This window comes from Ictidomys tridecemlineatus, chromosome 4 (genome assembly GCF_052094955.1).
Source record: "Ictidomys tridecemlineatus isolate mIctTri1 chromosome 4, mIctTri1.hap1, whole genome shotgun sequence".
Classification (NCBI taxonomy): Eukaryota; Metazoa; Chordata; class Mammalia; order Rodentia; family Sciuridae; genus Ictidomys; species Ictidomys tridecemlineatus.
The window spans coordinates 139,827,222-139,899,310 of NC_135480.1; the positions used below are offsets into that span (position 1 = coordinate 139,827,222).

A 72,089-nucleotide genomic window follows, 5' to 3' on the forward strand; every position below is an offset into this window, starting at 1 on the left:
GTTCTAATTTGTTATACATGACAGAAGAATGCATTTGACACATCATACATAAGTAGAGTACAACTTCTCATTCTTCTGGTTGTACATGATATAGAGTTACAGAGGTCATGCAATCCTATATGCACATATGGTAATAATGTCGAATTCATTCTACTACACTTCCTATCCCTAGGTTCTCTCCCTTCCCTTCACTTCCCTCTGTCTAAACCAAAGTACTTCTATTCTTCCCTAGCACCCTCCCCTTATTGAGAATTAGCTTCCATATATCAGAAAAAAACATTTAGCCTTTGGTTCTTTAGGATTGGCTTATTTCACTTAGCATGATACTCTCCAGTTCCATCCATTTACCAGCAAATGACATAGTTTCATTCTTTTTTAAGGCTGAGTAATATTCCATTATATATATATACCACAATTTCTTTATCCATTTACCTGTTGAAGGGCACCTAGGTTAGTTCCAACACAAAACTCAATTCAAAATGAGTCCTAAGGACTTGGGCACTAAAATAGAGACCCTGTGCCTAATAGAAGAAAAAGTAGGCCCAAATCTCCACCATGTTGGCTTAGGAATTGACTTCCTTAACAAGACTCCTAAAGCACAATAAGTAAAACCAAGAATCAATAAATGGGGTGGAATCAAACTCAAAAGCTTCTTCACAGCTGAGGAAACAATTAATAATGTGAGGAGAGATCCTATAGAATGGGAGAAAATCTTTACCACCTGCATCTCAGATACAACATTAATCCTCAGGATATATAAAGAACTCAAAAAACTTAACAACAAAAAATAAATAACCCAATCAAAAAATGGGCTAAGGGACTGAACACACCCTTCACAGAAGAAAAAATACAACTGATCAACAAATATATGAAAAAATGTTCAGCATCTCTAACAATTAGAGAAATGCAAATCAAAACTACACTCCAATTCCATCTCACTCCAAACAGAATGGCAATTATCAAGAATACAAGCAACAATAAATGTTCTCAAGGATGTAAAAAAAGGTACACTCATACATTGCTGGTGGGACTGCAAATTGGTGCAATCACTATGGAAAGCAGTATGGAGATGCCTCAGAAAACTTGGAATGGAACCACCACTTAATCTACCCCTTAATTTATATCCAGAGGACTTAAAATCAGCATACTACAGTGACTCGGCCACACCAATATTTAATATTTTTGTGTTTTTGACAATTGTCATCTGACTGGAGTCAGATAAAATATCAATGTAGTTTAGAAAGAAGAATGAAATTATGGCATTTGCCAGTAAATGGATGGAATTGGAGACCATCATGCCAAGTGAAATAAGCCAGACTCAGAAAGTCAAATGTTGAATGTTTTCTCTGATATGCAGAAATCTATACCAAAATAAGGAGAAGAAAAAAAAAGAAAGAAAATTAGGGGTGGGGGGCACGTTCATGAAAACAGAACAGAGAAAGAGAGATGGGAGGAGGGATGGGAAAAGGGAAGAATGGTGGAAGGAATCTAACCAAACTATATATAAGGACGTACCACAGTGAATCTCACGCCAATGTATATCCAAATGGCACTAATTTAAAAAAATAAAACCATAAATAAATAATAGATCAGTAGAGTAGAGAGAAGGGAAGGGGGAAAGGAAAGGAGAAACACTAGGTCTGAATTAGGGAAAATTATATTCCATGCTTTTATAACTATGTCAAGTGAACCCTAACGTTATATATAACTAAGAACTAATAAAAGAAAAATCCTTTGCATACACCTTTTAACATATTTGAAATTCATAGAGAAAATATAAATATAAGTATACATATAAGTAAGTATAAGATATTAAAGTTTGAAAGTAGGGAAAGCTTGAATATTTAATTTTTACAAAAGCAGTTTAAAAACAACTGAAGCAACTCGCCCCAAAAATCACACCTTTTGTTAAGAGACAGAACATGAATTTGAAATTTTATAGCATCTATAAAAAATGATGGAAAGCTTCCCAATTTATTTTAAGGATTTCCATAATGCTGGGAGCAAACCTGACCCAAATAGCAAATAGACACACTACACAAACCACCACCACCAACACCATGCAGATTCATTTCACTCTGTAAAGCTGGAGAAATCAGGGGGAAAAAACACCAGAAAATTAAATGCATACTAAAATTAAATATTAATTCACCATGACAATGTTCATTTCAGTAATGCAAAGATCATTTGATCTTAGAAAAGTTTTGTGATGTTATGTGTCATATCAATATATCAAAGGAAAAAAACTCATGATAATTTTGATTGTTTTATATATCTATCAAAGGCAGTTGATATAGATCAACATCCCATTTCTGATGAAAAAATTATAATTAAAGTACATTTTCTTAATTTGGTTATAATTTTTTTCTTTTACTTTTGTTTTTATTTATTTTTTTATTCAGAAACATAATCATCCTGGGTTCAATCTCCAGCATCTCAAAAGCAAACAAAACAAACAAAAAGCCACAGTGGAACACATGATTTCCATTGAAATTTGGAATATTTAATATTCTCAATTTCTCACTGAAGCAATAAGATTAAGAAATGAGTAGTGGGCTGGGGGTGTGGCTCAGTGATAGAGTGCTTGCCTAGCATGCAGGAGGCCCTGGGTTTATATATTCAGCATCTCAAAAATAATTACACATTTTTTGCAAACATTAAACTGGCATATTTTAATCCTCTACTCCCCCCGCAACTTTAACTTACATTTCTGTAGTCTCTCATTCTTGTGAGATGTCACGAGTTCTTATGGCTAGTATTTAACATAGGAAGAATTATTCCTATAAATAGTTATTCCTATGAATATTCCTATGAATTTATTCCTATTAAAGCAGAGTCCCTCCACTGGAATATTTTGCAGAAAATGTTAATAATCATCTTTATAGTGTGACCATGGATCTTAAATACTGCTAAAGGATAATATGATACTGGGGAAGTAAAAGTCTGCATATTTTTTTCCTGCTAGGGTTAGCAGTTGGGACACTAAAGGGAGAAGGGAGTTGTATGATCACATGGTAATTCCAGAATTTATGCCAACATGGTGATATGATTGAGAAATGAAAAAGTTCAAGGAACATATTAACTATCACCCTATTTGTGATTCTTAGGGGAAGCTGTGCAGAAGGCTCTGTAACAGCATGCATAAAGTTAAAAGGTCAGGTGGAAATAGATTGATAGAGCTTCCACAGTATTTGATCAAATCTGAGTCACTTTCAATTGGAAGTATAATAGAGTTCTAAAGACGTAGTCCAATCTCAGAGAAGTATAATATACAAAAAAATGCAAAAATTAAAATCAACCAAATAGCATAGCACTTCTAGAATATCACATCATGTCTTATTCATCTTAGCAGCCTCTAAATCAGCACTTGGATGTGGTAGGTACTCAATAAACATTGAAGAAAATGGAAGGGGGAGAGGAAGGGAGGAAAGGGAAAGAGTACAGTCCTCAAAACTATATATAATCTAACCTCCCTTTCAATCTTTTAAATCTTAAACTTCAATTCATGTTCTTAACTATCTCTGCTCTACAATCCCAAGTTCTTCCTCAAAGAGACTTCAGCTTCCCCTAGTGCCTCAAACATCTGAGATCCTACATCCATTCCCCTTGCTTCCAATTTGGCACTTTCTACTGTCCAAAGCATGGCTTAAAACTTTTTTTGCTCACACTTTTTTCTGGGGCCAATTATGACATGTGGAAAACAGAAGAAAACTTGGCCACAGGGAAGGCATACAAGAGTAGATAACTTGACCTGAGGCTCGAAACATGAAAGGACTGTGTCAGACAGCAAAGTAAGACAGGTAGAGGCAGAGCAGGTTCCCAAATGAATTCAGCATGCCATGTTGAAGACTCAGTGCTTAAAACACAACCTAAACCTTTGACTGCTCAAATACACAGCTTTTCATAATTTTACATTGTAATTTGTGTTTCATATGCATGAATGCACAATGTATTTTCTTCTTACAGCTGAGCTATTATTAATCAAGATTTCTGAAGACAGAGCCTAGGTGATTGAAAGGGGGCACACTTAACTCAATTGTCTTAGCTAATTATAGCATTGGTTGCCTTGACCCAATAGATTTGCAAATATCACCTCTCCTGAAAAACAGTCTGATTTTCCTCCTACCTTGCTGGCTTCTCCTTCTTGATCCCTTTGCTTGCTAGATCTCCTCTTTCAGAATAAGCCCTCTTTCTTTCTTAATATTTTATTTTTTATTTAATTTTGAAACTTAGAAATACTGTGTTCACTCAAAAGAATATGTGTATATGAGATTTTGGCAAGTTTTGGAACATGAGTACCTAAAAGCCCATAATCGAAATAATTCCTATTTAACACAATATTCTAAAAATTAAAATTAATAATATGAAAAGTCCATGAACAAAATATGACATTTTAAATAAAGACAGTATTAGGTAGTAGTAATGAGCAGTGGAATGTGAACCAATAACATACCAGGGTCACGACATTTCTTTAAGTAGCCTTTCATGAACCATCAAGTAATTTGTAGAAAATAACAGGTGTACTAACTCTGAGAATAAACATATGGAAACAAAAGGAGCCAATTAAGAAATATGTCAGGAAGGAAATGGGCTAACTTCTGACAAGGTCTACTGGGGTCATTGTTAAATTAAGATTTATGACCATAGGTTTCTCAATATTTTTCAAAAGGAAAATTCCATTAATAGCACAGATGAAGACTGCCGGCTCATTGAGGTCAGTACCAGTGTTAACATAAATTGACTGGTGGATGAAGCCCAATGGTATGGCCGCCATGACAGTTCTGGAGAGGATCGACTGGGATCAAAAGCTCCCCCACCTGACGTAAAGGAGGACTGGTGAAGACTGCAGAAGGTAGACCCCAGTTCTCCTGACAAACATCCAACAACAATAAACTTGAAAGCCGCATTGTTTCCTGTGTCATTCTCTGCTTGGAGACGGCCCACTCTGTCTCTTTTGAGAGTGTTCTTTGCTTGAGTTTCACTAATGATAATTCTCTTACTTGGCTTTTTGTGTATGACTCGAAATTTTCTTTCATCCAGTCTCAAAAACTGAGGTTTATGGGCTGGGGTTGTGGCTCAGAGGTAGAGCGCTCGTCTAGCACATGTGAGACCCTGAGTTTGATCCTCAGCACCACATAAAAATAAATAAAATAAAGGCATCTTGTACAATTACTACTAAAAAAAATATTTTTTTAAAAAATGAAGTTTAGAGCTCTAGCTCCCTACTCACCTGTGACAGCAGGACTTGACCTCGTACTTTAACATCCCTGACTGGCCTCATCCTAACCCCAGAGCTGGTTTCTATACAATTTTGTTTACAAGCAGATGACCAGCCTGAGAGCTGTTTTTTTTCCAATACAGCATTATTGGAAAAAATGATTTGTCTTAATTACTGAGTTTGTTGGTACACCCTTAAATTTTGCACCAAAAGTAAGTGCCTCATTTACCTCTGCCTAATCCCATCTCTGCTCATTGCCTGGTTTATGACATCACAAATATCTGCCACAGTCTGGCTGGGCACAAAAATAACCGGGAGGTCACAAGCTACTTGTAGGTTCAAAACAGGAACTACTTTATTGCCTGAATCCAACGGGAACTCTCCAGAACTTCACAGAAACTCCGAGAGAACCAACGGGAACTCTGGGAGAACTCAACGGGAACTCAAAAGTAGCGGGCACCCGAGGTAGCGGGGAGCCACCCCACTGCAGGACAGCAGAAGTCTATACACACAACTGAATACACTGCCTGCTCCAATCCAGCACCATCCAGCTACAGCAATCAGTCATCATCCCAATAGTTATACACAGCTTAACTTAATCATCATCATCCCAATGGCTCGCTGGTGTTACTTCTCAACCACTCCTTCTGGCAAAATGCCAGGCACCATCCTGACCTGGCTGTGGCTCTCAACAAATATCTGTGGGTTTTGCTTGTTGGTAAATTTTAAGAAAAAAAAATTTGTAAACTTCATAAAACTCCAATGCATTATTCAAACATGTATTTTTTTCCTTGTCCTCATATTTGATTCAGAGTCCTCCATGTTTACATGATCAGCTATAGTTCATTTGTCCTCATGATTCTACAGTGTTTTCTTATACAACTAAGTCATTATATATCCATGATCCTACCAACAGATGATGGTTGTTAGCTACTTGCTAGCCATGATGATCCCTGCTTCTGTGAACATTCTCATACCTGTCATCCATCTCTAGGCCCCTTGGGAAGAGAATTACTGAGCCACAGGTGTGTGCAAGTTGATACTTATGAAATAATGCCATCTTGTTACCCAAAATGCTTGTGTATCACCCTCCCAGAGTTTCTGTTGCTCCTCAGGCCCAACAAATACAACTTTAAAACTTTTGCTAACATACTGGGTTGGAAGAGATGTCTCAATGATGTTTTAATTGGTATTCCCATAGCTAATAAAAGCACATTTTCATATGCTTGTGTATTCATATTTTCACTTCCAAAATGCATGCTGAAGACAACATAAAGAAAGGAAGCCTGCAAGCTCCTATGAGGCCTAACGGACATGGGTGTTACAATAGTCATCATGTCCTCCTGGATTCCAAAGTCACATTATCTAGTTAATCTTAGCTTTCAGTCATTTCAACTGAGTTTCTTATAGATGTATATGCATCTATGTGCTGTGCAGTAATAAATAACTATGAGAATGCTTGTTCCTACTCATCACTGTATCTTTCCTGGAATGTATACTGTAAGTGACCAACAACCAATCGACACAATCTCTGCTTTTCTTGTTGGCCAATGCAATGGTAACAACCAGTGTGCCTAACCTACTTCTTGCTCTTTTTGTCTATAAAACTAGAGCCCTTGTCTGCAATTTTGCCACTTAACCCAGGCAATGAGAATATGTGTTTCCTAAGTGGTCATTCTCACTGTTGACTTCAGTAAACTCCATTTCTTACAAACTCCTGTGTAAGATTCTGCGTTTTAGATTGACAGTGCTCATGTATTTTGCCCAATTTTATATTAGAATATATAACATTATGTAATATATAATAATACATAGAAATAGAATATTAAATTTTTCAGAAAGTCTCTCTATAGTCTAGATAATCTTTTGTTGTATGAACTTCAAATATTTTCTCCAAGTCTACAGCTCATTTTCTCACTTTTTTTGATACCTGCATTTATAAAAGTTCTTAATTTTTTAAAATATTTTTATTCATTATTGATGAACCTTTATTTATTTATTTGTTTATATGCAGTGCTGAGAATCAAACTCAGTGCTTCACACATGCTAGGCAAGTGCTCTACCATTGGGCCACAACCCCTACCCATAAGTTCTTAATTTTAATTTGTTAAATTTATCATTCTTATCTTTTAGTACTTTTTGTTTCTTGTTTACAAAATCACTGTATTGTCATGAAGGTAATTTTTTATATTTTCTTCATATAATATTGAAGTTTTTACATTTATATGTATATTTGGATTGATGTTTGGATATCATTTGAGGCAGAAATTGTAATACTTTTTTTTCAATATAGATAACCTATTGGTGCCCATGCATTTATTAACCAGTCATCCTTTCACAAATGACACATTTTCCAGAAATCAGGTTTTAACAAAGGTTTTATCTTTATGCCATTGCACTGCGGTCATATTTAATATCATTTTCAAATAGTCTTGATTTCTAGTTGGTTACATCTTTTTATTCAGTTCTTTTTTAAGGAATATTCTAGCTATTTCTTCTTTTAAAATTAAATCATTAGGCAAAATCAGCTTAGCAATGATTAACACCTTTACAATATTGTGTTGATAACTATGAAAATGGCCCATCCTTCCATCGAGTATGTTTATTGCAGGTAATGAATTGAACGGTGGCCCCAAAAGATATATCCATGTACTTACCCCTGGAATACAATATAATCTTACTTAGAAAAGTAAGTTTGCCGATATAATCAATAATTTCAAAATGATATAATCCTGAACTGTTAGACCTAATACAAATGTTGTAGAGATAGCAGAGGAAGACATGCAGACAAGGAGCAGGCCATGTGAAGATGGAGTCAGAAATTGAAGTTCTGTAATTGCAAGCCAAATAAGACCTACAGTTGCCAGAGGCTAGAAGAGGCGAGGAAGGCATCTCCTCTAAATCCTTCTGAAGGAGTATGGACCTGTTGATATCTTGATTTTGTATTTTTGGCATCCACAACTATGAGAGAATACATTTCTGTTGTTTTAAGCCACCAAGTTTGTGATAACTTTTAGGGTAGCCCTAGGGAACAAACATACTTTCAATAAAGTTTTATAATTTCTTCATAATGATCTTGCATATCTTTTGTTGTATGTATTTCCAAATTCCTTAATGGTATTACTATTATAAATGGCAACTTCTAAAATTTATTTTGTTAATGGTTCATTAATGATATTCACGAAGGCAATTAGTATTTAAACATAGATCTTGTATCCAGAAACTTTGCTAAAGTCTTTATTTAATAAATGTGTCAATATTTTATTAAAACTTGCATGCAAGCAAGAAAAAAAACATTCTTTATAAGTCAATTAATTCCTAATAAGGACATTTTCTAGAAAAATAAGATGAACAGATATTTAGAATAGATACAGAGAGGTCATTAAAGGTCATTAGATCCTTGATTGGCAGTCAGCTAATAGTCAACTGTGTCAGTCACTAGTTACCAGAACAAGTTTTCAATTCACCAAAATTTATTTCAAATTTCATTTCATTGCATAGGGATTTATTAGAATAGCATCTGGAAGGAGGGTATGGATTGCAGCCTATAAATGAATTACTTCCCAAGATCATCATCTCTTTAATTTTGAGCTTATCACTTCATCAACAGATCTTCAACTCCTACTCAAATCCAATTAATCTTCAACATGCAATCCTGTTTTTCTTTATTACTGCATTATAGTTATGCATATTAGTGGGGTTAATTTTGACATATTCAAACATAGTTGTTTTCCTTTCAATGCAATGAAATGAAGTTGTCTCTTCTCCTTCACAGTCAAACAACCCCCAGTAGTTTCTCTTTCCCTCCCCCCTGATTTCCTTCCTCTACTCTATTGGTCTTCCTTCTAGTCAATTTATTTTTTAAACTGGTATATTATAGTAATATTTAAAATTGGAATGAATTGTGAGATAGTCATACTTGCATATCACATAATTTGGTCATCTTCATTTCTCAGTTATTCCCCTTTCTTTCTCCTCCTTCCACCCATTTAGTCCCCTACTTATACTCTACTGACCGCTCTCTGTTTTCCTGAGATCCACTTCTGTTACTCACTTTTTCTCTGTAGCTTCCACATATGAGATAAAACACTCTGCTTGACTTTCTGATTCTAGCTTATCTCACTTGCATCATGCTCTCCGGTTCCATTCATTTACCTACAAATATCATAATTTCATTTTCTTTTATGGCTGAGTAGATGTCCATTGTATAAATATATCACATTTTCTTTATCCATCCAGTCTACTGACAGATGCCAACGTTGGTCCTCTAACCTGTCTATTGTGAATTGTGCTGCAATAGACATTAGTATGCCTGTATTACTATAGTATGCTGACTTTACTTCTTTTGGATAAATACTGAGGAGTAAGATAGCAGGATCATATGGTGGTTCCATTCCTAGTCTTTTGAAGAATCTCCATACTGCTTTCCAAAAGTATTGTACTAATTACAACTCTGTTTTTAAAGTACTATTATCAATCTAATCTTGTTACTGTTACTTCCTAGAAAAGCTACATTGTTCTTGAATAGAAGTTAAAATCATTGCATGTTCATTAGTCCTTACAGACTTTTTTTTATTGGTTGTTCAAAACATTACAAAGCTCATGACATATCATCTTTCATACATTTGACTCAAGTGGATTATGAACTCCCATTTTTACCCCAAATACAAATTGCAGAATCACATCAGTTAAACATTCACATTTTTCCATAAAGGCATATTAGTGACGGTTGTATTCTGCTACCTTTCCTATCCCCTACTATCCCCCCTCTCCTCCCCTCCCATCTTCCCTCTCTACCTCATCTGCTGTTGTTCAATTCTCTCCCTTGTTTCCCCCCTGCTTTACCCTCACAACCTCTTATATGTAATTTTGTGTAACATTGAGGGTCTCCTACCATTTCCATATGATTTCCCTTCTCTCTCCCTTTCTCTCCCCCCACTCGTCTCTGTTTAATGTTAATCTTTTCCTCCTGCTCTTACTCCCTGTTCTGTTCTTAGTTGCTCTCTTTATATCAAGGAAGACAATTGGCATTTGTTTTTTAAGAATTGGCTAGCTTCGCTTAGCATAATCTGCTCTAATGCCATCCATTTCCCTCCAAATTCCATGATTTTGTCATTTTTTTAGTGCAGAGTAATAGTCCATTGTGTATAAATGCCACATTTTTTATCCATTCTTCTATTGAAGGGCATCTAGGTTGGTTCCACAGTCTAGCTATTGTGAATTGTGCTGCTATGATCATTGATGTGGCAGTATCCCTATAGTACGCTCTTTTAAGATCCTCAGGGAATAGTCCGAGAAGGGAGATAGCTGAGTCAAATGGTTATTCCATTCCCAGCTTTCCCAGGAATCTCCATACTGCTTTCCAAATTGGCCTCACCAATTTGCAGTCCCACCAATAATGTACAAGTGTACCCTTTTCCCCACATCCTCACCAGCACTTATTGTTGTTTGACTTCATAATGGCTGCCAATCTTACTGGAGTAAAATGGTATCTTAGGGTGACCTTGATTTGCATTTCTCTGACTGCTAGAGATGGTGAGCATTTTTTCATGTTCTTATTGATTGATTTTATGTCCTCCTCTGAGAAGTTTCTGTTCAGGTCCTTGGCCCATTTGTTGATTGGGTTATTTGTTATCTTATTGTTTAATTTTTTGAGTTCTTTGTATATTCTGGATATTAGGACTCTATCTGAAGTATGAGGGGTAAAGATTTGTTCCCAGGATGTAGGCTCTCTATTTACCTCTCTTATTGTTTCTCTTGCTGAGAAAAAACTTTTTAGTTTAAGTAAGTCCCATTTGTTGATTCTTGTTATTAACTCTTGTGCTAGGGCATCCTATTAAGGAATTTGGAGCCCGACCCCACAATCTGTAGATCGGAGCCAACTTTTTCTTCTATCAGACGCAGTGTCTCTGATTTGATATCTAGCTCCTTGATCCATTTTGAGTTAATTTTTGTGCATGGTGAGAGGAGGGGATTCAGTTTCATTTTGTTGCATATGGATTTCTAGTTTTCCCAGCACCATTTGTTGAAGATGCTATCCTTCCTCCATTGCATGCTTTTAGCCCCTTTATCAAATATAAGATAGTTGTAACTTTGTGGATTAGTCTCTGTGTCCTCTATTCTGTACCATTGGTCCACCTGCCTGTTTTGGTAGCAGTACCATGCTGTTTTTGTTACTATTGCTCTGTAGTACAGTTTGAAATCTGGTATCGCTATACCTCCTGATTCACACTTCCTGCTTAGAATTGCTTTTGCTATTCTGGGTCTTTTGTTTTTCCATATGAATTTCATGATTGCTTTATTTATTTCTACAAGAAATGCCGTTGGGATTTTGATTGGCATCGCATTAAACCTGTAGAGAACTTTGGGTAATATCGCCATTTTGATGATGTTAGTTCTGCCTATCCATGAACAGGGTACATTTTTCCATCTTCTAAGATCTTCTATCTCTCTCTTTAGGGTTCTGTAGTTTTCATTGTACAAATCTTTCACCTCTTTTGTTAGGTTGATTCCCAAGTATCTTATTTGCTTTGAGAATATTGTGAATGGAGTGATTTTCCTCATTTCCATTTCAGAAGTTTTGTTGCTGATATACAGGAATGCCTTTGATTTATGCGTGTTGATTTTATATCCTGCCACTTTGCTGAATTCATTTATTAGTTCTAGCAGGTTTTTTTAGACTCTTTTGGGTCTGTTAAATATATTATCATGTCATCCGCAAATAGTGATAATTTAAGTTCTTCTTTTCCTATTTTTATGCCTTTAATTTATTTTGTCTGTCTAATTGCTCTGGCTAGTATTTCAAGAACTAAATTGAATAGAAGTGGTGAGAGAGGGCATCCCTGTCTTGTTTCAGATTTTAGAGGGAATGCCTTCAGTTTTTCTCCATTTAGGATGATGCTAGCCTGAGGTTTAGCATATATAGCTTTTACAATGTTGAGGTAAGTTCCTGTTATCCCTAGTTTTTCTAGTGTTTTGAACATAAAGGGATGCTGTACTTTGTCAAATGCTTTTTCTGCAACTATCGAGATGATCATATGGTTCTTATCTTTAAGTCTATTGATGTGGTGAATAGCATTTATTGATTTCCGTATATTGAACCAGCCTTGCATCCCAGGAATGAATCCTACTTGATCGTGGTGCACAATTTTTTTAATACGCTTTTGTATTCAATTCGCCAGGATTTTATTGAGAAATTTTGCATCCAAGTTCATTACAGATATTGGTCTGTAGTTTTCTTTTTTTAAGTGTCTTTGTCTGGTTTCAGGATCAGGGTGATGTTGGCCTCATAGAATGAATTTGGAAGAGCTCCTTCTTTTTCTATTTCTTGAAATAGCTTGAAAAGTATTGGTATTAATTCTTCTTTGAAGGTTTTGTAAAACTCCGCTGTATACCCATCCGGTCCAGGGCTTTTCTTGGCTGGTGGTCTTTTGATGGCTTCTTCTATTTCTTCCATTGTTATTGGTCTGTTTAAATTGTGTGTGTCTTCCTGACTCAATCTGGGCAGATTGTATGACTTAAGAAATTTATCGATATCTTCACTATCTTCTATTTTATTGGAATATAGGATTTCAAAATACTTTCTAATTATCTTCTGTTCTCTCTCTTCTTCTCTTCATTTGCATGGCTAAGGGCCTGTTGATCTTATTTATTTTTTCAAAGAACCAACTTTTAGTTTTATCAATTTTTTCAATGGTTTTTTTTTGTTTCAATTTCGTTGATTTCTGCTCTGATTTTAATTATTTCTTGTCTTCTACTACATTTGCTGTTGTTTTGCTCTTCCTTTTCTAGGGTTTTGAGGTGTAGTGTGAGTTCATTTATTTGTTGGTTTTTTTCTTTTTTTGAGGAAAGAACTCCAGGAAATGAATTTCCCTCTTTAAACTGCTTTCATTTTGTCCCATAGATTCCGATATGTTGTGTCTGTATTGTCATTTATCTCTAAGAATTTTTTTTATCTCCTCCTTTATGTCTTCTGTAACCCATTGATCATTCAGTAACATATTGTTCATTTTCCATGTGATGTAGGATTTTTCCTTCCTTCTTTTATCATTGATTTCCAGTTTCATTCCATTATGATCGGATATGGTGCATGGTATTATCTCCACCCCTTTACATTTACTAAGAGTTGCCCTATGGCATAATATATGGTCTATCCTTGAGTAGGATCCATGTGCTGCTGAGAAGAATGTGTATCCACTTGATGATGGTTGATATATTCTATAAATGTTGGTTAAGTCTAGGTTATTGATTGTGCTATTGAGTTCTATAGTTTCTTTATTCAGCTTTTGTCTAGAGGATCTGTCTAATGGCGAGATCAGTGTGTTGAAGTCACCCATAATTATTGTGTTGTGGTCTATTTGACTCTTGAATTTGAGGAGAGTTTGTTTTATGAACGTTGCAGCACCATTGTTTGGTGTATACAAATTGATAATTGTTATGTCTTGTTGATGGATGGTTCCTTTTAACAGTATATAGTGTCCTTCTTTATCCTTCTTGATTAACTTAGGTTTGAAGTTGATTTTATTCGATATGAGTATGGCCACTCCTGCTTGCTTCCGAGGGTCATGTGAGTGGTATGATTTTTCCCAACCTTTCACCTTCAGCCTGTGTATGTCTTTTCCTATCATATGAGTCTCCTCATATGATATTGTTTTCATATGAGTCTCCTCATATGATATTGTATGAATTGCAGCATATTGTTGGATTTGTTTTTTTGATCCAGGTTACTAGCCTATGTCTCTTGATTGGTGAATTTAGGCCATTAACATTTAAGGTTACAATTGAAATATGGTTTGTACTTCCAGTCATGTTTATTTGTTTATTTATTTTAGTTTGGCTAGTTTTTACTCTTTGGTTATTTTCCTCCCCCTTTTCTGAGATATCTCCTGCTGTTAGTTTTGGGTGCTATTTTTCAATTCCTCTTCTTGTAGTATTTTGCTCAAAATGCTTTGCAGTGCTGGTTTTCTGGCTGCAAATTCTTTTAGCTTTTGTTTATCGTGAAATATTTTAATTTCATTGTCAAATCTGAAGCTTAATTTTGCTGGGTACAGTATTCTTGGTTGGAATCCATTATTTTTCAGCGTTTGAAATACATTGTTCCAGGATCTTCTCGCTTTCAAAGTCTGTAATGAAAAATCAGTCATTAACCTAATTGGTTTACCCCGGAATGTAATCTGCCTCCTTTCTCTCGTAGCTCTTAATATTCTCTCCTTGTTCTGTATGTTGGATATCTTCATAATTATATGTCTTGGAGTTGGTCTATTATGGTTTTGAATATTTGGGGTCCTGTAGGCTTCCAGGATTTGGCAATCCATTCCATCTTTCATCTCTGGGAAGTTTTCTAGAATTATTTCATTTAATAGGTTGTCCATTCCTTTGGTTTGAACCTCTGTGCCTTCTTCTATCCTGATGACTCTCAAATTTGTTTTTTTTAATGACATCCCGTATCTCTTGAATAGATTGCTCGTGAGATTTAAGCATCTTTTCTTTGTTGACTATATTCTTTTCAAGTTGATAAACTTTGTCTTCATTATGTGATGTTCTGACTTCTACTTGATCTAGTCTATTTGTAATATTCTCGTTTGAGTTTTTAATTTGGTTTATAGTTTCCTGCATTTCTGGGATTACTTTTGATTTTTTTTAAGATCTCTATCTCCTGGTAAAGCTCATTCTTTGCCATTTGAATTTGTTTGTTTAATTCATTTTCAAAATATACTTTCATTGCTTGGACTTGCTGTCTCATGTCTTCTCTAATATTCCGTTCCATCTGAGTTAGGTATGCCTTGAGTTCTTTCCCTATCCATGTTTCTGATGCTTCTAGGTCCTCCTGTAGATTTAAGTTGTCCTGCATTGTTTGTACTCCTTTTTTCCCTTGTTTATTTATGTTGTTCACGTTACTTTCCAGCTTTGTTTGATTGCTGTGTTTCTGTTCTCTCCTATAAATTTGTTTGGGTTTTAAATATCTCTGTTGTCTCTCCTTTGTGGTGGTAGACTCTGCCTGCTAAAGTGGATTCCGCTGGGAAGGAGTTCCTACGGCTGAACTCTGGTGATATCACCTCTCTGCTATGACGGGCCCCAGGCTCCTTGCCGGGATGTCTGAAGGGAGGGGTGGGACTAGTCTGTCTCTGGTTGGTTTCAGCTCCTGGTTAGCTACTTCATGAAGGCCTGGCTATAGACCTCTTCCTAAAGTCTCTGCGCCGTACCTGCTGGGCCGCACCTCAGGGTCTAGCCGCTCGGATGCCGGCGTGCGGGCAGTCTCCAGCTGCCCAGTCGCAGGGGCCGTGGGCGGTCGCCTGCGGGCGGGAGGTCTCTATCCGCCCAGTCGCGCAGGCAGCGGGCAGGCGGGCGATCTCTAGCCGCCCAGTAGTGAAGGCCTGGCTTCTCATCCCCTGGCTTCTTCTGCTAGCCCTGGTTTCTCCTGCTAGCCCGGCCTTCCCCTGTGTGATGCCTCTCGGCAGTTCAAATTGTCCTCTGGGCCTGCAGTTTGCTGGGTGTGGAGGGTGGCTATTGGGAACCCCGGCACTCTATTGTTTTTAGTCCTTACAGACTTGACTCTTGTCTTAAGTCTCACTTCTCATTGTTCTTGTCTTTTACTCTGAGCTATTACCACAATGGCTTTCTCTCAGCTTTTGAGAACTAAAAATGCTCCTTTGCCTTGTCAAGTACAATTGCCCCTCACTATCCATGGAGGATTGGTTCCAAGACCCCACAGATAACAAGATCAAAGGATGCTCAAGCCACTTATATAAAATGATATGCATATAACCTATACATATCCTCCTACATATTTAAGTCATCTCTAGATTACTTATATATCTAATACAACATAAATGCTATGTAAATTGTTATAATAATACTATGTTGTTTAGGAAATAATGACAAGGAAAAAATCTGAACATATTCAGTGCAGGTTAAAAAAAAATTTTTTTTTTTGTACCAGAGATTGAACTCAGAGGCACCACTGAGCCACATCCCCAGCTCTATTTTGTATTTTATTTAGAGACAGGGTCTCACTGAGTTGCTTAGCACCTCACTGATGCTGAAGCTGGCTTCGAACTCAAGATTCTCCTGCCTCAGCCTCCAGAGCCACTGGGTTGACAAGCATGAGCCACTGCTCCTGGTAGTAAAGATAAAATTTTTTAAAATATTTTCTATTGGGTCTGGGGATGTGGCTCAAGTGGTAGCGCGCTCGCCTGGCATGCGTGCGGCCCGGGTTCAATCCTCAGCACCACATACAAACAAAGATGTTGTGTCTGCCGATAACTAAAAAAAATGAATATTAAATTCTCTCTCTCTCTCTCTCTCTCTCTCTCTCTCTCTCTCTCTCTCTCTCTCTTGTCTCTCTCTCTCTCTCTCTCTTTAAAAAAAAATTTCTATCCAAGGTTGATGGGACTCCACAGATGCAGAACCCTCAGATATGGAGGACTGACTGTACTTCTATAAGCTATATATCCTACCTCAAACCTTCTACCCTAAGTCTTCTTCATCCTTCATAGTTCAACTTACAGTCACTTCCTCAGAGTCTTCCCTGAATCCCCAGAACAAACTAGACCCTCCCACCATTTATTGTTTCTTTTAATTTCCAATATTTTCCCTACCAATATTCATGAAACTTTTTACTTTATATATATATATATATATAAAACTTTTTTTCTTTATATATATATTTTTCTTTATATATATATTTTTTTCTTTATATATACATATAATATATATGTATATATATATATAAAAAACTAATATATATATTAGTTTTAGTTGGACACAATACCTTTGTTTTATTTATTTATTTATTTCTATGTGGTGCTAAGGATCAAACCCAGGGACTCCCACGTGCTAGGCAAGCGCTCTTCCGCTGAGCCCCATCCCCAGCCTGAGGCTTTTTTCCCTTATTAAAACTTTTCGAATTTTATTTTAAAATTTATGTCCACTAAAACTCACTTTTTGCTGCATGGTTCTATGAGATTCAACAAATATATAGTTATGTAACCCCTACTGCAAATAGGACACCGAAAAATTTGTTCACTTCCCCCAATTTTCCTGACTACATCTTTTCGTAGGCATTCTTTCCTCTCACCCTCAACCACCTTCAGTCACTATCATTCTGCCTTTTCCAGAATTTCACTGAAATGGTATGAAAGAATAAGATTTTCAGGTACAGCTCCTGTTATTTGACAGTAGTACAGCGATCGTTGTATGCTGTTTGTACATCGATTCCTTTCCTCATCATGTTGAATAGTATTCCTTTGTATGGACATCCCATGGCTAGTTTATCGATTGAGTGGAGGGATCATCTTTTCCACTGTAGAGCAACTATAAATAACAATTTAAACACTCATGTACAAGTTTTTTATTGTACAATTTTAATTTCCAAAAAAATAAATATCAGTCTGAAGTGGGCATGGTGACTGCATAACGCACTGAGAGGCTGGACCTGAGATCTCACAAAGAGCATCAGGCCCAAGTTTGGCAAAGAAGTAGTGGACTCTCATGACTTTGAAGGTTTTTGTGCATATCAAAGTTTACCAGTGTACCAGGGAAAGAAAGTGACCATATTATACATTCCACTTTGTGCATGCACAAAGATCTAACAACAAAGCTGACAGCTATGTACAACTACAATGCACACACACACACACACACACACACACACACTCGATGTATCATCCATTCATCTTTCCATAATTTTGTTGGTGCATTACAATCATCCACAATAGTAGGATTCAGCACCACACACTCACATGTGCACACAATATAACAACACAATCCAGGCAATATTGTGCCCCAGTATTTCCCCTTCTCCTCCCCTCCCGCCTCCCTGGTCCCTTTACTCTACTCTCTTGGTCTCATTTTGACTTTCCTGAGACCTCTCCCCCACCCCAGCTCCCACCACCATCTTTCTTTTCCTTTTTCCTCTCTTGCTTCTACATTTCAGAGAAAACATATGACCTTGACCTTCTGAGTTTTTCCACTTAACATAATGTTCTCATGTTTCATTCACTTTCCTGCAAATGACATAATTTCATTCTTCCTTAAGACCAAATAAAACTCGATTGTGTATATATATTACATTTTCTTTATTCATCTCTTGATGGACACCAGGATTGATTCCAAAATTTGGCTATTGTGAATTGTGTTGCTCTAACCCATGTGCAAGTTTTTTATTTCTCTTGGATAAATACATAAGAATGAGATATGTGACTTATATGGCTGGATTATGAATGTTTATCTTTATACAGAAATTACCAAACACTTTTCCAAGGAGTATGTGCCATTTTCATTCCCACCAATAAAGAATGAGAATTCCAGGAGATTTGTGTCTTCTCCATTACTTGGCATTGTTGGATTTGTTTTTTATTTCAGCCATCCTAACAGCTTTATGTTGGTATCTAATTATTATTTCAATTTGCATTTCTCTAATGACTAATGATGTTGACCATCTCTTCATGCAATTATTTGCCATCTAATATCATCTTTGAGAAATGTCTGTTCAGTGGTGGGACTGCAAATTGGTGCAGCCAATTTGGAAAGCAGTATGGAGATTTCTTGGAAAGCTGGGAATGGAACCACCACTTGACCCAGCTATTCCCCTTCTCGGTCTATTCCCTAAAGACCTAATAAGAGCATGCTACAGGGACACTGCTACATCGATGTTCATAGCAGCACAATTCACGATAGCAAGATTGTGGAATCAGCCTAGATGCCCTTCAATAGATTAATGGATAAAAAAAATGTGGCATTTATACACAATGGAGTATTATTCTGCATTAAAAAATGACAAAATCATAGAATTTGGAGGGAAATGGATAGCATTAGAGCAGATTATGCTAAGTGAAGCTAGTCAATCTTTAAAAAACAAATACCAAATGACCTCTTTGATATAAGGGGAGTAAACAAGGACAGGGTAGGGACGAAGAGCTTGAGAAGAAGATTTACATTAAACAGGGATGAGAGGTGGGAGGGAAAGGGAGTGAGAAGGGAAATCGCATGGAAACGGAAGGCGATCCTAGGGTTATACAAAATGATATATAAGAGGAAAGGAGGGGTAAGACAAGATAATGCAAATGGAAGAAATGATTTACAGTAGAAGGGGTAGAGAGAGAAAAGGGGAGGGGAGGGGAGGGGAGGGGAGATAGTAGAGAATAGAACTGACAGCAGAATACATCAGACACTAGAAAGGCAATATGTCAATCAATGGAAGGGTAACTGATGTGATACAGCAATCTGTATACGGGGTAAAGTTGGGAGTTCATAACCCGCTTGAATCAAACTGTGAAATATGATGTATTAAGAACTATGTAATGTTTTGAACGACCAACAATAAAAAAAAAATATTTCATAACATATAAAAAAATAAATAAATAAATACTCAAGACATGATAAACATGAAAAAAGAAAAAAAAAAGAAATGTCTGTTCAGATCTTTTGACCATTTCTTTAAAAATTGGGCTGTTGGTTTTCATATCAATGAGTTTTGAGCATTCTTTGTATTCTCTGTTCTTTCTTAGAAATATCATTTTCAAATATTTTCTTCTAGTCTATAGCCTGTCATTTCATTTTTATAACTGTCTTTTGGGAAGCAAGGTTTTTGTTTTGATCAAGTTCAATTTACAGAGGGTTTCCCCCCTTTTCTGATTCATGTTTTTAGTGTCTATGAACTCTTTATTTGGCTCATAATCTCAAAAATTTTCCTACATTATATTCTGAAAGATTATAGTTTTAGGTTTTATATTTATCTCCATGATATACTGTTAGTTAACTTTTTTTTGGGGGGGGGAGGGTACTGGGGATTGAACTCAGGGACACTCCATCACTGAGCCACATCCCCAGCCCTATTTTGTATTTTATTCAGAGACAGGGTCTCACTGTTGCCTAGTTGCCTAGTGCCTCACCATAGCTGAGGCTGGCTCTGAACTCGAGATCCTCCTACCTCAGCTTCCTGAGCCTCTGGGATTACAGGCATGCCCCATTGTGCCCAGCTTAGTTATTTTTTAAATGAAGTGTTAGGTGAGGGTTAAGGTGTGTAATATTTTATTTTGTTTTGTTTTGTTTTGGCATGGATAGGTAATCATTTCAGCAACTACCTTTTCAAGAAACTACCCTTTCAAGAAAGCTATCCTTTGCAAAAGATCGTTGATCACATATGACAGGCATAAAAATGCATCTGCTTTCATTATGGTGAGAGAATCTACTTCATAGGATATATTCTTTTACATTTTTAAGGTTTGCTTTATAAATCATTATAGGTTTGTCTTAGTGAGTGTCCCATGTGTGCTGGAAAAGAATTCCAGGGCTCCTGCCTCTCTGCTGGTTTTCCGCCTGCTTGTCCATTAGATCAGTAAGAGGCTGCATCTGTTAGTGTTACCATTTCAAGGGTTACTGTAGGGATTACAACAATACATGCCGCTTTCTCAATCTGTTTAGAGCTAATATTCTGCCACCTCAAATAAGCTGGATTCCTTTTAACCACATTTGCTCTTCATGTTCCCCTATTTGTTATAGTTGTCATTTGTACGACACTGAACCCCACGAGACAATGTCACACTTTTTGCTTTCAACTCTCCCAGGCATTTTAAAGAACTTCAGAAAAGAAAAAAGAAAAAAAAAAACCTATTCTGTTTACCCAAATAACTGACATTTTTGTTGCTCTTCTTTACTCCTTGAAATCCTAAGGCTTTCTCAGGTGTCACTTCCCTCCAGCCCAAAGAACTCCAAATTTCAGTATTTCTTTTAGAATAGGTTTGATAGTGACAACAAATTTTCTTCACCTGAAAATTCATTATTTTGCCTTCATTTATAAAAGGATATTCCTTTTGCTGGATGTAGAATTCAGGGTAGATAATCCTTTCTCAGTATTTTAATTATGTTGTTTTCTCTGTTTTCTTCTTACTTTTTATGGTTTTCTGATAAGAAATTCATAATCATTTGAATAATTGTTATGAGGTGTTTTTTTTCCTTTTCTTTTTGTGTTCTGGTAAATAAAACTAATGACTCACTGGGCATGGTGACACATATCTGTAATGCCAGCAACATAGGAGGCTGAGGCAGGAGAATCCCAAGTTGAGACCAGCCTAAGCAACTTAGCAAGACTCTGTCTTAAAATAAAAGGGACTGGGGATGTACCTTAGTGGTAAAATACCCCTAGGGTTTCAATCTTTATAAGAAAACAAAAGAAGGAGGAGGAGTGTTGAGAGCCACAGCCAAAGGGGCCCCAGCAAACTTCCAGCTGCCAGCAAGCTTCAGACTGCCAGCTGATGATTGGTTCACAGTGGCCCCAGCAACATCTAGCTGATTGGCTCCTCTGCAGTGATGTTCATTGGGCTGTTTCCCTGCCCTTCAGACTGCCAGCTGATGATTGGCTCACAGCGGCCCCAGCAACATCTAGCTGATTGGCTCCTCCACGGAGCTGCTCATTGGGGGACTTCTTTGGCTCCGCCCATGCGACCCAGCCAATCGGCCTCAAGAGCAGGAGGATTGTGGGAGGTTGGGAGTGTGTGTGGGAGGAGAGGCTTGTGGAAGCCGGTGGTGGCAGTTGGGCTCTGAGGGTTTTTTCCCTGAGGAGCTGTTTTGTTTGACGTTTGTAGTTCTAAAAATAAAGTTAGTTTCTTTTTGACAAGTGGCTCCTGATTTGTGCCAAGCCAGACTTCGGCAGAGGAGGAGGAGAAGAAGGAGGAAGAGAAGGAGGAGGAGGAGGAGAAGGAGGAGGAGGAGAAGGAGGAGGAGAAGGAGGAGGAGGAGGAGGAGGAGGAAGAGGAGGAGAAGGAGGAGGAGGAGGAAGAGAAGGAGGAGGAGGAGGAGAAGAAGGAGGAGGAGGAGGAGGAGGAAGAGGAGGAGGAGGAGGAGGAGGAGGAGGAGGAGGAAGAGGAGGAGGAGGAGGAGGAAAGAAAAGAAAAGAAAAGAAAGAATTGAATAAAACTAAATAATTGGGCTCGGGTTGTGGCTCAGAGATAGAGTGCCCCCCTAGCACATGTGAGGCACTGCACTTAGCACCACATAAAAAATAAAATAAAGTTCTTTTTGTGGGGAGGGGATACCAGGGATTAAACTGAGGGGCACTCAACCACTGAGCCAAATCCCCAGCCTTACTTTGTATTTTACTTAGAGTCAGTGTCTCACTGAGTTGCTTGGCGCCTTGCTTTAACTAGGGCTGGCTTTGAACTCTCAATACTCCTGTCTCAGCCTCCCAAGCTGCTGGCATTACTGGTGTACCGCACCATGCCCGACTTAAATCAAGTTCTTAAAAGAAACTAAATATTTAATAAGAGTTTGTCAATTTGGGGGGCTGAGGTTGTAGCTCAGTGGCATAGCGCTACATATGCAGCACTGAGTTTGATCCTCAGCACCTCATAAAAATAAATAAATAAATAAAAGTATTGTGTCCATCTACAACCAAAAATTTTTTTTTTAAAAAAAGAGTCTGTCAGGGTTGGGGATGTGGCTCAAGCGGTAGCGTGCTCGCCTGGCATGTGCGTGGCCCAGGTTCAATCCTCAGCACCACATACAAACAAAGATGTTGTGTCCGCTGAAAACTAAAAAAAAACTAAATATTAAAAAAATTCTCTCTCTCTCTCTCTCTCTCTCTCTCTCTCTCTCTCTCTCTCTCTCTCTTTAAGAAAAAAGAAGAGGGGGCTGGGGATATGGCTCAAGCGGTAGCGCGCTCGCCTGGCATGCGTGCGGCCGGGGTTCAATTCTCAGCACCACATACCAACAAAGATGTTGTGTCCGCCAATAACTAAACAATAAGTATTAAAATTCTCTCTCTCTCTTTCTCTCTCTCACTCGCTCTTAAAAAAAAAATTTAAAAAAAAAAGAAAAAAAAAGAGTCTGTCAATTTTATTAGCATTTCTAAGAACCAATGTTTTATTTGATCCATTCCTTTTCCCTCTTTTCTACTATATTTAAACTGACTGTAGCTGTTTCTTCTGACTTCCTTTTATTTTCCCCCTCTACTGATTTGTACCTTATTTATATCCTGTTAGTCACTAGAATATAAATAGACACTTAGCTTAATGAAATATAAAGTTAGTCTTTAACCTCTTCACATAAAAACATAAATAGTTTGGAATGTTTGACTCCAGTCATCTTCTGCTTCTTATTATGCAATATGACCCTGTTTCTTGGTTGTGTGGTAATTAACTTCATCACTTAAGCACAATTAGTGTTTGGTAGTATCAATGTGTGTTTATATATTCCTATATGTTTATTTTAATCTTTTCTTATTATTTTGTCTTGCATCTCAAACCATCTTTTAGATTCATTTCCTTCTTCTGTATCTTTTAGAAATTGGTTTGGGCAAAGGATATTTTGGTTTTTATTTTGTTGTTGTTGTTGTTTTGTGGAAGAGTTATGTCTGTTTTTTACTGAAATGTCTTTATAATTAATCTTCATCCTTGAAAGATGAATTTTATGAGTGTACATTCTAGGTCGCCAGTTGTGCTATCTCAGCACTCTGAAGACACTATTCCGAATTTCCTGGGCCCTCCCAGGAAATTATCTACATTGTCATTAGCTACATTGTCATTAGCTACATTGTCATTCCTTTGTTTGTGATATGTCTTTCCTTCCTGGATACTTTAAAACTCTTACTTCTGTAAGATGAATCTGAATAATTTGAGACATTCATCAAATTGCCAACTATTAACTCTTAAGAATCTGTTTTTCACATTCCATTATCTTCTTTTGTAACTGTCATTTCAACTTACTCCACAGTTTGATTTATCTGTTCTTGAGCCTTTCCGCTATGTTTTAAACTTTATTTCTCTGTCTAGAAGGCAAGCTCAAGAGATCTAATTGTGTTTCTTTTGTTTGCTGTTGTAAACCCCCGCACTCAGAGAGTGTCGGTCACACAGCAGATGTTCAATTAATATTTGTTGGCAAATTCTTACACTTTTTATTCCTGGAAATTTCACTTACCTGTTTCCCAATCTATTTGCTCAGTGTGGTGATTACTTATTTCTTTTTCCATTTTATTTCCTTCTTTTAGTCTTAAGCATTAACATCTTATTTTGTATTCAGTAATTCCAGATCTGAACAGTTTACAGTTCTAGCTCTGTATTATTGTTGTTGTTTTGGCTAACCCTTGTTCAAAGTAGCTTGTTTCCTTGTGCATTTTAAGTTTGCTTGCATTTTATTTGTAGGAATTATTTGAGGTCTGAAAAGAAAGAGTAGTGTGTCAAGAAAGATCTGTGGGGCTGGGGATGTGGCTCAAGTGGTAGGGTGCTGGGTTCAATCCTCAGCACCACATAAAAATAAAATAAAGATGTTGTATCCACCGAAAAACTAAAAAATAAATAAATAAATATATATATATATATATATATATATATATATATATATATATATAGAGAGAGAGAGAGAGAGAGAGAGAGAGAGAGAGAGAGAGATCTGTGTTGGTTTTACTTTGTGCCTGAGGATCTCTCTATTTTAAGCTACAATCCTTGGTTTATGTTCCTGAGGACCACAAAAATAATCCCAATTATGTCAAATCCATGAAAGAAATTTTTAGAAGACAGTTTTTTTGTTGTTGTTTTTTCTTTAACTTCTATCCATCACCCTAGCCAACACTGCTTTCTACTGAGGGATGAATTTCTCTCTCTCTCTCTCTCTCTCTCTCTCTCTCTCTCTCTCTTTTAGTGGTACTAGGGATCAAACCCTGGATGCTCTACAAACTGTGCTACATCACATAGCCTTTTTATTTTTTATTTTGAGAGAGGGTTCCACTAAGTTGCCCAAGCTAGCCTCAAATTCCTCATCTTCCTCCCTCAGCCTCCTGAGTAGCTGGGATTACAGATCTGCACCATTGCATCCTCCTTGGGTTTTCTCTTCCTACTTTCCCTTTTATCCAAAGACATAGACATTTCTGGTCCTGCATTTATACAAAGTAGTCTGTAATAAATTGGCTATCTTATGTTGACCCAACACTTTGCCTCTAATACCCCTCATGCCCCAAAGATCTAGGCCACTCATATTCAATGAGTTTAATATAGGCAGAGGACCCAGGCTTTGCTTCAAGTATTATTCTTCTCAGGCCTCCATAACCGTAGAATGGGGTAGCTTACACAACACAAAGTCATTTTCTCACAGTTGTGGAGACAACCCAAGATCAAGGTTCTTGCTGATTCCGTTTCTGTTGAGGGTTTTCTTCCTGGCTTCTCAATGTGTCCACACATGATCTTTGCTCAGAACGTGATTGGGAATCAACATTCCCAATCAACACAGAACAAACTCTCAGTGTCTCACCTTATAAAGAAATCAGTTATATCCCAGATCAGGGACCCATTCTGATGACTTCATTTATCTTTAATTATTCCTTTAAAGTCCTCTCCTCAAATAGAGCCACATAGAGGTTAGGTTGTCAACTTACGAATTTGGGGAAGATGCAAACATTCAGTTCATAACATTTACCTCCAGGTTCTCCTGTTCTTTATTCCTAACCTCATTAGTTTCTTTAAAGACTTATTTAATTATTTCAAAAGGTTCTTTTTCATTGAATATTTTTAAATGTCACGCAGCAGACATTGAGTTTTAGAGTCTCTAGCTTTCCATATTGCCATAAAAATACATCTCTTTTCTGTGTATAGTCTTGCAATAGGAAGTTCCATCCAGCCTCATATATATGCTTCAAGTAACACATAAAATTCATACTTTCAGTCTTCTCTCCTGTGATTGAGACTCATAGCCACCTGCTACTTGACATCTTTACTTGGAAGTTTATAGACTAGTTAAAACAATGTGTTGGGCTGGGGCTGGGGCTCAGTGGCAGAGTGCTTGCCTAGCACTTGTGGAGCACTGGGTTCAATCCTCAGCACCACATAAGAATAAACAAATAAAAGAAAGACATTCTGTCCATCTACAACTACAAAAAAAATATTCAATGCCCCATTCAGAACTCAGTTTTCCTATCAAATTTGTTTTTTCCCTTGTCTCCACTATATTGGCTAATACTATGATAAATCACTCAGTTGCTTAAGTCAAAAATCCTAAATATTGACCTTGAGTCCTTTTTTTCCCTTTCTTCCTACATGTAATTCCTAGAATAAGTGCCATCTTCCCTGTTTCCTGGATTGGCCCTCCATCTCCTTTCCTATCACCTTTGGCCAAGCCACCATCACCTCTCAGCTGGCTACTACTCTCACCAACAACCTTCATCTACATTCACCCTCTATATCCCAGGCTCCACAGAGCAGTTAAAGTGATCCATTTGAAATGCAAATTGCACCACATCTCACTAACTTAAAATTCTCTATTTGCTTCCCATTACACTTAGAATAATATCTAAACTTCTTACTGTCACCTACAAGACCTTAAATATTACACCTGTCATTCACTTCTCTAAGCTTATCATGTACACCATCCCCTGTTCCCACTCCACCACAGGCGCTCTGGCCCTCTTTCTGTTGCTCAAATGCACTTTATTCATCCCCCGCCCCTCACAACCTTGACATTCGCTGTTCCACTGCAGAAACACACTTCTTTATGGTCTTTGTTTTACTGAAGTCTCAGTTCAGATGCCATCAAAAAGACCTTCTCTGGTCACCTCTAAACAGTCCCAACACGCTCTTGCAGATTCACTGACTTCCTTTTTCCAGAAAGCTGACCTTCAGGGATATATCAATAGAAACTCCTCGTTCTCTCTTTGCATTGGATTTTGGTGTGGGAAGCAATGGCAGGACATAGGGCAGGAGGAAAGGAACATCTGGGCATATATTTCCCTGACGTCCCCCAAGTTCCTAGCAGTTGGTCTTTGATAGTGTTATAGTTTGGATATGAGATATCCCCCAAAAAGCCCCTGTGATGATGCCAGAATATTCAGAGGTGATATGATTAGATTATGAGAACTGTGAATCAATTAGTTCATTCTAGTTTGAATGGACTGACTGCGTGGGTGGTACTGTAGGTGGGTGGGATGTGGCTAAAGTACACTGATCTACACCTTGTTCTTACAAGGAAATAACAACTATCTGCCTGGCACGACCATAAGGCATAAACAGATAAATAAATTAATTGTGCTAATAAAAATGATCACCTGTGTACTGACCTAATTAACAAGAAGCAGATGGATGCATGGGGATATTAAACTCAGAAAAATCAGGCCCAGGAACTTACTGAGCACATCAGACCACCAAATGAAGCAACTCTGTCACCAAGACCCACAAAAGGAAGAGCACATTAAGACTGGACAAGGCAGCACACTGACCCTATCACCTGATCATTCAGTGCTCAATAAGTTCCTGGGGGCTGGGGATGTGGCTCAAGCGGTAGCGCCATGGCATGCGTGCGGCCCGGGTTTGATCCTCAGCACCACATACAAACAAAGATGTTGTGTCCGCCAAAAATTAAGAGATAAATATATATTTTTTAAAAAAATCTCTCTCTCTCCCTCTCTCTTAAAAAAATAAGTTCCTGGGCCTGATTTTTCTGAGTTTAATATCCCCATGCATCCACCTGCTTCTTGTTAATTAGGTCAGTACACAGGTGATCATTTTTATTAGCACAATTAATTTATTTATCTGTTTATGCCTTATGGTCGTGCCAGGCAGATGTTGTTATTTACTTGTAAGAACAAGGTGTAGATCAGTGTACTTTAGCCACACCCCACCCACCTACAGTACCACCCACCCAGTCAGTCCATTCAAACTAGAATGAACTAATTGATTCATAGTTCTCCTAGTAGTGTTGTGTCTATCTTAATGGCATAGCTCACTCATGACACCAGCCCTGCTGGTTTCCCTTCATTGACATCACAGTCCCTGGAGTGTGCTGTCCATTTCCTGCTGTGTTTGTTTTCTGGGGCTGCCATAACAAAAACATTATGAATCTGGTAACATGAATAATAAAACTTATCATTACAAAGTTCTGAAAGCTAGATGCCAAAGAAGAAGGAATCAGCAGAGTTGGTTCCTTCCAAAGGGAGGAATTTGTCCCATGCCTGTCTCCCAGTTTCTGGGGAATATACTGGCAATCGTTGGCACACCTTCATCTCCAACATGCCATTCCCCCTGTATGTCATGTCCAAGTTGATCCTGTTTATAAGGTCACCTTTTATATTGGATTGGAGCCCACCCCCAATGACTTCATCCTAACAAGGACCCTATTTTGAAATAAGGTCATATTCTGAGGTATGTGGTGAGTTAGGATTTCTTTTTTCTTCTTTTTTCTTTTCCCTCAGTATTAGTGATTAAACTTAGGGGTGCTCTACCACTGAGCCACATCCCAGCCCTTTTTATTTTGAGATAGAGTCTCACTAAATTGCCCAGGCTGGCTTTGAACTTCTCATCCTCCTGCCTTGGCCTCATGAGTTGGTGGGATTACAAGCGTAAGCCACTGCACCCAGCAAGGGGGTTAGGATCTTACATAAATTCATATAAATTTGATTGTGGGGGAGGATGGCACAAATCAACCTAGGACACCTGCTGGGATTTGATGGATATTTCTTGCCCAACATCACTCTATATTACATTTCCATGTGTTGTTTTCTTATGGCACTTATCATTATTTGATATTATTTGATTTGCTTATGTTGCATATATTTACTTTATGATTTTCTTTCTCTCTAAAAAGAACATATGTTTTGTAAAGACAAGCTATTGCTTACTTTGCTTTGTTGTTGTTGTTGTTGTTGTTTGCTGAACTTGTATAGTAACCGATATATAGTAGGAGATGAATAAATATTTATTGAATAATGTATGAATGGCAATACACTATGGCAATCTGATATTTGCCTTAAAATCCTAAACTTTTCTAGCTTCTAATTATTATAGTACATAAAATATAATATTCATATGATAATGTAACATATCTATTATTCACACCAAAAGTTCAGACTCTTTATGTAAATTTTAGAAGGTAGTATTGGAAAGAATAAGAATATTTTGTTAGCTTTTCATCTGAGATTTACCATTGACTCATTGTGTCATATTTGTGAAAATTTTGTAATCTCTGGACCTGATTTACTTCAATGGGAATAAAAATCCTTTTTATTCCTAATATCAGAAGGCTTATTAAAAAACAATTATAGAACCAAACATGCTTCGTAAAGTATGAAATGTGAAATAATTGCAAGCTACCATCATCATTATGATGATTATGGTTATTACTGGGACACTATTTGGATCAAAACTTGTTCTTTTTCTCTCCTCTCCTACCAGTGCTAGGGATCAAACCCAGGGCCCTGCATGCTAATTAAGTACTCTATCACTGAGCCACCCCCCTAGCCCTTGCTACAGTATTATGTTGAGACAAGGTCTGGTTAAGTGGATGAAGCTGTCCTCAGAATTGTGATCCTCCTGCCTCAGCCTCCCAAATCACTGGAATTACAGGCATGTGCTACCACACCCAGCTAGATATTTTAATATTCCAAAGTACAATTAAGTTTTCCATCAGTGGATATCATATTCTGCTTTTTCCAAGTTTATCTGCCCATTCAACTTTTTTTTTTTGAAAGCATCTCAAAGGATTAGGGGTTGAGAAATGATGAACTGAGGACTTCAGTCTAAGTTAGAAAGTCAAAGTCACCTATAAGATACAGTAGACTTTTTCTTTTCTTTTCTTTTTTTCAGTAATGGGTATTGAACCCAGGGGTGCGCTACCACTGAACTACATCCCCAGCTCTTTTTACTTATTTTTTTTAATGCAGAGACAGGGTCTCACAAAATTGCCAAGATGATCCTGAACTTGTGATCCTCCTACTCCTACAGGTGTGCATCACCACACTCAGTAAAATATGGTAGGCTTTCACACCAAAACTAGAAAAAGAGCTAGACATGGTAGCACTTGCCTATAATCCCAGCAACTCTGGAGGCTGAACCAGGAGGATTGTAAGCTCAAGGTCAGTCTGAGCAAGGTAGGGAGATCCTTCCTCCAAATAAAAAATAAAACAGGTTAGGATGCAACTCAGTGGTACAGCATCCCTGTGTTCAGTCTCCTGTACTATGGACAGGCCACAGCAGCAAAAATCTAGAAAGAGAATTTTTGGGGTCTAGATACAATCAGGTTGTTGGCAATATTTTCTAGCTTCAAAGCCATATAACTCAGCATTAGTAGGCAGAGAATAAAATAACAATTATTCCACAGGTAAATCACTCCCTTTCAATAAGTCTTAAAGGGCTTTTGAACTCTGCTCTTACCCTCTGGGACATAAAATTAAATTATATCCCTTCATACTTTTCTCTATCACAATACCTATAAGAAAACAGAGGAAAGTTTCCACAATGTGACACTAAGGGGAACTCTACACTGTTGCACCTGCGTGTCCCCGGTGACAAGCAGTACATGTATATGCAGACTCACTCTTGCCAGGAATGAGAAAGCAAGGTTCCTAGGTTACAAAATGCCAACTCCTCTACTAGGTGAATTGGACATCTCACCTAGCTGTGATGTCAGAATTCCTCACTATGAGCAGATAAATCACAGAATACTATAATCCAAACCTGGGGATATAGCTCAGTTGGTAGAGTGCTTGCCTCACATGCACAAGGCCCTGCGTTCAAATTCCAGCACCACAAAAAGAAAAAAAAAGAATACTATGATTCCGAACCCTTATTAAAGAGGATAAAGGAGTGAATAATTAAGATTGCCAAAGATCTTTATAATCTTAGAGATGAGCATTCAGGAAGATAGGGTGGCCTGATGCCCTGAGAGAGAGACCTCTCCTAAGGTGCTCCAGCCTCTCCAACTCTTGAAAACTCAAACTCGAGCTAGCAAGGGTTTCAGGATTTCATTAGGAAAGTCACATCCTAGAGACCAGCTGCTTCTCTCCTACTCCTAAGAGAGAACTATCTTAGGACACAGCAAACCAACACAGGAGCCCATAGAAGAACTAGAGTCTGCTCATTTCCTCAGTCCTTAATACCTACCTGGAATGGCAGCCTGCACTAGCCAAGGAGAGTCAACCCAATCTAGCCCATCCTCCTTTCTCAATGTCACCTCCTTCTCATACTGTCATCCCCATATTACTCTGGAATCCTCCCCTCGGACCACTCCCCATCTTCTTTCCATCAGAAATATCCCATTTATTTAGCAAATACCTGTACTATGCCAGGCATCCTTCAGGATGCTGGAGATACTAAGATGGAATTTCTTCAAAGAGTTAAGAGTCTGGTGAGAGAGGAATCCTACACATAATTCTTACAAAGTATGTTAAGTGAAGACGATAGGTGGAGATTAACACTAAACTGCTCCCTCGCACAAGGACCTTTAAGGTTAAGTATTTTGTCCTTGGCACCTCTCATCCGTTTCCTCTTTGTCATCCTTCTGCCCCTGCTTCCTTGATCGTTGTAACCTTGTATCGTTTCTTGACTGAGCTACTAGAACATCTTCCAACCATATGGACTTAACTATAATTTGCTTAGTGATTTCCTTGTATTTGGGTGTTCACACTAGGTTTTAATTAGTGTTTGAATAAATTCATGTGACTTATTGAACAGAGACTTTAACCTTGTATAAATGTTTTGATATTTGTTTTGTGTTTGTTGTTTGTTTGTTTTGCACTGAGAGTTGAACCCAGGGATTTGCCTCTCAGCTGCGTCCCCATCCCTTTTTATTGTTTATTTTGAGACAGGGTCTCCCTAAGTTGCCCAACTGTGATTCTCTTGCCTCAACCCCGCAAGTGGCTGGGATCACAGTTGTACACCACTGTGACCTGCTTCTATGACCAGTTTTGATACATCCTGGCAAACTGTTTCTAGAGAAGTGATGTCAATTTACAGCTACAGTGTGGTAGACTCATTTTTAAATCTCTAGTGCTTATCACAGTGTCTAAACCATAACAAGCCTTCAATTAATGTTTCTTTCTCTTCTATTCTCCTTCAAGTTTTCCTTTTGTGCAAATATTTTCATTATAAGCTTTTCTTTGGCCCTAATCAGCCACTGTTAGAAATTTACTTCCCTGAATGAAGGTGATATTACCTAATTAGTCAATCAACAAACTTATGTTCATGTAAATATAAACTCTTAGGTACTATTCATAGGGTTACATATATTATCTATATTTACTTTCCTATAAGAATAAGCTATTTTTTTACATTATATATGTGTGTGTGAGTGTGTGTAAGTGTGTGTGTATACACACACACATATATATACACTATATATGTTTTAGAAAGCAAAAGAAACAACATGGAACCAGGTGTGGTGGTGTACACCTGTGATCCCAGGGAATTAGGAGGCTGAGGCAAGAGGATTGCAAGGTTGCGGCCAGCCTCAGCAACTTAGTGAGGTCGAGGTCCTCAGCAACTTATCAAGACCCTTTTTCAAAATGAAAAATAAAAAGGGCTGGGGATGTGGATCAATGATAATGTACCTCAGAGTTTAATTCTCAGTACCAAAAAAAAAGGAAGGAAGGAAGGAAGGAAGGAAGGAAGGAAGGAAGGAAGGAAGGAAGGAAGGAAGGAAGGAAGGAAGGAAGGAAGGAAGGAAGGAAACATGGAAACATGGAGTGGTAGGGTCCTGAAAGTGACCACTGGGTGTCTTGGAGTTTAGGGATGGACCTTTCCATGTGAAATGCTCTAGGAAGAGCATTTTGTTTGTACAAAAATATGTACCAACAAAATCAGCATATACTGTGTGAGTCCATAGGACATATGGAGTTCAAGAACAGGTAACAATAAATAATAGTAACACAAGTAGAATAGCAGCTACCCCTGGAAAGAGGACTGACTTGAGAAGGAGCATGAGAAAATACCAAAGTTGATGGAAGTGTTCTGAGTGGTAAAAATGCACATATTTGTAAGTGTAAATACACCTCAAATTTTTAGGAAATAATATCTGCAAGGGTATACTGCTTTTATCTCCTTCTTTATTAGAGTGAAATCAGTGGAAATATGATGCAATTTGAAAGAGTGACAAATATTTTCAACATTTTTAGTGAAATACAAAGCAAAAGAGAATAGATACTATTTTTACAAAAGTAAAATAAAAATAATATTATAAATATTTTCATGTTACAGTCTATATGAAAATACACAGAATTTTAAAAAGAGTGCTCTTGAATAAACTATAGGAAAATATTTTTATAAAGAAAGAAATCCAACATACCAATATCATGGTTATTTTGGAGGAAGACAACAGGCTTAGTGGAAATGTGGTCAAGGAGATTTTAATATTCCTAATATTTTCAATGTGTTCTCAGAAAATGTATTAATTTTGTAAAAGCAGCATATACTATAATGATGCAGCCCCTTTAATGTTTACAGCAGCACAATTCACAAAAGCTAAATTACGGAATCAAGCCAAATGCCCATCAATAAATGAATGATGTATATATGCAAAATGGAGTTTTACTCAGTCACAAGGAAGAATGAAATTATGGAAGCTGCTGATAAATGGTTGGAAATGGAGAACATCATGTTAAATGAAATATGCCAGATTCAAAAACTCAAAGGTTAACTATTTTCTTTCATATGTAGACACTAGAATAAAATAAAGGACAGGAGGAGGGAAGGATAGGATAACATAAAGATAAAGGGAAGGTCAGTAATGTAGAATAAGGAGATATAGACGGAGAGGCAAAGTGGAGGAATGGGTGAGGGGAGGCAATGCAGAATGAATTCTTTAAAAATCATGTTATATGGGCTGAGGTTGTGGCTCAGTGGTAGAGCACTTGCCTAGCACATGTGAAGCCCTGGGTTCGATTCTCAGCACCACATACAAACAAAGATGTTCTGTCCTCCAAAAACTAAAAATAAATATTTAAAAAAATTTTTCTCCCTCTCTCTCTCTCTCTCTCTCTCTCTCTCTCTCTCTCTCTCTCTCTCAAAAACAAAAATTCATGTTATGTGCCAGGTATGGTGGCACATACCTGTAATCCCAGAGGCTCAGGGAGGCTGAGACAAGAGGATTCTGAGTTCAAAGCCAGCTTCAGCAAAAACAAGGCACTAAGCAACTCAGTGTTGAGACCCTCTCACTAAATAAAAGATAGAAAATAGGGCTGGGGATGTGGCTCAGTGTTCAAGCGCCCCTGAGTTCAATCCCCAGTACCAAAAACCAAAAGTCATGTTATGTGCCTATATAAATATACCACAGGGAATATTATTTTTATGTATAAATTTAAATGATCAATCAAATATAAATAAATAGATGAGTAAAAAAGGAGTCTAGCAGGGTAGAGGAAGGAGAATAGGGGAGAGGAAGAAGGGAAAATGGGGGTATTTCGAACTGAAGTCAAATTCCATGCCTGTATGAGTTTGTCGGAGTGAACCCAACTACTATACATAACTACAAAACTCTAGTAAGAAAAATGAAAAGAAAATGTATTCATTTTGAATTATACATTAATTTAGAAATAAACGTTATTTTAAAATCAAAGTACTTTTTATATTTTTCAAAGATTATATGATTTTTTTTAAAATCAAGACCATAGTTTGGGGTCTAGCTTAGTGATAGAACACAGATCATCATGCATGAGGATTAAATCCCCAGCATCAAGAGAAAAAGAAAATCAAGACCAAGTAGTTTACCTAATAGACAGTATGCCCACATGACTATGTATATCTGGACTAATCTGCAGCACAGTGAAATTACAGTTTGTAGGCTGCCTTAGCCTTATTAGTTATTTCATGAGTGAGGAGTGCTCAAGAGAAAAGTCCTCCTGTCTGTCTACCTGGGCAATACTTACTGTTAAACCATTTGGAACCTTGTGGATCAGGCACTAGCTGTTGATTTCAGTTATAACAGACTTCATTGTGTCAGAGACTTTACTTGTTGTCAATTTTTTAAAGAAGTTCAGACCAATTAAACTTCCACAAGACCTTCACAAAGAAGATCGGGGGTAAGTTGTGAAAAACTGAAGTGCTGTATTTTAGCCAATCCAACAATTTCTTTCCCCTTATATTAACTATGGTTAACTATGGTGATTATGATTATGATGATTTTTTTCCTTAAACATATGGTTTTTTGTGATGAAAGCATTAATTTGTGAAGAAGCTTAAATGAATATTTTCCTAAAACATCATCTATCTTGCTTCATATTTTTGTATTAAACAATAGAAATTCAAGGAGACAATGAAAGGAGAATGTGGCCTTTGATAATAAGAAGATATTTAAACTTAAAATATTCTAGAATTAGAAGTTTTGTGGTGAATACTTTTTACAAAGATAAGTGGTTTATTTTTCCTCCTTCACAAAATAAATGTACGTATACATTCTCAGTGAAATGAATGAAACCTTCCCAGTTGTTTCCCTTTTTAAAATTGCTGACATAAATGTGTGACGGTATTACTTCCCCAGGAGAGGTTTACTGGTGGGACGTGTCTTTCCTTCCATCTTCCTTTTGGCTACAAATCTAAGAATGAGAAGGATGGTCCTTGTTCGTGTTTTCATCTCATTCTGCCTTTTGAGTGGTAAGTTATTAAGAAATTACATAAGAAATAGCAGAACTAGGGCTGGGGCTGTAGCTCAGTGGCAGAGCGCTTGCCTAGCATGTGTGAGGCACTGGGTTCGATCCTCAGCACCACATAAAAATAAATAAAGGCATTCTGTCCATCTACAACTTCCAAAAAATTTTTCTTAAAAGAAAAGAAATAGCAGAACTATAATATGACTAAGTGGAAGGTAGCCTCAGATGAGGTGATTTGAAAAATACTAATGTTAGGAACATCTTCTCTTGCTGCTTCTTCCAAACCTACTCTTGGGTTAACCATCTTCTGCCTCGTAAAAGACCCTGTTAACTTCTGCATTCTTATAACAAGGCCTAAGTAAGCACTCAACTAATAATAATGGGAGCTAAAATTTACTGATCACATACTGTATTTCGGGTTCTATCCTAAACATTTAATTTGTATGAATTCACGTAATCCTCATGACAGCTGTTTTTCCCATTTTATAGAGGAGGAAATTGAGTTGGTAGAGTATCACAGATGATTATCGTTATTGCTAAGTTAGAAAATACATACCAGGGCTGGGGATATAGCTCAGTTGGTAGAGTGCTTGCCTAGCATGCACAGACCCTGGATTCAATCCCCAGCCCCACAAAAAAATAAAAAATTAAAAAAAAATACATACCAAACTCGGCTGGTATAAATACAGGAAAGTGAGAGAACTAATTGCAACAAAAAACAAAGCAAAGCCAGGGCCTCCAAGCACTTTTCCTCTTCGAAGTGCTCATTTCCACAGACTCCAACATTCCTTTATTTATAAAAACCACTGAAGGAGTTCCAGGGAATTATTTTTATTCCTTTTACAGAATTCCTAAAGTGCCTCAAACGAGGTGGGTGTTCAGAAAGGTAATGTCTCCAAACAAGGAAGATCCAGCACCACATGGGATCCTCCTCCCTCTCTGTACAGTGGTAAGAGGGCAAGGAGCACAGATGTTCTCTTACTGCACATAGAGTTAAACAGAGTTCCTTAGAAGAAGAAAGAGGAAGGAGCAAAAGAAGCTGGCTTCTATGGCACGATGTACGGAGGAGTCACCTGGCCAGCTTATCAACAAGGAGAGGGTTAGATTCAGTAGGTCTCAGGGAAAGCCTGAGGTCCCAAGATTCTGCATCTCCAACAAGTTTCCAAACGTGACTGAAGCTACTGGTATTGAGACCACACTTCAGTAGGAGGAATCTAAAAGATACCCCAGAATAAATAAAACCCTAATTTTGAGACTTGGAGACATTTGGTACCAAATACTGGGGTCAACAATCAAATGCCCCCTATGTTTGGCATATAACATAAATAGGGGAAGCCAGCTAGCCTCCAACACAAGAAGAAAAGCTCTGTCTAAAGAGAGGCAGTGAAAACTCACAAGAAAATAGTTGAAAACATCAAATAGGTGAAAAATCACAAGAAAACATCTTCTGTACCTTGGATATCATGAAAAATGAATTCAGGGGATTGCATTAATTTTTCTGGACAAAAAGGAAGATGTGAGAGCAAAAGAAGAAAATTCAGCATAAAGAGAAATTTTGTTGTTAGTACTTAACTTCTGCTTCTCAACACTGACCATGAAATGAAGAGAATTTAAAAAGGTCACCATCATCATGATTTATAACACATTTTGGAAAAACTATATATTTGTGACTTGTATACGACTATATATGTATATATACATATACATATACATATAACATTTACATACGACTTATAATAGCTATACACACACACACACATACACATACACAAAATGTTGGATATTCCTCCACTAATAAAGTCATACATAGAATAGCATACATCAGAATTATTCATGTAAGGAAAGCATTCATCTTACATCTAATCTAAAGCATTAATCTTAGGGGCTGGGGATGTGGCTCAAGCGGTAGCCCGCTCGCCTGGCATGCGTGCGGCCCAGGTTCGATCCTCAGCACCACATACCAACAAAGATGTTGTGTCCGCCGAGAACTTAAAAATAAATATTAAAAATTCTCTCTCTCTCTCTCTCTCTCTCCTCTCTCACTCTCTCTTTAAAAAAATAAAATAAAATAAAATAAATAAAAAGAAAGCATTAATCTTAGGTTCCAAATTGGAACCTGCCATGTAGTTAATAAAATCTACAGTAAATTTTTAGACAAAAGGAGACTGGAAGAAAGAAAAGGGGAATCTGAGAACATATTTGTAAGTATTCAAGTAGCTGCAGAATTACAGTCACCAAAAAGGGCTGGCAGTCAAGATATCGTCTTCATTTGCAATGAAGGATACCAGAATCAAGGTTTTAGGAGGAAAAAGGCTATGGACCTTGGAATGGGAAATCAGAAGGTGGGACAGTTTGAGAGGAAGGGATTAAACCTGGAGCAGGTCTCATCCAGAAACAGTTCAGCGGCCTCAGGCAAGGAGCCGGGCAGGGGGTGATTTAAGTATTGTGTGAGCACTCCATCTTGGGGCCTCCTAGTACCAAAGGTCTAAGTAATGTGGCGGATCTCCAAGGGCAAGTTGTGAGATTGAGTGATCATAAATCCAGAAGAAAACTCATTTGGGTGATTTGAAGAAACAGCCAGGCCAGTGATCAAGTAATCAATAGAACCTAAGCCAGGAGGAGCCAAGGTCTCCATCAGGAAGAGGTTGATCAGGTCTGGTACACATAAAAGGAGGGCAGGCTGAGGAATAGCTCATTGGCAGAACTGTTGCCTAGCATGTAAGAGATCCTGAGTACTATCCCCAACCAGAACAAAGGGAATAAAAGGAGGGAGTCAATATTTTTGCCAGGCATGATGGCACATGTCTGTAATCCCAGCAGTTGGGAAGCTGAGGCAGGAAGCTCAAAAGATTCAAAGCCTCCCTCCCAGCAATTTATGAGGACCTAAGCAACTGAGACCTTCCCTCAAAACAAAAAAAAGGGGGGGGAGGCGGGGGGAGGGGACTGGGGATGTGGCTCAGTGGTGAAGCGCCCCTGGGTTAAAAAAAAAAAAAGATTGGCAATTTTAGGGATACCATGAACTTGCCAAAAAAGGCTTGGATTTCAACAAACCCTCTGTCTCTGCCACTTCAGCAAACCATTAAGACCTCAGTTTTCTTTTATATGAAATGAGAGAAACTATGATACCTGGTGGAAAGGTATTGAAGTTGGGTGAATGATTGTGCTAATGCATGTAAATTTTTTTTGGGGGGGGCGTTATCAGTGAATAGGTGGTGGTCATTATATATTTAAAAGATGGAAACTGTGAACATTAGGTCAAATTTTGGCTCAATTACAGAAGAATCTTTTAACAAGCCGAGTTGTTTTTTTGGTTTGGTTTGGTTTGGTTTTAGGGTTTTATTTTGGTTTTGTTTTTTTGTTTTTTTGTGTGTTTATTTATTTATTTATTTTTTTTTTTGGTGGTGTTGGGCATTAAACCCAGGGCCCTATGCATGTGAGGCAAGCACTCTACCAACTGAGCTGCATCCTCAACCTCTGAACCATTTTTGATGATGGTGCTGAACTCTTCATCACTGACCAAGGATCTCTGCATGAGTTTCAATCCTATAATTGAAAAACCAGTGATTCTCCAATACTATAACAATCCAGACATCTATGACCAAATCATATCCCCTCAGCTATTTTAGCATATACAAAATACAAATTCCAGGGCCCTTTTTCATAGATTCTAACTCAGGTATGTGGGGTCCTTGGGAATCTATTCATTTTAATCATTTAAATAAATCTGATGCCTATTGGAATTTGAAAACCAATATTCTAGATAACACCTTTACAATCTTACTTGTGTTTCCTAAGATCAAGAATCTCAGAACTCAATCTACATAACAAAATGAATAACATATTTGAGCCACTAAATCTGAGTATTGAAGATAACCAATAAGTAAACATTAATCAAGTAATAAATATTCATGAAGAACCCATTATGTATTATATGCTACCTTAGGCATTGAAATGAAGTCCTAACAGCAATTATGCAGCTGAAATTCTCTGGTGAAATAACTTTGGTTTGATTTAATGAAGCACTAAATTATTTAATGAATAAATTTTAACTAAGTCATTTAAACCACTAGTTCTCATTTCTGATTACTATCAGTTCAGGGTGCTTTCAATCATTTATGTACCATATGCTTTAATTTTTCCCCTGTTAGAATATCAAAATGATTTTAATTTATGTGAGTTTTTGAAAAAAAAAGTTTAATATTGCTTACTTTTTAAAGTTGAAAATCTCTTCTTTATTTTTTCTTCTTCCTCCTTCCCCCCCAACCCCATCTATTTTTTCTCTCTGGTATCCAGCACTATTTTCCCATTGTTTTTTCATCTCTGGAATCCAGCTTGAGGCAAGTATGATTTGTAAAGCATGCAATCTCTCAGTCCCCTTCCATGGATGTCTTTTGGACTTTGGAACCTGCAGAACAAAACCTGGTCAGTATTGTTTAAAAAAGATTCACATTAAAGGTAAGTCTTTTTTTTTTCATTTTAAATTTTTTTAATATTTTTGTTAGAACATTATAATTATACATAGTAGTTGGGTTCATTTTGACAAAATCATACATGCAAGGAATTTGATTTCTTTTTTTTCTTTTTTTAATTGTAGATGGACAATGCTTTTATTTTTCTTTATGTGGTGCTGAGGCTGGAACCCGGTGCCTCACGCATGCTAGGCAAGTGCTCTACCACTGAGCCACAACCCCAGCCCAAGGAATTTGACTTCTTTCCCCATTCCCTGTCGTCTCCTTTTCCTTACTTCCCTTCCCCTATTCTCCTTCCTCTGTTCTTTTTGCTCCATGGTTTTTAATTGGTACTTTCTATATATACATATAGATGAAATTCCCTCTGGTATATTTATAAATACATATAACACAGGCTGGGGTTGTGGCTCAGTGGCAGAGCACTTGGCCTAGCACATGCGAGGCCCTGGGTTCGAGCCTCAGCACCACATAAAACTAAATAAATAAAATAAAGATATTGTGTCCATCAACAACTAAAAAATAAATATTTTAAAATAAATAAATAAAGCAGGATTTATTTATGGATTCATTCCATATTTCTTCCCCGTTCCCATCCTTCCTCCCTCCCTCTTGTTCTCCTTCTTCTATGCCACTGATCTTCTCTATGTCCGTATGCTATCTGATCCCTGCCTCCGCTGCCTTCTTTCTCTTATTTTATTCTAGTTTCTACCATATGAGAGAAAATAGTCAACTCTCGATTTTCTGAGTCAGGCTTTTTCACTTAGCATGATGTTCTCCATTTTCATCTGGCAAATGCCATTATTTCATTCTTGGTGGCTGAGTAAGCTCCTTTGTGTATCTATACCACATTTTCTTGAACAATTCATCTATTGACAGACATATAGACTGATTCCATAATTTGATTGCTGTGAATTGTGCTGTTATAAGCATTGAAGTGGTTGTACAATTATAGTGTGCTGATTTTAGTTCTTTTGAATAAATAGCAAAAAGTGAGATAGCTGGGTCTTATGGTGGTCCCATTCTTAGCTTTTTGAAGAATCTCCACACTGCTTTCCAGAATGGCTGTACCAATTTGCAGCTCTACCAACAATGTATGAGTGTACCTTTTTCTCCACATCCTCACCAACATTTATTATTATCTGTGTTCTTAATTATTATTATTGTGTTATTGCCATTCTGACTGAAGTGAGATGAAATATTAGTGTAGTTTTGATTTGTATTTCCCTAATTGCTAAAGATTTTGAACAGTTATTCACGTTTGTTGGGCATTTGTGTTTTTTTCTTTTGAGAAATTTCTATTTAGTCCTTCCCATTTTTTGAATGGAGTTTTAGTTTGTTGTTGTTGTTTGTTTTTAAATTTTACTTTTTGGGGCATTGAGTTTCTTAAGTTCTTCTATATTCTGGATATTAATTCCCTATGTGGCAAAGAATTTCTCCCATTCTGTTGGCTTTCTTCACATTTTTTTTTTTTTTTTGCTGTGCAAAAGCTTTTTAAAAGCTTTCAGCATCCCACTTATTGATTCTCAATTTTATTTCTTGCATTGTAGGTGTCTTGTTGAGAAAGTTGGTGCTTGCACTTATATGATAAACTGTTTACCCTGTGTTTTCTTCTGGCAGATGCAAGGTTTCTGGTCTAATTCCTAGGTCTTTGATCCATTTTGATCTGACTTTTATGCAGAGTGAGAGACAGGGATCTAATTTCATTCTTCTAGTTATGTATATCCAGTTTTCCCAGCCCTTTATAGTAAAAAGGCTATCTTTTTCCAGCATGTATTTTTGGCAGTAAAGATAAGTCTGGGCACTTGATATACACATATTAGAGTTATAAGGGAGAGCTGTGGATATAGTTCAGTTGGTAGAGTGCTTGCCTCGCATGCACAAGGTCCTGGGTTCAATCCCCAGCAACACACAAACACAAACACACACACAAAAAAAAAGTTATAAGAGAAAACCCTTATAACAACAAACGTTCACCAGCAATACACTGACGTCTGCTGGACATGGCTATCACTGTTGCCATTTTAAAGATGAGAAAGCTGAGGCACAGATTAAATAACTTGTACAAAGTTACACAGCTAATGAGTGTTGTAGCCAAGATTTAATTGCATGAAGTATGAGTCTGGAGCACTGATAAATTTCTATATGGCCTCATTTAAACTATTCACGTTAAAAAAAATAATGGTTAATTTACAGAGTCCTTGTAAACATGGGACCCTGAGCCACTTCACAAACTACATGCCAGTGAATCTGACCTGGTCCACCTGGACTAAAAAGTTAAACCTAAAGAAAGGACTGGGGACATAGCTCAGTGGCAGAGCACTTGCCTAGAATATGTGAGGCCCTGAGTTCCCTCCCCAGCACCACAAAAATAAATAAATAATAAAATTAAGCATAAAAATTCACATGACTTAAAACTAGAAGAAAATGTGAGAGGACACATATATTGAGTTTGAAAAAGACACGGTCTCCTTAACATCGCAATCCCAAAATTTATAAGGAAATGATAGATAAATTTAAATATATAAAAATGTTTAAATTTATTTTAAAAACTCCAATGTGTAAAACATAAGGAATAAAATGGGTAGAAATAGTTGTAACATAGATAACAGAAAAAAATATATTAACATTTATCCAGAATGAAGAATTTCTAGAAAATCAATTTTAAAAAATACCAACTATCAGGAAAAAAATTGTTAAAGAAAATATGAAGGCAATTCCTAGAGGAGAAAGTATAAATATGCCTAAAAGCAAAAATAATGCTCAAACTTGTTGATAAAAATCAAGACAATGCAAATTACAGAAATATATGTAATATTTTTAATCCATCAAATTGTTAAATACAAAAATTTATTATATTAAGGTTTCATAATAGTGTGGAGAGATGGGAAGTTTCAGACATTTTCAATGGCAATTTAGATTGGTTACACCTTTTTTTAGATAATTTGCAAATTTTTATTAAAATGTTAAATGATGGGCTGTGGTCCATGGCTCAGTGGTAGAGTGCTTGCCTAGCATATGTGAGGCACTAGGTTTGATTCTCAGCATTGCATACGAATAAATAAAGGTCCACTGACAACTTTTTAAAAATTAAAAAATAAAGTAAAATGTTAAATGAGCATAGCCTTCTTCAAAGCAATTATTTTTCTTGGTATCTGCCACAGAGAAATATTTATATGCATCAAGGTTATCATGACAACATTGTGTTTAACAGCAAAGCAGTGGAATTGGCCTGAAGACGCACCTACAATAAGCTGTTGAACTATGTTGTGCTCAAGCAATTGAATGCTTAGAATGAACTAGATCTGTTTTTAACATGATACCGAAAACACTGCAGACAGCTGGGGGATTGGGGGGGATCAGTTGTAAAACAGTAGTACATACAGAATACTACATATAAATACAAATCAACAAAGCAAAACTCTACATTTCTCCAATTTCGTAGTTGGAGAACATGACAGGTGAAGCCATTTACCTCATGGTGGCCAGGAAGCAAAAAAAAAAAAAAAAAAAAACAAACAGAAAATCAATGGGCTAAGATCCCAATATCCCCTTCAGTGAACCCCCCCCACCAATGACCTAACACTGTCCCACCTGGCCCCCACCTCCAGAAATTGGAAAGGAAGAACAAACATTAGAGGAGGTCAAACTAGTTGAGAGAAAGGAAAAGAATCATGGGTCACATCTGGAGGGGATTTGCAATTAAAAGGGTTATCACACTCTCTTCACACTTGATAGCCTATCTCCCCTCTCTCTGCTCCACATTAGTCAGAGCCCCATCATTATTGACAGGGCACGATACCAAGGTCCCTTGTGCTTTGCACTTTTGTTCATTCTTCACATTTTCTAGAGAGAATGTTCATCACTTCTTTAACTAGAGGGGAAGAAAATTAGTGGGGTCATGAAAAGCCTCCTTTACTGAGAAACACACTTCTACATAATCCTGTTGTGGTTCCAGCCCTGTAAATATCTCATGAACTGGGTAAAACTGGGAGATGGAGATTGGTTCTCAGGCATTGCTCTTCGATCCCTGAACATGGACAAAGTCATCTAATCTGACTGACATCCCAATAGGAAAGGACTCTGTGCATAAGAAAGAGCCCAAAAGTTTACAGAGCAAAACATCAGTGATAACTGTGGTGGGTCAAAGACCTGGAGTGACTAAAACATCATGGGAAGAAGAGTTTCCTAACCTGGAAATTTTGCCATTCCACACTGTTATGAAACAAACAAATCTAAAATTTTAATTTTTGATAGTTTTATTAACAAGGTTTCTCAACTTTGGCATTATCAACATTTGGGGCAGTTAATTATTTGTTATGGAGGAGAGTTGCTAGTGTGGATTTTGAATGTACCCCAAAGGGTCATGTATTAAAGGATTGATCCACAGCCTTTTCTACAGAGAATGTTCATCACTTCTTTAACCAGGGGGAAAGAAAATTAGTGGGGTCATGAATAAGCCTCCTGGAGATCCAACATGGCGGCAGGCGCGAAGAGATCAAGTCTCTGACCTCTTCAGCTGCACGGGCATAGGGAGTCTTAAACCATCTAAATGCTGTTTGCTCAGGATCACTAGGCAATTCTGAGCTGACGTGGATCTGAGGCGAACAGTCTGTGCCTCTCAGAACACACACCAAGCCCGGATGGGCTGAATTCAAGTCCCATTCACCTGCGTCTCGCAGATAAATCGCTGTGACTCAGCACTAAACAATCCTGCTGAAACAACTGGTCGGCCCCTTCTGAACCTGCGGAGGTTAATACCAACCGAGCTTTCATAGGCAGTGGCCACAGGATTGGGACGGGGCTTGGGAGAGCCAGTCAGGACCCACCCGTTGCATTGGTCACTCGGCAAAGGGAACAAACTGTCGCCATTTGCATGGGATACCACCATGGCAGAGAACTGACGTCACCAGAATGCGGCAGAGGAGATAACTTCATTGAAACCGGTGGCGACAGGTGTGTAACCCCCTAGCCTTCCCTCTCCACACAGCGGGGAAACCTCAAGGGCCCCTCCCAGCTCTCCCGTGAGTGTGATAGTCAGACCAAGAAAATCAGGAGTGGCACGGGACCTGTGGCGCGGGACCCCCGGCTACCCCTCCCACCAGCACTGACAACTGAGGTCTCTTGCACCAGCTACCCGGTGCGTGGCTACTGGAGGGCAAGCAAAATATGCTGAGTGTTCTCAGCCCCAAGCTCCACAAACTTAGGATCTGAGGGAATGGCAAACAGAGAGAGTGTGCCCAGTCATTCAAGAAAATAGGGCTCCCAGGAGCAGCAGACGTGGTGTGTAGCCAATATTGTGGTGAGCGTCACTGGTGAGTGGGGCCTTGCTTGAGGAAAAGTGGGGAAGTAACTAGACACAAGAGAAGGCCCTAGGCACTTAGGATTGGAAACCCGCCCAGTTGGGGAGGAGGAGCTGCTGCGCAGTGATTGGTTCCCGTGTATTGAGGTGAGAAGCTTGGCCCGGTGGGCACAGCTCCATCTAATGGAAAAGTTAATCAAACTCTAAGACTGCATTTATTAAATTTTTTTATTTTTTTTTCATTTTCATTTTTTTATTTTTTCATTTTTTTATTTTTTTAAAAATTTTTTAAATATTTTTTTATGATTTTTTTATTTTTTATTTTTATTTTTAAAAATTTTTTTTTCTTTTTTTAGTTTCTATTTTTTTTCTTTTGTCTTTTCATTTCTTTTCAATTTCCTTATTCCCCCTTCCTTGAATTCTACCTGCTTACTCTCATTCTCATTAGTGACTTCTTCCCTTCCCTTCTAATACCTTTCCTCCCAAGCATCAAATAAATTTATAGGAGTAAACAGCAACTCAGCAGTCAAACAGAACAAGAAGTAACATGAGCAGCATGAAAAAGCAAAGAAGAAAAGGAGTACAAACAATGCAGGACAGCCTAAATATTCAGGAGGACCTAGAGTCATCAGAAAAATGGTCAAATAAAGAACTCAAGGGATACCTTAGACAGATGGAATGGAATCTTAAAGAGGATAGGAGACAGCAAATTCAAGCAATGAAAGAACACATTGAAAATGAATTACATAAACAGATAAAAGAAGCAAATAAGCATCTTTATCAAGAGATAGAGATTATAAAACAAATCAAACAATAATTCTAGAAATGAAGGAAACTATAAACCAAATTAAAAACTCAAATGAGAGTGTCACTAACAGAGTGGAGCAAGTAGAAGCCAGAACGTCAGATAATGAAGACAAAATATATCATCTTGAAAAGAGTCTAGCCAACTCAGAGAGGCTGGTAAAAAATCACAAGAAAAACATCCAAGAGATATTGGATAACATAAAAAAAACAAACTTAAGAGTCATTGGGATAGAGGAAGATATAGAGGTTCAAACCAAGGGAATGAGCAACCTGCTGAATGAAATAATTATAGAAAACTTTCCAGAAATAAAAAAGGAAACGGATGTACAAATTGTAGATGCATACAGGACACCAAGCATACAAAATCACAGGAGACCAACGCCAAGACACATTGTTATGAAGATATCCAATATACAGAACAAAGAGAAAATATTAAAAGCTACAAGAGAAAGGAGGCAGATTACATTCAGGGGTAAACAAATAAGGTTAAAAATGGATTCTTCATCACAGACACTGAAAGCGAGAAGATCCTGGAACAACATATTTCAAACACTGAAAGACAATGGATGCCAACCAAGAATTTTGTATCCAGCAAAATTAAGCTTCAGGTATGACAACGAAATAAAAATCTTTCATTATAAACAAAAGTTAAAAGAATTTGCAGCCAGAAAACCAGCATTGCAAATCATATTGAGCAAAACACTACACGAGGAAGAAATAAAAAACAATAGCCAAAACCAACAGTGGGAAGTACCTCAGTAAAGCCAGAGGGCAGGGGGAAAGCTAATCATGGAGAAACAAACCAAATTTTTTTAAAAAAAAGAGAGATAAATAATCAAACATGGATGGAAGTACGAACCATATATCAATAGTAACTCTAAACGTTAATGGCTTAAACTCTCCAATAAAGCGACATAGACTGCTAACATGGATTAAAAAAACAAATCTGACAATATGCTGCCTCCAGGAGACTCATCTGATTGGAAAAGACATACACAGGCTGAAGGTGAAAGGTTGGGAAAAAATATACCACGCACACGGTCCTTGTAAGAAGCAGGGGTGGCCATCCTCATATCAAATAAAATCAACTTCAAGACTAAGTTAATCAAAAGGGTTAAGGAAGGACATTATATACTGATAAAAGGAACCATTCACCAACAAGACATAACAATTATCAATATTTATGCACCAAATAATGGTGCTTTGACGTTCATAAAACAAACTCTCCTCAAGTTCAAGAATCAAATAGACCACAACACAATAATTATGGGTGACTTCAATACACCTCTCTCACCATTGGACAGATCCTCCAAACAAAAGTTGAATAAAGAAACTATAGAACTCAATATCACAATCAATAACCTAGACTTAACTGACATATATAGAATATATCAACCATCATCAAGTGGTTATACTTTTTTCTCAGTAGCACATGGATCCTTCTCAAAAATAGACCATATATTATGCCATAGGGCAACCTCAGGAAATATAAAGGGGTAGAGATAATACCATGCACCATATCCGATCATAAGGGAATGAAACTGGAAATCAATGATAAAAGAAGGAAGGAAAAATCCTACATCACATGGAAAATGAACAATATGTTACTGAATGATCAATGGGATACAGAAGACATAAAGGAGGAAATCAAATAATTCTTAAAGAGATAAATGGAAATATATACAAAACATATCGGAATCTATGGGACACAATGAAAGCAGTTTTAAGAGGGAAATTCATCGACTTGAGGTCATTCCTCAAACAAAGAAAAAACCAACAAATAAATGAGCTCACACTTCATCTCAAAGCCCTAGAAAAGGAAGAGCAAAACAACAGCAAATGTAGCAGAAGGCAAGAAATAATTAAAATCAGAGCAGAAATCAACGAAATGGAAACAAAATAAACTATTGAAAAAATTGACAAAACTAAAAGTTGGTTCTTCGAAAAAAATAAATAAGATCAACAGACCCTTAGCCATGCTAACAAAGAGAAGAAGAGAGAGAACTCAAATTACTAACATATGGGATGAAAAAGGCAATATCACAACAGATGCTACAGAAATACAGAAGACAATTAGAAATTATTTTGAAACCCTATATTCCAATAAAATAGAAGATAGTGAAGATATCGATAAATTTCTTAAATCATATGATTTGCCTAGACTGAGTCAGGAGGATACACACAATTTGAACAGACCAATCAATGGATGAAATAGAAGAAGCAATCAAAAGACTACCAACCAAGAAAAGCCCAGGACCGGATGGGTATACAGCAGAATTTTACAAAACCTTTAAAGAAGAATTAATACCAATACTTTTCAAGTTATTTCAGGAAATAGAAAAAGAGGGAGCTCTTCCAAATTCATTCTATGAGGCCAACATCACCCTGATTCCGAAACCAGACAAAGACACTTCAAAGAAAGAAAATTACAGACCAATATCTCCAATGAACCTAGATGCAAAAATCCTCAATAAAATTCTGGCGAATCGGATACAAAAATACATCAAAAAAACTGTGCACCATGGTCAAGTAGGATTCATCCCTGGGATGCAAGGATGGTTCAATATACGGAAATCAATAAATGTTATTCACCACATCAATAGACTTAAAGATAAGAACCATATGATCATCTCAATAGATGCAGAAAAAGCATTCGACAAAGTACAGCATCCCTTTATGTTCAAAACATTACAAAAACTAGGGATAACAGGAACTTACCTCAACATTGTAAAAGCTATCTAATAAGCCTCAGGCTAGCATCATTCTGAATGGAGAAAAATTGAAGGCATTCCCTCTAAAATCTGGAACAAGACAGGGATGCCCTCTCTCACCACTTCTGTTCAACATAGTTCTCGAAACACTGGCCAGAGCAATTAGACAGACAAAAGAAATTAAAGGCATAAAAATAGGAAAAGAAGAACTTAAATTATCACTATTTGCGGGCGACATGATTCTATACATAGAAGACCCAAAAGAGTCTACAAAGAAACTACTAGAACTAATAGATGAATTCAGCAAAGTGGCAGGATATAAAATCAACATGCATAAATCAAAGGCATTTCTGTATATCAGCGACAAAACTTCTAAAATGGAAATGAGGAAAAACACCCCATTCACAATATCCTCAAAAAAATAAAATACTTGGGAATCAGGTTACAAAAGAAGTGAAAGATTTATACAATGAAAAATACAGAACCCTAAAGAGAGAAATAGAAGGAGACCTTAGAAGACGGAAAAATATACCCTGTTCATGGATAGGCAGAACTAACATCATCAAAATGGCAATATTACCAAAAGTTCTCTATAGGTTTAATGCAATGCCAATCAAAATTCCAATGGCATTTCTTATAGAAATAGATAAAGCAATCATGAAATTCATATGGAAAAATAAAAGACCCAGAATAGCCAAAGCAACTCTAAGCAGGAAGTGTGAATCAGGTGGCATAGAGATACCAGATTTCAAACTATACTACAGAGCAATAGTAACAAAAACAGCATGGTACTGGTACCAAAACAGGCGGATGGACCAATGGTACAGAATAGAGGACACAGAGACTAATCCACAAACTTACAACTATCTTATATTTGATAAAGGGGCTAAAAGCATGCAATGGAGGAAGGATAGCATCTTCAACAAATGGTGCTGGGAAAACTGGAAATCCATATGCAACAAAATGAAACTGAATCCCCTCCTCTCACCATGCACAAAAATTAACTCAAAATGGATCAAGGAGCTTGATATCAAATCAGAGACATGGCGTCTGATAGAAGAAAAAGTTGGCTCTGATCTACATATTGTGGGGTCGGGCTCCAAATTCCTTAATAGGACACCCATAGCACAAGAGTTAATAACAAGAATAAACAAATGGGACTTAGTCAAACTAAAAAATTTTTTCTCAGCAAGAGAAACAATAAGAGAGGTAAATAGGGAGCCGACATCATGGGAACAAATTTTTACCCCTCACACTTCAGATAGAGCCCTAATATCCAGAGTATACAAAGAACTCAAAAAATTAAACAATAAGATAACAAATAACCCAATCAACAAATGGGCCAAGGACCTGAACAGACACTTCTCAGAGGAGGACATAAAATCAATCAACAAGTACATGAAAAAATGCTCACCATCGCTAGCAGTCAGAGAAATGCAAATCAAAACCACCCTAAGATACCATCTCACTCCAGTAAGATTGGCAGCCACTATGAAGTCAAACAACAACAAGTGCTGGCGAGGATGTGGGGAAAAGGGTACACTTGTACATTATTGGTGGGACTGCAAATTGGTGAGGCCAATTTGGAAAGCAGTATGGAGATTCCTGGGAAAGCTGGGAATGGAACCACCATTTGACCCAGCTATTGCCCTTCTTGGACTATTCCCTGAAGACCTTAAAAAAACGTACTATAGGGATACTGCTACATCGATGTTCATAGCAGCACAATTCACAATAGCTAGACTGTGGAACCAACCTAGATGCCCTTCAATAGATGAATGGATAAAAAAAAAAAATGTGGCATTTATACACAATGGAGTATTACTCTGCACTAAAAAATGACAAAATCATGGAATTTGCAGGGAAATGGATGGCATAGAGCAGATTATGCTAAGTGAAGCTAGCCAATCCCTAAAAAACAAATGCCAAATGTCATCTTTGATATAAGGAAAGCAACTAAGAACAGAATAGGGAGGGAAGAGCATGAGGAGAAGATCACCACTAAACAGGGACAAGAGGGGGGAGGAAAAGAGAGAGAGAAGGGAAATTGCATGGTGAAGGAAGGAGACCCTAATTGTTATACAAAATTACATATAAGAGGAAGTGAGGGGAAAAGGGAAAAAAACAAAAGAGAGAAATGAATTGCAGTAGATGGGGTAGGGAGAGAAGATGGGAGGGGAGGGGGGATAGTAGAGGATAGGAAAGGCAGCAGGATACAACATACAGTAGTATGGCAGTAGGTAAAAAAGTGGATGTGTAACCGATGTGATTCTGCAATATGTATATGGGGTAAAAATGGGAGTTCATAATCCGCTTGAATCAAATGTATAAAATATTATATGTCAAGAGCTTTGTAAAGTTTTGAACAACTAATAATGAAAAAAATTTTAAAAATGAATAAGCCTCCTTTTCTGAAAAACACACATCTACCTATCTTTCTGTGGATCCAGCCCTGTAAATAACTCATGACCTGAGTAAAACTGGGAGGTGATTATCAGCAAGCTTCCGAACAGCTAACACTTCAGAAATTTCTATACAGTCAATAGCAATTACACAGCTTTTATAATCTGAGTTGGAAAGCCGTTTTGTTTGACAGTTTCAAGGCCTGGGTATTGCAATGTACCCAACTAAAATAGTTTAAGTGAAAGTATTGGAAGACCAGATGACAAAATGAACTGTTCCCAGTACTGTGGACACTAGATTTGTATATCTTGATAAACCTAGTATTTTTGTTTTGTTTTGCTTTATTTATGTATTTCTAATATGTTAGTTAGCTGAAGCATCTGAGACAAGGAAAATCGTACATCTCAAGATATTCCACTGTCTCTACTCTTTTCTCCTTTAGGTGGCATTCAATGGTATTCAATTAAAGGCTGCACGGAGAGCTCGGCCCAATGCTTCCAGAGAACGATACTTGCTTATGAAATTCACTCTACTCACTGCTGCTCTCGTTCTATGTGTAATTTCTGAGGAAGTGGCCCTTACCCAACCTTGACTGATTGGACTCCAAGCCTGACTGGTTTTTCAAAGATGGCGTCTACCATCAGTTGAAGATCCTTTAAAAATGTCAATCTTTATAGGTCACCCAGCTTATGATCCGAAATGGATTTTGGCATTTGATGTGCCCAACTCCTCCCCCACCACCTCCCACTCATCTCAGAAACATCCCTTTCAACACCATCTCCCTCCTCTCTTCCTTCTGCTTAATTTCTCTTCCTGCCAATGGTCATATCAAGGCTACAAAGAGGTGAAAATGTTAATTATTTTCCAAATCCAACTATGCACATCATCTCTAGTTAGTTTATTTCCCTAAATATTCCTAGACTGTAAAATACATTTACAAATTAATCGTACTACAAAATGCCAAGTGAACTAAGAGTGTTCATTTGGTTTCCAAAAGAAACTGCATTGTCTCCTGATTTACAGTAGAGAAGAAACTAACTTAACAAATAGCATAGGAAAAATAAGCTGTAAATCAATAAATCAGGCCTGTGGGAACTATAAACCCAAATGGCAAAGAACCGAAGCAGGTAGAAGGAGGGCACTACTTTCTCCCATCTGCATCAGGATTTGTATAAATTCTGGGTTTCCATACCTTAAGTGCTTTATCTCATATTGGTAGATTCCACAGTCCTAGTTAAGCACAGGAATATGTTCTTAATGCATAAAGAATTTTAAAGGGGCATAAGCACAATGGTGCACACCTGTAATCCCAGCTACTCGGGAGACTGAGGCAGGGGGAACACAGGTTTAAGACCAGCCTCAGCAACTTAGTGAAGCCCTAAGTCAATTGGTGAGACTGTCTCAAAACAAAAAATGAAAAGGGCTGGGAATGTAGCTCAGGAGTTAAGCGCTTGCCTAGCAGGAGGCCCTGGGTTTAGTCCTTAGTGCCACCAAAAATAAAAAAGTTGTTTTTATCTGTATTTTCAGCAGTTTGAAAAATCCAAAATGTAAATATCAATAAACTTTTCTCTTTTTCTTGGGACTTAGGACAATATCTGACACCCATGCTTTTCTATTAACAAGCATTAAAAAAAAAAAAAAGCTAGACTTTTCCCTCCATACTTATTTCGGGTCTATTCCTTAGGCATATTTCTGAACCTAAGAAAAAAATGTCTTCATCCTTAGTTTCAATCCAGTTGGCCCTATTCTGTCATTTTGTGCATCAGCCCCATTGGTAAACAGTAGTTGCCTTAGATCAGTAAACTTCTTGAAATTTAACTTTTGTTTTTCTTGTGTTTTTTTAAATGTGTTGTTATTAACCCCATTTCACCTGGGTTGGGGAATGGCAAAATCACATAGCGACTAAGGCTGAAGCCTAATTCTCAAGCAAGGCATGGTCATGAGAAGTAGGAAGTGGGTGCACATCTCTTGTTCACTTACTAGCTGTTGACCTTCACAGGTTGTATCAGACTCTCTGAACCTCAGGTATAAGATGAAGAGAGTTGGATCTCACACAGTGTCTTAGATACCCTTGATTCTGACATTTTGTGACTTGACATTAATACTTCTTTTTTTTTTTTTTTAAAGAGAGAGTGAGAGAGGAGAGAGAGAGAATTTTTAATATTTATTTTTTAGTTCTCAGCGGACACAACATCTTTGTTTGTATGTGGTGCTGAGGATCGAACCCGGGCCACACGCATGCCAGGCGAGCGCGCTACCGCTTGAGCCACATCCCCAGCCCACATTAATACTTCTTTATTGTTTTCTTAGATTAAAAATAAAACAGGGAGTCGGGCGCAGTGCTGCACCCCTATAATCCCAGCGGCTTGGAAGGTTGAGGCAGGAAGATCACAAGTTCAAAGCCTCAGCAAAGACAAGGCAATAAGCAACTTAGTGAGACCCTGTCTCTAAATAAAATACAAAATAGGGCTGGGGATGTGGCTCAGTGGTCAAGTGCCCCTGAATTCAATCCCCAGTACCAAAATTAAAAAATAAAATGGAATAGTTATTGTGCTGCATAACTATAATCTCAGCAACTTGGGAGGCTGAGGCAGGAGGATAACAAGTTTGAGGTCAGCCTCAGCAATTTAGTGAGATCCTACCTCAAAATAAAATAAAAAAAAAAATAGAAAGGGCTAGGGATATAGCTCAGTACCATGGACTTACTCCTCAGTACCAAAAATAAGATGGGTGAACACAACTCCAAGGTCAGGCCCTGGTTTGACAATTGATCCTCACCCAGCTCTATGTAATCCAGGAAACAGGGAAGAGAATTACAAGCCATGAGAGCAATGACCACCGTGGAAGCTCTTGACCCAAAAGTCACCATGGAAACATAGCTGAGTTTCACAGCCTTAATATGGGAGACTGAATTATGGTCCCCAAAGACATCTCACATTCTAATCCCTGCAACCTGTGTGTTCATTTCCTTTCTTGGCAAAAGGGATCTTTGCAGATGTGCTTAAAGACGGTCAGGTTGAGAGATTACCCTAGAGTACACGAAGAGGCCCGAAGTCATTACAACCATCTTTCTAAGAGGAAAGTAGAAGGATCCAGGGAGAGGAGATGTGGAGACCACAGATTTGAGAAGTCCTCTGCTTGCAATGAAGATGGATGACAGAGGGTCACAAACCAAGGAAACTGGATGTCCTCTAGAATTTGGGAGAGGTAAAGAGACAGTTTCTCCCCTATAGCCTCCAACAGGATGCAGCCCTGCTGATACACTTTCCACTATGACCTCACTTTCTTTTAAAGCACCTTGTCACAGTGGCCATGGGAAACACTTGGTACACCGAGGATAACCGGGCATTTCCCCTCCCCAAGGCAGCTCCATCCATCCTTGGATCCTGTGGGATTTGATCTGAAGAGGCAGCCCCGGCACCACATTGCCTTCTCAGCATTCCCCCCCCCCAACACACACAGATGGCCTACAGACAGCCAATCGCACCGTCCCTGCTGACACCTCCCACTCAAGCCCCTTTCCATTCAGGGTTTCTTCAGCTCACAAGTTTATTCTTTTCCAGTCCTTCACACCTAAAGACAAAGTGATACCAGATTAGCCCCAAAGCAATCTTTTTATAAAACATCAGACTGAGGGGCCGGCGGAGGCGAGGATCTCCCTTGATCCTCTGAGTACCAGCTTGGCTTCCTCGTTGATGACATTTTTTTTTCCTTCAGCTGAAATAGAAACCTCGTGCCTCTTAATAACATTTCAAAGTCTCTGTGGTTGATAAATTGGGGGCGTATGGAGAATGTGACAGAGTAGAGACTGAATTTATTCTCTCAGCAAAGGAGGTAATATTTTTCCTAGTGGCACTCAATGATAAGGCCTCCTGAACTTCCAGGGGGCATTCTTTTTATAACTGAGATAGCCATTGCTGCTTTTTCCCGCTGAATGGAGGAGTCCCAAGCCCCTGTAGGTGGCAGAGCAGAAGCGTCTCGGGATGTGCCATATGACCCTCACCCATACCATCCCTTGAGAGAGTCCCATAGGTGGGCAGGAAGCTGAGCCTCCTCTTGGGTGCTGCTGCCCTGACTCTCCTCATAGGCTTCAAGTCTCTGAGAAATGAGACTCAGGGATATTTGAAGGAAGCACAGGAGTAAAGAGAAGGAAATAGCATGGTTGAGGATTGGCCCCTTTCTGTGGACAGAAAAGCACGTCCACATTCCATCCTAGCATAACTTCCTCGTGTGAGTATATTTTACTTTTCGTTCCACATGTAAAGTTAATAGTTCTGCCATTAAAAGGTACTGTGTGCAGTGGAAATGTCCAGGCAGAGCATAAAACATGCCCTCAAATCAACTTTGTAATTCATTTCTCAGCTCACATGTGACTGCTATTGATAATACTCTCCATCTGGGAGCTTCCCATTTTAACTAATTATTCTTGCTAACTAGGTGTTAAACTTAGTAATACATCGTGCATGTGTATTTTGGTTCAATTTTTGTTGCTCTAACAAAAAAAAGAGTGCTGGGTTAATTTATAAAAGGTCTATTTCACTTCTGTTGTGGAGGCTGATCACCACCAAGATCAGGTGGTCACATCTGGTGAGGGCTTTCCTGTGAATGACATCACACAACAGGAGCATATTCAAGACACATGGGTTATCTTCACTTTATAACTACCTGCTCTTGCAGTAACTAATCCGGTCCTGCAAGAACTAGCCCCTCCTGCAAGATGGCCTTTAATCCCTTCTAAAGGTGGTGTCCCCATGACCTAATTGCTTGCCATCATGTCCTCTTAATGATTCTACCACCTCTCAGTACCATTTACATTATGAACCAAGCTCCAGCACATGATCTTTGAGGGATAAAACATTCCAAACCATAAGAATGTGCTATTGGGGGCTGGGGATATGGCTCAAGCGGTAGCGCGCTTGCCTGGCATGCGTGTGGCCCAGGTTGGATCCTCAGCACCACATACAAACAAAGATGTTGTGTCCGCTGAGACCTAAAAAAAAAATAAATATTAATAAACTTACTCTCCCTCTCTCTCTCTCTCTCTCTCTCTCTCTCTCTCTCTCTCTCTCTCTCTCTCTTTCTCTTTAAAAAAAAGAAAGATTGTGCTATTGAACTAACTGAAATAGTAATTTTAAAACCTGGCATACTGTACATTTCAGAGTGCTGTGGCAAAAGCATATTAGGTCTAGTTACCACTCTGTTTATGGAGACAGGAGAGAGAAAGAAAAGGTGGGCTACAACAGGAGAAATTGGAAGCACATAGGACTCATTAATTCAATAAATATTTAAGGAGCAACACTTAGGTGTCAGGTATGGAGGAGATGCAGTTACAAGACTGAATAATTTAGATGTTCATGCAGCTCCTGGTGTGAGAAATGAGACTACAAAAATAGGCATTTGTGATAAAATAAATCTGTGCTCTGAATAAGAATAGGGTAATGCCCAAAGGGGAGGTAATAGCCCCAATGTTGGAAACAGGAGGCTCTCAAAGAAATTGGTGTCTAAACCAAATCTGAACAACAGAGATGAGTCTGAAGATTTGGAAAGTTGGATAGAAAAGATTCTGTGATAATTGATTTTATATGTCAATTTGGCAAGGCCAGAGCACCCAGATGTCTGGTCAAACATTACAGATATTTCTATTCTTTTTAAGCAAGATTAACATTTAAATCAATAGACTTTGAAGAAAGCAGATGACCTACCATAATATGGGTGAGTCTCATCCAATTAGTTAAATTGTGTTACTATTAAGGAACACATTTAATTACTTAATAGAAAAAAGATGGGAAGAAGAAATTCTGCCACTAGGCTATCTTCAGACTCAACCTGTAACTCCAACCTGCAATGAATCAATTCCTTAAAATAAATCTCTCTCTACATATGCAGATGGCCCCTGGTTTATGATGACTCCAATCTTTCAGTTTCACAAAGGTGTAAAGCATGCCCATAATCCCAGCACTTAGGAGGCTGAGGCAGGAGGATCCTGAGCTCAAAGACAGTCTCTCAGCCTTAGCCTGAGGCACTAAGCAACTCAGTGAGACCCCGTCTCTAAATAAAATACAAAATAGGGCTGGGGATATGGCTCAGTGGTTGAGTGACCCTGAGTTCAATCCCTGATAACAACAACAAAAAAAAAAGGTGTAAAAGTGTACCCACACAACAATCCTGGCTTTCACTTTCAGTACAGATTCAATAAATTACATGAAAGAGTCAATACTTTCATAAAAGGGGCTTGTGTTAGATGACTTTGCCCCACTATAGGCTAACAGAAGTGTGCAGAGCACTTTTAAGGTAGCCAAGGCTGAGCTGTGATGTCCTGTAGGTTAGGTGCATCACATGTATTTTGACTTGGAATATTTTCAACTTATGATGAGTTTATCAGGCCACAACCTGAAATATCTATATGCATGCTGTGGTTCTGTTTTTCTGAAGAACTCAGACTAATATAGATTTAAATATAATGATTGCACATGCCAGGGCCTTTGAAAGAAGCTCAATATGGCAAGACCCCTGCTGAGCAGGCACAGACAAAGCAAGGTCGTAAAGCAGGCCAAGGAATCTGACATCATCTAAAAATTGTGATAGCCTACTGTGCTGTCTGTCCTACACATCCCCACCCTTTTCTGGGGATAACATGACACCTTTATGGGAACCAATCCTCACCCCAATTAAAACCAAAGGATTTCCACCAAAATCTGTTTCGATTTCCCCATCCCTGAACATTGTTACTTCTGGCGCATATGAGCCAGCACAGGCCAACTAGAGTTCTTACCTGGGATTTTTTAACTAAACTTGAAAGAAAGATAGGGAGAGTGATCAGTCATCTGCACAGTGGGATGGAAGAATTAATGAGACACTGTGTTTCCCATGTGTGGAAAACATGGATTTGCTGGAGTAAGAATAAAGTCAATAACATAGAATAACATCAGTTGCAGGGGGTGGGTGGACAGAGAACCTTAGCAGCATTTGAATACCTCATTCCCTTTGTTCTTAAAGTCCAGCCACATCCCAGTTCACCCCATAATTTAGTTACCAATGCATACTTAGATTCTTATGCTGTACTATTCCACACTTGGCTGAGCAAATGTGGAATATTTTTGGACATAGTGAGTTTGAGATGCTAATTAGACACCCATTTAAAGATAGTTAATATGAGATAGAATTGACAAATGTGAAGTTCACAGGAGATCTCTGGCTGGACAGAGAGTCAAGCCTATGCTTTTAAATGCCTTTGAACTGTATGAAAGTACCTAAGCAATGTGAGTATTAAAAAACAAAAAAAAGAAAGAAAAATAAAAGAAAGAAAAAAAGGGGAGCTTAGGACTAAGCCTGCAAAATTTAGATGTAGAAGAGAAGGGTTTTTTCTGGCCTCTCTACTAAATAGAGATGTTAAAAAAGTCTTTCCAGCCAGGCGCAGTGGTGTACACTGGTAATTCCAGTGATAAGGGAGGCAGAGGCAGGATTGCAAGTTCAAAAACAACCTCAGAAACTTAGCAAGGCCCCAAGCAACTTAGTGAGGCCCTATCTTAAAAATTAAAATAAAATAAAATGGGTCAGCAATGTGGCTCAATGTTTCAGTACCTCTGGGTTTGATCCCCAATACTGAGGGGGTGGGAGGAGGTTGTTCCTTTCCACAGAAGCTGTCACCCAGAAACTAAGGAAGCTTGCAGGAAAAGATGGTTGGAAATAAGAATGGAGTCCAGCTTGTTGAATTTTAGCACCTATCAAAATGGCACTAAGCATTTGGACATATGAGTTTGAAGCTCAGCAGGGATGTCTTGGCTGGAGATGGACTGAGGATTGTAGTATATAGGTGCAGGAATAAGGTCAGTATGAAAAGTGAAGAGAGAAGACAGCAGGGCAGAACTTTTAGAAGGACATATAGTCATCTTTAGTATTTATGAGGAATTGGTTCCAGGACCCCCATGGGTAAAACCCAAGGATGCTCAAGACCCTTATAGAAAGTGACATCGTATTTGCATAAAGCCTGCACATATCTTCCCATATACTTCAAATTGTCTCTAGATTACTTGAAATATCTAATAGCATGTAAATGCTATGTAAGTTGTGGTTCTACTCTCTTCCTTACAGAATAATGACAGGGAAAAGTCTGCATATGTTCAGCACAGATAATATTTTCAACATATTATCATTTCATGATGTGGAACCCAAGGATATAGAGGGCTGTGCTTTGAATGCAGTACGCAAAAAATGAGAAAGATTAGGTAGGCTCAGTGGTGCATGACTGTGATCCCAGCAACTCAGGAGGCTGAGGCAGGAGGATCACAAGTTCAAGGCCAACCTCAGCAATTTAGTGAGAGCCTGTCTCAAAATGGAAAATTCTAGGGATGTAGTCTCAGGGGTAAAGAGCTCCTGGTTCAAACACCAGTGAGAGAGAGAGAGAGAGAGAGAGAGAGAGAGAGAGAGAGATATCTCTGTGAAGGGTAAAGGGAAAGTCCAAGTTATTTCAAAAAAAAAAAGGAGAAAAAAAGTAACATGCATTGAGACTTGGCATATGTAAAGGTACAAGATACAGTGCTCTAAACCCTGAAACTGAGTAAATGAGAGACCTTGGAGCTAAAACAAAAACAAAAGAGGGATGTAAGTTCAGTTCCACCATTTTCTAATTCTGCATTTGCCTGAACATTTGGCCCTCCGTGTTTAGAACACCTGTTAATAAAGTTTCTGGGGTTAGATACAGTCCTGTAAGGAGCTTCCCCGGTAGCCAAAACTTTAGGACATCCTGGGACCTCCTCACTGTGCAACGTGCTGAGTGCCTCTGCCATCTGGTGGTCAATCGTGGTAAATGCACCCAACGGTCCAACCTGATGATTGCCCTGGCAACTTGCCTGGACCCATCAAGCCAGGATGCTCTAATTATTATCTTTGTAGATCCCTGTGTCCCACACCAAATCAGGCAGAAGTAACAGCCAGGGCTTATCAGAATTCATGCCAAATAGTATTTGTGGCAAGTAATGAATCAAAATCTGTATAGTGCCAGTGGAGGTTTGAAGCCTGGCAAAGAGGGCAAAGTGTAAAATTTATGATGAAAAAGGAAAGAGGGAAGATAATTCTTGGAGTCTAATGAATTTGATTGACCCAGTAAAGTCTGTGGCTCTTCAATTAAAAACAATAGAATTTTTTAAAAAATAGCAATGTTAGGTACCTAACCTAAGGCATCACATGCTAGGCAAAGGTTCTACCAACTCAGCAATACACCTAGTCCTGACAATTGATATATTGGGAATATAAACACTGTTGAGGACATAGTTGGATTCAGCGCTAACCACACAACTGACCAGTCTGGGCAAGCGACCTAACTTATCTGATTAACATCATTGAGATTATAATATTTAGTCTGGTTGGGGTTTGGGGGGGAAGGGTTGGTTTGATTTTTTGTTTTTGTTTTCATTATTTTGTTTTTTGGTAAATGGGGTTTAACCCAGGGGTGCTCTACCAATGAGCTGCATCCCCACCCGTTTTATTTTTTGAGACAGGGTCTTGCTAAGTTGCCGAAGCTGGTTTCAAATGTAATCCTCCTGCCTCAGTCTCCCAAATCACTGCAATTACAGGTGTGAGATACCATACCCAGCTGTGTTGTTCTGAAAATTAACTTAAATGCCTTATGCAAAACACCAGCCCCAGTCAGTAACAGGCAGTAAGTACTCAATCACTGGTGGCTCTTATTAATGTTACAGAGATGATTCAAATGTGTCTAAATTTAGACTTGGAATGTGGCTCAGTGGTAGAGCACTTTCCTAGCACCCAAGAGGCCCAGAGTTTTATCCCCAGCATCACCAAAAAACAGTATCTGAATTCTTTTTGTTAAAACTAGGCAAGCACCTACCATATCGTGTGATCATGTAAGAGAGAACTGCCAAACTTTAGAGGAGTGGGGATTAGATATGCAGAAGAATCTAAAGAAAAAGTTGAATGTGGGCCTTTTTATGTGTAGAGAATCCATTAAAAACCTATGTAGGCTTATAAAGGACTCCCCCATGGAGAACACTAACAGGTCACTGTCATGCCTCATGTCCACTAAAGGAAGAATCAAAGGGAATAAAGCTGTTTTGCCAGGAATTATGCCTAAAACAAAAATACCTCCCAAAAGTTTGTGGATTCCTTTTATGTTTTAATCTTGAAAGCATTGTATCTTCCCACCCAGAGAGAATAATTCCCAGATATGGTTTGACATAACATGGTCTGGATTGCCACCTCCTAGTAAAAATCGTAATCAATCTTCCACCAATGAGCTGATGTCCTCCAGATATTGCACCCTACTGGAGACTCTGTGACATTCAGCATTGACAGTAACCAGTGGGTCAGCCTTACTAAGAGACAGCAACTTCTGCTGGGTAAATGCAGAGCCTCCTTCCCTACCAGGATGATTCCACCATCCATGAGCCCCTTGATTAAGCCCTGGGCCCAGGAAGAGTTGCCGGCTGACTGTCACTTGGGTAAGCCTGCTTGCCCACCTGGTTGTTGAATATCTCCTCTGTAGCAACTGTTTTCTCGTCCTACATGCCCACTGATACAGGTCCATCCTGTTTAGCCCATGAAGGCTACTCTGACAAATCACCAGAATGTCTTATAAATGTCAGAAATATTTCTTACAGTTCTACAAGCTGTGAAGATTAAGGGGCTAACAGATTCATATCTGGTGAGGCTTATTCTTGGTAAGCCTCACCAGATATAAATGATGTAAGCATCTCATATAGTGAGAAAGATCTGGCTAGTTCTCTGACATCTCTTTTATAAGGCAGCACCTTCATGACCCAATCAGCTCCTGAAGACCTGCCACCTTCTAATATCACCTTGGTGTTTAGGTTTCAATATATGTATCTGGGGGCAGGGGGACATTCAGACCATACCAATGCCCATGTCTCCAATCTTCCAATAGAGCTAGTTCCACTCCCCTGGCCAAATAATCAAGCCATTTTTTCCCTACCCAGAGGCCTATTTTTATCCATATTTTTGGTTACTCTTCCCACATAAAGTCAGCAACCAAGGATATTGGTTGCAGCTCTGTCCATAGAGAATATGTTCCCTCACTATCCCTGAGGGTCAATTTTTTTTTTAATTGAGGACTTGTTTTTAATGTAAAGTTCATTGTTTTTTCTTTCACTTTTAAAAATTCATTTGATTTTAAATGAACTATTACAAAACACCCATCAAAACAAAAATTTGAGTAATAGGATTTAATTTTTAAAAATACAACTGTATGTAATTTATAGGCTACTCTAAATCTAAGGACACAGGTAAACTGAAAGCAAAAGAATACAAGAATGTTACATGCAAAAGAAAGCTAGGTGACAAAATTATGCTACACAAAACATTTTAAAATAAAATGTTATATGAGATAAAATATATTCTAAATTTAAAACAAAACTTTGAAAAGAGAAAAAGTAGAATAGTACATAAAGATAAAGGGACCTGGAGGCTGGGGCTGTGGCTTGGTGGTAGAGCACTTGCCTGGCACATGTGAGGCACTGGGTTCAATCCTCAGCACCGTTTAAAAATAAATGAAATAAAGGTTTAAAAATGCACATAATATTTTAAAAAATAAATCAAGGGAACTTTCCGTAGGTACTGCAATAGAGTAGATACACTTGCAACTCACATCATACTTCCAAAATATAAAAAGGTAAGATGGAGAGAATTGAATAGAGAAATAGAAAGCAACACTTTAAGAGACATCAATCTTGAGGGTCAATGTTGACCAAGATTACGCAGAATGCACCAATTATCCACCTTCTCTTTCCTCCAATACACCAAGCCAAACTTTCCGGGAATGAATGCAAGTGGTTTCTTCTTCCTCCTTCAGATCACTCAGAAGCTGCAATGAGGCCATGTGCATAAACAGAGAAAGAGGCACTAGTACCACAAAGATGACATACTGTCCATGAACCATTTTTCATCACACCATGGCTTGTGTCAGTTCCTTATGGTTCAGTGGTTATGACAATACCTAGTCTACAATGAACAACTCTATTCTCACAGTCCATTATGGTTTGGATGTGAGGTGTCCCCAAAAAGCTCACATGTGAGACAATGCAAGCAGGTTCAGAGGAGAAATGATTGGGTTGTGAGATGCTTAACAAGATCAGAGAATTAATCCCCTCATAGAGATTAACTGAGTGGTAACTGAAATGGTAGGGTATGGCTGGAGGAGGTGGGAATTGGGGCATGGACTTGGGGCATATATTTGTATCTGGGAAGTAGAGATCTCTTTCTCTGCTTTCTGATCATCATATGAGCACATCACCCTGCCACACTCCTGGACCCTCTTGGAGAGAGAGGCAGAAGGTGGGTTCTTTGGTCTTATACAATAAATCCACTCTATCATCCCTCTTCTCTGAGCCTGCTCAGACTCTACACACTGCCATATTGGTCCTGACCTCTCCCACCTTATTTGCTAAAGGTTATCATCATATTTAAGCTTCAAGGAGTCATCTCAATAGCATAATGGGGCAAGACATCTCATTCTGAGTCACACAAAACAGCACCACTTATTTGTTTGTTTGTTTCTCTTGTTTTGTTTTGTTTTGGTGCTGGGGATTAAATCCAGGACCTGGAGCATGCTAGGCAGGTGTTCCACCACTGAGCCACACCTCCAGCCCACTGTCCTTTCACTCTCACTTATCCAGGTTCATTTCTTGGTCCTCTACCCTCCCTCTTCTCAGTACTCTACCATTCTTATACATGCCTCCCTGGTTCCAGATGGTATATGTTGGTTAGATCCTGCAGTTATTTTGGTGAATACTTATTTTTACTATAGCAAGCATAAAACCTTCCCTCTTGGGTTATCTGAGACCTAGCCCAAGTAATTGGTCTGAAAGCGATGAGCTGGAAGATACAAATAGGCACGTCCAATCTCAAGAACAAGCACCTTTCTTTTCTTTTATTTAGGCTGTATAGTATTTTTTTTACTATTATTAGAGCTTTATGTCTGTATACAGAAGTTGGGTTCATCCCAACAAATTTATACCTGCATGGAAATAGATTTCAGTTCATGATCTCCTCCTTTTCCCCCCCCATCCTCCCACCCCTCTCCCATTCTCCTTCTTCTACTCTACCAGTCTTCCTTTCCCTTGACTATTAATTTGTATTTGGTTCTTTATGTAATCTCATCCTTCCCTTCCCCTTTCCTTTATTTTACTCTAACTTCTGCATACAAGAGAAAACATTCAACCTTTGAGTTTCCGAGTCTGGCTAATTTCATTTAGCATGATATTCTCCATTTCCATCCATTTACAGAAAATGCCATATTTCATTCCTTTTAATGGCTGAATCAAGCACTATCGTGTGTATACACACACACACACACACATACACACACACACACACACACACACACACAATTTCTTAGTCCATTCATCTATTGACAGCATCTGGGTTGATTCCATAGTTTAGCTATTGTGAATTGAGGCACCATCTTTTGCACAGCAATCTCAGGTTAGGTCTTTCATGGTCTCCAGGTCTGTATTCTTTGCAGCCTTGCCACCTGGGCTGCATCTTAGGCCTGATTTTGAGCACAGGCTGCCGTCCAGCTACAGGAGACAAGATTTTCTTTATATACTTCCAAGGAAGCCTCCTAGCCTTTAGAGCTTCTTTTGAGTTCATAGCTGGCTGACCTACATCTGCTCCTTTCCTTCCAAGATGCCAAGGCGGAAATCGAATGAACTCTGTCATCTTTATAATTACCAATGCCCCAGACCACTCCAGGGCTGAGCCTCTGAACAACTCAGCACTTCCCCTTCACTTGCACCTTACTCTAACCTGCCAGGCTGAGAGCCTTGGCAATGGTGATGCCAGGGCCACCTAGGGGCAGCACACCTCCCTTACCACCAGCAGGCTCACGAGCCATTAAGAGAGCTCCAGCAAGGTCTGCTTTCTAGGGCTGATTCTGGTTACTAGTGTTTCTGTTTAGACTCTTCCTGGGGCGGAACTTGAGATGAGGACTTGCATATAATTTGTCTATTTGAGAGGTGATTCCAGGAAACAGGAATGAGGAAGAGAAGACCGTGAATCAGGCAAGAAAGATAAGCCAATACAAGAGTTCATCAACAAGATTACACTTCTCCTGGTGCCTCTGGTACTGCCTAGAAAGGGTACAAAACAGCTTCTAGAATTTTCCTCTTAAGGGATGGGAGCCTGAAACATGTTTACTGACTCCTATTCACCACTGATTTTTGAGAACAGCTGCTAGAGGCACTAACTCCCCTCACTTGCAGGCTGTACTTCACAGGGTTACTCTTCACTAGTAATTAACAGTCTATTAGTAAATCATTATGAATTTTTTTTTTTTTTTGGTACGGGATTGAACTCAGGGGAGCACTTGACCACTGAGCCACATCTCCAGCCCTATTTTGTATTTTTTTAGAGACAAGGTCTCACTGAGTTGCTTAGTGCCTCCTCACCTTTGCTGGGGCTGGCTTTGAACTCGAGACTCTCCTGTCTCAGCCTCTCTAGCTGCTGGGATTATAGACATGTACCCAGCCATAATCTTTCTTTAACCCAAAGAGCCCTTATAGTCATAGGCTTACAGATAATATTCATGAAGCTTTGGGATTTGTTAAGATTTGTTCATAGTAATACTACCTGTTGACTACATAGATTCAATGAAATCAAACTCTGTGTGTGTGTGTGTGTGTGTGTGTGTGTGTGTGTGTGTGTGTGTATTACTAGAGATTGAACTCAGGGTATCTACCAGGTTGGCCTCCAGGGTCCCTGGGATTGCAGGTGTGTGCCACTAAGCCCAACTGAAATCAACCATTTCAAAGCTCTTTTCATAAGACTAGAAAGCCCACCCCACCAAAAAAAAAAAAAAAGCAATAGGAATGTTAAATGAGTATTTAATGAGATTATATATAGATTCTAACTAATGTAACTAAGATTTCAATAGGTCTTAATTGTCCAAAATCTTTATTCTCTTGGAACTGAATTGAGACCTCTGAAGGTCATTCTGTGTGAATTTCATGATATTAAATGCTGTAGTAAAAATCCAACATAAGGGGCTGGGATTGTAGCTCAGTTGTAGAGTGCTTTCCTCAAATGTGTGAGTCACTGTGTTTGATCCTCAGCACCACATAAATAAATAAAATAAAGATATTATGTCCATTTACAACTAAAAAAAATTAAATCCAATATAAACATTCAAACATCATTGTGAAATATTGTCTTCAACACATAATTACATTTAATAAGATGCAGAAGAATGTAAATGTTAGAAAACAATCATAAAAGATTAAGACTAGCTGGGTGCGGTGGTGTACGCCTATAATCCCAGTGGCTCAGGAGGCTGAGGTACAAGGATCACAAGTTCAAAGCCAGTCACAGCAACTCAGCAAGATCCTATCTCTAAATAAAAATGTATTTTTTAAAGGGCTGGGGACTGGCTCAGTAGTTAAGCACCCCTAGATTCAATTCCCAGTATCAATTAATTAATTTAAGACTAATAATAAATATGAAAAATATTCATAGAAGAAAGAGCAGAAAAATTTGTATATACATATGACTATGGAAGGCTCTGGTCAAAAACCAAAGCTACCATATGACTGCCTCTTGGTAGGTTTGAAAGGTAATAAGTATTTAGTAAGTCAAATCATTGGGAAAACATGAAAAAAACAAAAACTGTTTGGCAAACAGGTTTGATGCTATGGGCACAGGAACAATTCCCCCTCAAAGTTCCTATATCTCCTAATCTCTAACAGAAGTCACGCCATCCATCCTTTCCTTGTGGGAGAAATTGTAGCTTTAGGCTTTTGACATATCCTTGACCATGGCCTAGGAAGGGTCGTACCCCTTAAATCCTATAATCCCCCTCTCAGCAAAACTCCAGAGCTTTTCTTCAATCCAAGCATCTCAATGGATTAATATCAAGAACACCTATGGTTCTGTTGACCCAGGTTTGAGCACTTCCAGTTCTAGAGACCTACTGTTCGATACAGTTTAAGAGATGATTCCCCCTTGGAGACTCTAAGAGGAAGTAGAACCCAGGGCAAAGAGTATGAATTTGGGCACTAGGCTCTGATACTCAGCTCAGTGAGAAATGCTGAGTATACTTCTTGAATTGCTATTAGCTATCGAAAGAGGCGGCTAACAACGGTATTATTTCAGAGCTAGACCTAATCGTTTATTTAGACTTCCTGCACAAATTGTTCACTCAAAAAATAACATCATACTATGGGGTTGGAAGTGTGGGTTCTAAAATTCTTAATACTTACTGGTTATAAGATATTGGTCAAATTTTTAACCTTTCCTTACCGCAGTTTTCTAATATATAAATTTGGAATATTGACAAAATCTTCAATGACCTCTTTGAATACATCAAGCTTATTCCTATTTCAGAAATTTTGTCTTTTCCTGTACCTACAATGTTCTTTTAAAGATAGTTTGGTTTGATTTTGGTTTTGATTGGCAGGTTGGTTGGTTGGTTTATAAAACATTTAGAACAGTGTCTGACCCAGTGAGTGTTCCCAAAGATTGAGAGTGTTGCAATAATCACTATTCTTTCTTTACCCCTTTTTTTTGGTGGGGTGGGTTTTCTAGTCTTATGAAAATACTTTGAATACGGTATTGTTCGAGTTAGGTTCCTCTCAGAAAGTGAAGGGGAAATTTATCTCCATTATGAGAAGGTAAGAGATGGGAACAAGAGAAATATTTAAGAGGCAATCATGAGGGTTCTGCCCTAATGGATGAATTAATCCATTCACATGGTTAATGAAATAATGGATCAATGGGTTAATGGGCTATCTGGAGAGTGGTCTTCTACAAAAGCCAGTTCGGTCTAGGCGTTGTAGACTCTCTGTCCCTCTTTGTGTAATATCCTGTGCTGCCTTGAGACCTTACCTGTGCTACCAAGCGTGGCCCCTCCAACCTTGGACCAGACTTTGAGCCAAATAAACTTCTTTTTTCTCAATAATTTGCCCAATCTATGGTATAATGTTTTGTTTTTGTTGGGGGGGTTGTTTGTTTTTTGGGTACTGGGGATTGAACTGAGGGGCACTTGACCACTGAATCACATCCCCAGCCCTATTTTGTATTTTATTTAGAGACCATCTCACTGAATTGCTTAGTGCCTTACTTTTGCTGAGGCTGGCTTTGAACCCAGGATCCTCCTGCCTCAGCCTCCAAGCTGCTGGGATTACTGGCACACGCCACTTTACTCGGCCAGTATTGTGTTATTAACAACAGAAAATGGACTCAGACAACCTCCAAGGCCAACTGAACTGCATATATTTGTCCACTAAGAAATACATCTCTCCAGGACAGACATACACACACCAAGTCCTTTATCATGTACTTAGGTATTCATAAATAAAGTGCAGGACCCACCTCCCACCCTTGCCATTAATCTTACTCCCACAAAATTACAAATACAACAATTTGGGAGATGTTTGGCATGTGGAACCCAGGCAGATTTGTCGCCTTTGAAAAGGTCTTTCCTAGACTACATTATACGCTTCACTGGTTAATAGTGTGGATGACATTGTTTAATGAACATGCTTGCTTTTGGCCCAAAGTCTTCCTCAAACTGGATTCATTTTTGGACACTAGAAATAGTGTCAGTGGCACAGATGAAAAGATTCAAAGCAGTAATGAGCTGCTTTCCACTCAGACCCTTCCTAGGTATGGTGATTAAGTGGCCTATCTGGGACAGGTGGAGCCAGGATTTGGTTTCTAACAGAATCTATACCAAGATCTCTTGATTGAGGGTCAGTTCCACTCAGTGTTTCTGGATGTTGGCTCCCACAGGTCTTCCTGGCCTCAGGGCCCATGAACAAGCTCTTCATCAATGTCCATATTCTTGCTCCTTCTTAGTGCCCATAGCTTGGCTCCAAAGTTAACTCCTCAACCAGGTCCTCCCACTGGGAAGTAAATTCCTAGAGGGCAAGAACCTGTCTGTCTCACTTATTCTTATATCCTCTCACTGCAGGACAATGCCTACCCCATAATAGGTGCTCAATAAGTACCTATTTATTTATTGAATGGCATACAAATTCAGATTTTTTGCTGGTGTGTTTATGTTCACAATTCTGTGTTGCCAAGATCTCTACGATCTTCATACTTTGTCAATTATCTGTTTGGCTTTTAAGATAAGAAGCATTGACTTCAGAGTACACCAGAACTCGGTTTTAATATTAACACTGACATCTCGATTTTCTATGACCTTTGGCAAATCATTTAAGCCCTGCTCTCTTCCTCATTTTTTTTTTTTTTTTTTTTGGTACTAGGGATTGAACTCAAGGACACTTGACCACTGAGCCACACCCCCAGCCCTATTGGATATTTTATTTATAGGCAGGGTCTCTCTGAGTTGCTTAATGCCTCACGTTTGCTGAGGCTGGCTTTGATCCTACTGCCTCAACCTTCAGAGCTGCTGGGATTACAGGCATGCACTACCACTACCGTGCCCGGCTTCTCATTTTTGACTTTACAAATAACATCTTCCTTACAGGCTGATTTAAAAATTAAAGCCCAGGTGTGATGGCTCACACCTGTAATCCCAGTGACTCAGGAGGCTGAGGCAGTAACATTGCCAGGTCAAGATCAGCCTCAGCATTAGCAAGACCCTTTCTCAAAATAAAAATAAAAAGGGCTGGAGACGTAACTCCATGGCAAAGTGCACTTGGGTTTGATCTCCAGCACCCAAAAAAGAACCCAAATAGTTGACTATATATAAGGCTCGATGCAAGTCTCTGCACATGGTAAGTTCTCAACCAATACAACCATTAAAATTATAATAAAATATGATTATTATTATTATTTGTGCCATTTTTTTTATCATGGATTCACTTTGCCCTAGGAACAGTGTGATTTAGCAAACTTGCCACATGCTTATTAAGCAATCACTCTGAATCTCAAAGGACAGGTGGACTTTTGAGAGGCTAGAACTGAACATACCAGGGAACTTCACATTGAAAGGAATTTGGTGAAGGAAGAGGAAATTCCTAGAGCAGCAAATAGTTCCACATAACCAGACCATGAGCTATAGTCAATCATTTATTCACTTGAAAACCATTTTTCAAATCATCTGTAATTATGGGCACTGTGCTAAAGACTAGCCTCGGCCCTTGAGGAGCTCAGTGTAGACAAAGGGCACAGTTGTGGAAGACACTTTGCATGGGCTGCTGCTGTTGCATGAGGAACACAAGTGGGAGGAAGTGAGCAAGAGTTGCGAATGGGAACAGTGCTCTTCTGCAGAGGCACCGGAGGGCAAGTCTGACAGGAGTGTCCCAAGCTCACCCTCTGGAGGTTTTGAATCCAGGAGTCATGTGAATACCAGAACCAGAAAAGGTAAATAGACCAGCAAGTATTCGTATTAGAAAACCCTCATATTCACCCATTTCAAAGCCTGGTCTAGTATAAAGAGATCAGCAATATCTCTTAATTCAATAAAGTTGCAGCTTCCAAAGTTGAACATGGTAAGAAGTCTCTTTGTATCAGAAGGGACAGAAGGATTTGGAAACCCTGACTCCCTGGAGTCCTGTGCTGCTCCTTTTCTGTGGTTGCTGTGACCACATGGCCTCCAGAGGGCGCTGCTCCCTTTAGTTCTCTGAATCAAGCCCACATCAAGACTTCCCTAGGAGGTTTCTCTAGTCTCTTGAGTCCTGTCCGGAGTTCCTGATCCAGCAGGTAAGGGTGAGCCACAAGAATTTGCAATACTCATGCATTCCAAGGGATATGCAGACTCTGCTGACTCTGAGAATGCACTTGGAAAACCACTGCTTCCAAGGATCTATGATTCTTCTCAGAAGCATAAGTGAAACAGAACCAAAATTATTTTGTTTGCTTAATTACTACTGGGGATTGAATCCAGGGCAGTTTACCACTGAGATACATTCTTAGTTCTTTTTATTTTTTTATTTTGTGAGAAGTTCTCGCTAAATTGCTGAGGCTGGACTTGAACTTGAAATCTTCCTGCCTCAGCCTACAGGTGTGTACCACCACTCCTGGCTAAGGTCAAAATTTTAAGGACCTTTCTATACACTTAAAAGGAAAAAAAAAAAAAGGAAAAAAAATTATATGTGTGTGTGTATAATAAAAATTTAGAAGTAGGGACTGAGAGTGTAGCTCAGTGGCAGAGCACATGCTTATTAGCATGTGTGAGGCCCAGTGTTCAGTCCCCAGCACCAAAACTAAACAGAAACAACAGATCTACACCCAACCATATAATGTAGCTTATGCTCTGCAGCTTTAAGATCTGAGTGCTGGCTTCCCTCTCTTTCCCAGCCCCTCTCTTAAGGGCAGTAGTACAACCCTTATAAAGACCCCTTATAAAGAGGTTTTACCCCTTAAGAGAAACAAAGGCAATGAGAACATAATACAGAATGCACAAGAACTGTATAATCTGAAGAAGCAACGTGCACATCAAATAGAAGGAAGTTTTTATTTTCTTAACAGTGTCTTAATTATATTGTAGTTGTAACCACTTCCTAGAGCAGGACTTTGTACATTACGTGTGCCTAATTAATGTCTGAAGTGAACTGAGTTCCAGCATACATAGAAACATAATTTCACACATAGAAACACAATCTACTTTACCAACCTTACTCATTTGTTCTCATCTAGCTATATTTATCCAGTGAACTTTGAATCATTTATTATCCTTAATACAGCTATAGCTTCCCAGATAGCACACAGGCTCAATAAATACAGATTTCTTCTTCCTTATCTCTGCACTGTGTCTTCCTTGGATCATTATTGTGCCAAGATTGTTAAATACTGCTTAGAAATCTGTGCTTAAGGGCTGGGATTGTGACTCAGTGACTGGGGTTGTAGCTCAGTGGCAGGGTGCTTGCCTACCATGTGTGAGGCACTGAGTTCGAGTCTCAGCACTGCATATAAA

At 38.4% G+C, this 72,089-nt stretch overlaps 1 protein-coding gene across 1 annotated transcript; it reads left to right on the forward strand.

Moving 5' to 3' along the window:
* Positions 1 to 39,847: 39,847 nt before the first annotated feature.
* C4H9orf57 (chromosome 4 C9orf57 homolog) lies at positions 39,848 to 52,973 on the forward strand. Its single transcript, XM_078047504.1, has 2 exons — positions 39,848 to 40,004; positions 51,681 to 52,973. Exons 1-2 carry the CDS (start codon positions 39,893 to 39,895, stop codon positions 51,803 to 51,805), a joined length of 237 nt encoding a protein of 78 aa, XP_077903630.1. The 5' UTR covers positions 39,848 to 39,892; the 3' UTR covers positions 51,806 to 52,973.
* Positions 52,974 to 72,089: the final 19,116 nt, after the last annotated feature.

Excerpts from the sequence above, each read along its gene's own strand:
- C4H9orf57 (XM_078047504.1), top strand. The coding sequence starts at position 39,893 with ATGATTTGTAAAGCATGCAATCTCTCAGTCCCCTTCCATGGATGTCTT. Across the intron at positions 40,005-51,680 it reads AAAAAAGATTCACATTAAAG|GTGGCATTCAATGGTATTCA; the intron begins GTAAGTCTTTTT and ends TTTCTCCTTTAG.